At 37.7% G+C, this 72,089-nt stretch overlaps 2 protein-coding genes across 2 annotated transcripts; one reads left to right on the plus strand and one right to left on the minus strand.

Moving 5' to 3' along the window:
* Positions 1–15,260: 15,260 nt before the first annotated feature.
* On the plus strand, positions 15,261–43,057 carry LOC139717100 (serine incorporator 5-like). Its single transcript, XM_071628606.1, has 13 exons — positions 15,261–15,538; positions 18,467–18,625; positions 21,709–21,887; positions 23,770–23,946; positions 25,377–25,417; positions 27,231–27,407; positions 32,863–32,958; positions 34,487–34,661; positions 37,781–37,823; positions 38,874–38,931; positions 39,524–39,653; positions 40,949–41,089; positions 42,366–43,057. Exons 1-13 carry the CDS (start codon positions 15,497–15,499, stop codon positions 42,400–42,402), a joined length of 1,455 nt encoding a protein of 484 aa, XP_071484707.1. The 5' UTR covers positions 15,261–15,496; the 3' UTR covers positions 42,403–43,057.
* Positions 43,058–51,880: 8,823 nt separating this feature from the next.
* LOC139717101 (ADAMTS-like protein 5) lies at positions 51,881–68,222 on the minus strand. The gene is made up of 12 exons (XM_071628607.1): positions 68,196–68,222; positions 67,267–67,442; positions 66,085–66,160; positions 63,042–63,147; positions 59,402–59,529; positions 58,045–58,168; positions 57,309–57,395; positions 55,424–55,587; positions 54,807–54,975; positions 53,722–53,856; positions 52,763–52,825; positions 51,881–52,281 (listed from the first exon to the last, which is right to left on the minus strand). Exons 1-12 carry the CDS (start codon positions 68,220–68,222, stop codon positions 51,962–51,964), a joined length of 1,575 nt encoding a protein of 524 aa, XP_071484708.1. The 3' UTR covers positions 51,881–51,961.
* Between the last annotated feature and the right edge of the window lie 3,867 nt (positions 68,223–72,089).

The following is a 72,089-nucleotide window of genomic DNA, read 5'->3' on the forward strand; positions in this document are numbered from 1 at the left end:
ACAATACCTGACTGTTAATAACTATAGGTATTCACGGAGCTCCCTGTTATATGTGATTATAGTTTTCGAAATGAAGAGTTTTTTTTAATGACCTTTGGTAATTGATATCGATTAAAAAAATAAGTTTCCCGCGCTTTTCGAATCATTTCAGTCACTTGCGATCTCGTGACTGTTTTTGTGTTATACGATCAATACTAGAGTACTGCATCATCATCTGGCACTCGTCCTTAACACAACATCAAAATACCGCGATCGAACAAGTACAAAAGCGAGCGTGATAGGTGAGGGAAAATAATTATCGTGATAGTGTGTACCCTTTTTATAACAGCAACTGGACTAGCTCAGGCAATATAGGAAAAAAAAAACACATGAAAAGAAAATTCTTGTGTATCCCCCACAATATCATATTTTGCCGTCCAGAATCATATACGTCAATAGAAAGTACACGGACCAAGTTATTCTTCGGGTGTACTAAATGCGCTAGTTAGATTTTGGGAATAAGTCTTACAAAGATTGAAATAAGCATGATAATAGGAAACCATTTTTTTTTGATTTTTTTTTTAATGCAGAAACGTTGGCAAATATGGTAGGCAACTTACATTTGTCGACCACTTTAAGAGAGTGGTCCCCGATTGGTTGACAGTGTTCAATGGTGTTCGTATTGCGCTCAGCAACCATGCTAGTAAAGAGTACATCTATTTTTGGACTGTGTGGAAGTAGTTTCACGAAAACTGTAAGTATTGAAACGAGTCAGAATGGTTTCGCCAGTCCTATACCCAGACAACTTCAGTTCATGGATTTAATGTTAGGGTAGGAGGAGGATCCTGAAGCTATGATACCAGCTCTTCCCTCACACAGTCAAAGCAGAGAAACAGTAGAAGGAGACGTTATAGACAGCACTGGGCGAGGCCATGGATGTCCATGCGGGAGGGCGCTGTTTTAGGATTGTGAATCTCATAGTAGAGCTAGAAATGGAAATAAGGGGAGACTTTGTGGCTTACTGTAAGATTCAACCAACAATGTTGCATGACCTGCAGTAGTATAGAGTATAATTCATGTATATACTACGTAAAGCTGGCATGTAATATTTCATATATATATTTCATATTGTATGTGAAATATATACTGTATATTATACAGTATCTATAGGCCCATGCTTCATATAAGAGTGTGAAACATGACTTGAACGGATACAAGCAAGCGGAGTGATATACAGTGGTACATTTCGTTTTCAGAAAGCATTATGCAGATCTCAAGAAGATCGTATTTTGGCACACATTTCTTTTTTTACTATACAATGTATGATTACTATAGGTCCTCAATTGTTGTACAGTCTTTTCATTTCACTATGTTCTATTTACCTTATTCTTTGTTATCAAGGCAGTGAAACATATGTTTTGTCGAAAAATGAAATAAACTTTGAATTGAATTGAATTGAATTGAATAGTCGCCGAATGTTGGCAACCATTAAACAAAATGTTACAACCTCTGACATCTAACTGCCGGTCAGTGAGTTCAGAGGTCGCAAATGGACTTGGCTTTAATATCTGCATTTCATGGGGCCTTAACGGAACAATGATTGTAATGAAGGGATAATCCACTAAAGCCCCTTTCACAGTTGGTTTGCAACAAGTTTGCGGCCGCCTGCAACAGTTGTTTTTTTCGGGGTGTTGCACGACACGTTGCCACTGTGCCGTGTGCCAGACCGGACGACAAACACGTTCTAAAATCATGAACATCAACGTCGATGAACACTTCTGAACAGAAATAAAATCAAGTTCGTATAATTCATATCGCAATCACGTCAGCATGGTCAGTATAATGCGCCATAATGATCAGAATATAAACGGTAACTGTTTTCACATGAACTTGCATTTTTGATCAGCATACTTCATAAACAAATTTGTTTATATTTAAGCATAAAACCACAGAAAAACTGAACTGAAAAAAAAATGATCCGGTGTAAAAATCTACCGCGTCTGGAGTTTGAATTACATGCATTGACAAGAACTTTATTTGGCTGTAGAGAACAGGCAGCATGTTCAATGAGAGAGGTGACGAAAAACAAAATAATGGAGTATGCAATGTTGGTTTGTTGATACAATTTAGAAAATCATAAACAATGATATCATTGAAATCATATGATTGTGAAATACTCTGGTAGTTGGTATGATCAGTATAAGTTGCAGTGTAACTGTACTACACGATGTAGTATTTTGTTTTTTAGTCAAACAAAATTGACAGAAAAAAATATGAAATAGGGAAAATTATTGGCGTTTTGGCGGGTGATGTCAGCTGAAGGATCATTAGATAGATTTACGTTGCCTCTGACATGTCTGAGGACAGGCACATGACAGCTTTTGTAATAAAACATAGGGTGCTCCGAGTACCGTTCGGGTAGTTCGTGTTCAGGGTGGGGATGGAGCTTTGGCACCTTTATTTCCCCTCTGTTATCAGCCTCCTCCTCCACCTCCTCCTCCTCCTCTTCCTCCTCCTCCTCCTCCTCCTCTTCCTCCTCCTCCACCTCCTCCTCCTCCTCTTCCTCCTCCTCATCCTCCTTCTCCTCTTCCTCCTCCTCCTCCTCCTCCACCTCCTCCACCACCTCCTCCTCCTCTTCTTCTTCCTCCTCCTCCTCCTCTTCCTCCTCCTCCTCTTCTTCCTCCTCCTCCTCCTCCTCCTCCACCTCCTCCTCCTCCTCCTCCTCTTCCTCCTCCTCCTCCTCCTCCTCCTCGTTGGTGGCTCCGTCTGCTCCCTTGGCTGCTCCGCCGGCTGCTCAGCTTGCTTTTCGATGATCACTTGATCCTATATGCAGCAACGGCCCTCCTCTATCAAACAACTTTCTTTCTTTTTTTCATTTTCATTTTATTTCAACACGGTGATAAAAAGGAACTTGCTCAGCCATCCGCTGTTATTCTGCAAGGCCGTGCATGTTACAATATAACAGAACAAAACATAGATTCAGTAAATTCAGCATAATGATTAAAAAAAAAAAGACAAAAAGAGAAAAACCCAAAGAGAGAGAAAAAATACATATCTACATAATGACAGCACATGAAAAAAGAAATACAGACATTGACAAGAGATTGACATAAAACAAATGTCAATAATACTAGGATACTTAATGATATATTGATATACAGTGGATATTAAACTACAACTGCTGCTGTTTTAAATGAAACCTGAAATTATTAAAACTCATAACCTTGACATTATCTGGAAAATCATTCCACACTTTACATCCTCTGTATTGTAAACTTCTCATCATTTAACACACCAATTCTCCTGTCAGGTGGATGTAGTCGCAAGCACCATTTATAAGGATACGTCAGTACATCACAGATGCTTTTCTCAGTGAATTTTAAAACCAACATGCCCTGTTGGTACAAATGACCCTTTTCTGCCCATGCGCAAAGTATGCCCTCGAACTGGTTTATTGTGAAAGGGGGATTAAACAAGACCACATTACCCACGCATCATTTACCCGGGAGATGCGTAGATAACCAAGCCATTCTGGGCACTCGCAGCAACAACTGCGAAAAGGCCCAAGTGCAAAACGACTCCATTTCATTACTTTTGTTGTACTTTACAGTTAAACACGAATGTTGATCCCTTACTGAGCGCACCTATGGGATATAAAAATGGTGAATTGGCATCAAAGCAACAGTTCCCTGGTTTGTACTGCTCTATGCTTCATGACAGGGGTCAAAATGACCGGAGTGTTGTATGAGGGCATGAAGATGAGCTTTGGGGCAACTGCCACGGATATCGGGATGGCCACGGGGTTGATGAGCCTCTTCATGCATTGCTCAAGTAACACCGAATTTGTTAGATTCTCAGAGTGAATTGGTAATTATTTTCTTCCTCCATATGACTATTCACAGATAATATACAATATTTACTCATCGTTATAGTATTAAACTCTATTATTTTATTCAGTCACATGTCTACAGTGCACCTTGATCTACATGTCTAGTTTGACTATTCGCAGACGTATATTGCATTATCCAGAATAAGGATATGACATCCATATGACTGAAATAACACTGTCTCGGTGCAAATCGAACTGACGCACAACCTTCTCAAGGAAAAACTATTGTGACATTTGTACATTATTTATCATTACAAATGACTGAAAATTCTCCCTGACGATCATCGATGGCTGCAAAGGTTACGCTCCTCAGATATTCAAAGGATTCGGCGGAAGCTCCAATGTTCCTGGTGCTAAGTAACTAGCCGTCGCGGAATGTTTTTCCAACATGTCTTTTCCAGTTGATACCCAATTTTCTGCCTAGTGAGGCGATAGTAAACTCGTAAGACAACTTTTGTGGTTGTTGATGTTGAGTACAATTAAAAATGAATGGTCATTTCCCTGATGACGAATCCAACACAAACGAATGGCTTCCTAAAGCAAAATGTAGTTATAAGAACGATTTACATCAATACACAGAATACAATCTGTTAGACATAATCCTTGAACAAAATAAATGTCAACTTGAACTTTGACCTTTAATCCTTTTGACCCATTCCGGAGTTGGAGAAATGTAGCATACATTATACAATATAATACAACATAAACGATTACTATTGGCAGTATAAATACACATGAAATAAGAGACTAACTAGAAACAAAGTTATAAGTACAAATATAAAAAGATAAAGTACAAGAGGTGAAAGCAATACAAGCCCTGAAATAAATTATCTACTAAACTTCTGTAATATCACTTTAACAAACTTGGCAAGTTTAGACATTACCTTTATGCTTTTAGAACTAGATAATTCATACATTTTCAAGGTGTTCGCACGAGTTTTCAGTAAAAAAACTCACATGAAAACAATGAAACTCATCACCCACCAAATCAACAAGCGTTTATTGCACGAGTCAAATATCAGACGAAATACCTCTCAAAACTTCTCGATAATGCCAACCCGAATGATAAAGTAAGACCATAAACCTTGAAATTTCGTTAAACCGTCTGAAGATGTTTCCAACGAATGGATTTGACATGATATAAATAATAGTGTTCACGCACCTTTTTTAAGGAAATGTTTTATCATGGTAAGAAAATCGTACCACCCTATATCAGTGCCGAATCGACTACCTTTATGCAGGAAAACAGATTAACTTGTCTGCCAGTTGATAGTACAAATGCCAGTTTACTGACCCGTGATTCAAAGTGCTGACTGAAAAAAAATAAGAAGAACGAATTGTCCAGTGTCCTGCCATGGAAAGTTGTTCAGCCGTGGAATTTGACACTGTTGAGGTAAATCACGGCATTGAATGGTATTATGTTTTTTATCTCCTTGGACACACCGGCAAAGATATAAAGAGAAAGAATGGAATAATGGCTAAACAGGAAAAAAAAAAGAGGACACTGATGCTTGAAACTCAACTGGTAATCTACACACAGTCATGACAGTATAATACAGTTGAAAACAGGACAACTACAGGGAGAGACCATGAGTTTAAAAGTATAGGTGCTGTTCGGAAATTAAATAGAGTCCGTAACGAACCTTCGGAATAACAAGCTTTGTTTCATTTTCGGATAAACGAACCTTCGGAATAACGGACCTTATTTCATTTTCGGATTAATGAAGCTTCGGAATAACAAACCTTATCACATTTTCGGATAAACGAACCTTCGGAATAACGAATCTTCGGAATAACAAACCTTCGGACTAAAGAACCTTCGAATAACGAACTGTAACCTAAAAGTATATACAGATGTATTGGTAAATATAGAACCTGTTAATAGATACAATCTGAAGGTATATGACTGTGAGTATAAGACAGTAGCGGGGGGGGGGGGGGGACAAAAATTCAAAATGTCTATGGTATAAGCTAAATCTGACTAGAGTTAAGTGGAGGAAACCTATCTAGGAGAGAGAGAGAGAGAGAGAGAGAGAGAGAAGAGGTAAATAACAGATGAGAGAAACATGGAAGTAAAACACACAAACACAAACACACAAACGCATGATTGTATACTTTCCAACTTGTGTTCTGAATCTTCTTCGAGTTCTTTTTTTTTATACTGTACCCTTGAATGTTGGAACGGTCCCCTCAGGAAAATAATAGGGAGCTTTAGATTTTGACGCGCGGACGTTTGAGCCGACGCTTGCGCTGGACGTTCTCCTCTCCCTGCGTCGTGTGGAAAAGTAGCTTTAGATTACGCTGGGACGCAACGTATAAAAAATAAAATCGCGCCCCCATATGATCAGTGCATGAAGAAGCTCTCTACGTCGCAAACTGTGCGGACGTGAAAATAGCCCAGTACGCGTAGTAAACAACTCAGGCGACGCAAGCTAAAAATAGATTGACTTTACGCGCGCTACTGCGCAAGCTCAGAACATGTTTTTTTTCTTTTGAACGTCCGCGCGTCGAAAATCTAAAGCTCCCTAATACTCTGCCTTTATTATACTAATGATGCACAGGATAGAGTGTGTTAGTGAAGGTGCGGCGCGCTCGAGAGTATTGACAATGGTGCGACATGCACGAGGCGCAGCCGAGTGCATGTTTGCAACCGTTGTCAATACTCGAGAGTGAGCCGCACCTTCACTAACGCCACGAAATAATCCTGTGCATCATTAGTTTTATAAAATGGGTCGAAAACTAACAGCATTATTCACGTACCTTTGTGGGTCAATACCAGTCAGCTACATGTAGCACTCGCTCAAAAGTCAAGATGTCCGAAGATGTTCGTCCCAAACATTTACGCACGTCGCACTCGGAAATCCCGCACACTCACCTAGTACTGTACGTATGTATAAGAGTATACGTACGCCACGTACTGTTATGCACAAGAAAGGCCGCCGGCTGTTGTGGCAGCCCGCGGCCCGAACTAGAAGTTGTTTACAGGATTGACAGCGCGTATAGTAGCGCGTGACGCACTTGTAACAACTGATTGAGTGCGCACTGCTAGTGTAAAACATTGTGACGTACGTCAGGCCAGGGAGGTGGAAGAGAGACTCTTCTTAGTGCTTACCTGAAGAAAATAATGCACGCACACGTGACTCATTTCAGCGCTTCCAATTGGCTACATTCTTGAACCCATTTTATAATCATCTTTATCAAAGGGAGGAGGACTTGAATAATATGTCTTCTCTTAATGACTCTTGGACGTTGCGCTTTATTCGCATTTCAAATCGCTTTACATGTTTACGTGATAGCATGGTGATAGTGATCTGATAACTTGTTTATTACGAGAGAATCGTAGACTCATTGGCAAGATTCGTGATTTTGTAGCATATATACGCATGGGGAAAAGACTCAAATTGCAGACTCTGATTCATTATGCTCGAATGTAGGCACTTATAATGTGTTTGCTATGAAGCCTGTATGATTGGTATAATTTATGCCATCAAATGGTCAATTCAAGACTGCAAACACTTGTAATGTATATAACAATGCATTGTTCCGAGAACAAACATGATACTATCTGAAAATTTTAGAGGTCCATGCATTTTATAAGAAGTGATACAAGCATGATGTTACATGAGTTTTGCACTCCTTCACTTCTCTTTTTAGCTCCGCTCTATACGCTTATACGTCTACGAGTTGGCCACCCGACCATGGGGGCGTGGACTATAACTGATTGGTGGTACAACCCTTGCTTTTTTTCGCTAATTTGGCCGCAAGCTGCGTTATAAATGGCATCCAGCTAACGGCTTGTCTCTCGGCAGCAGGTATGGATATTAGACTTGGTAAGACGATTCCTGCCTCCATGATGACATACCCTATATCAACTTGGCAAAATAACTTACGTGTATGTCCCCATGACGACGTGAACTTTACACGACGTCGAATTTGCAAGACAACCAAGTCACCATAGCGTTTTACGAATTCGTTTTCCCGGGTTAATTTATGTCGCTCTGAAGACATGAATTTTTCTTTCTTTGGTGAAGTCAATTATTGGTGAAGTCAATTATAGGCAAGATGATTGACTTCACCATTACTACGTGGCCTTTGTGTGAAGTCAACATGGCAAGATAATTCATTTCGTTATATCGAAAAGTGAAAGTTGATAACCCTATAAAGTAACTTAGGCTTCCATAATTTTTATGTTTACTTGTCGACATGATGTGGATATCAAGTAGACTTGTCAAGATGAAATATACCTCCACGTGGTCTAATAAATTGGTACTGTAATTATCAGTAGTACCCCTGATTTGTGTGTGTGTAAAACCTGATTATATTCTCGGAAATCGACCGTCGAAATTGAGGGGAAACTTTTAATCAAACCGTTTACTCAAAGTGTTTGATCAAAAGTCAGTTAGACTCATTTCAACTTGAATCTTGCTGTTGATGGAAATCCATCTTCTGCCTATTGCATTGGGCGGAAGTTGTATCAACGCTTGAAATTGTTGAATAATTGCTTTATTCCATCCTCATTATTGTGACCCTAAGATACCACAAAATATTAATGACAATGTTTTGTCCTATCGTATTCAGGACTCGGCTACGGATTACTGTACATGGCAATGATCATTGAACTGCATCAACAGGCTGACACTAAATTTTCCCTCCTGTTTTCATTTGGAACATGTGGACTGTCCATGGGCATGCTAATAGTATACCGATCGTGGCGGAATTCCTGAAAGGGCCATACGGCTGGAAAGGTACGATTCGTATTATTTCTGCTATCTTTGGAAACGCAATTCCATTAGCATTGGCCATTCATCCTTAAACGAAGCAGATTTCAGGTAAAGGGAGCTGCGAGAGTGATAAGAGAGGTGAAACAGATCTTACTGGAACACTGACAAAGAACACAGTTCATCCCAAGTCTGCCAACCAAGTGAGTGAACCCTGCAATTGTGAGCAGGAGCTCCAGGTCAAACACCCTGAAAACTTGATCTCTGACCATTCCCCAGCAGGAAAGAACAATCAGATACTAACTTGCCACATGTTACGGACATTTAGAGACAAGATTGAATCTAGCAAGGACATTGCCCGCATTAAAGAAAAATGGAAGTCCTGGATACGAAGAACCACTGAACGAGATGAAGGAAAAGCTAAAGCTAATTTGTTCATCAAGATGATAAGCAACATGAACAAGATCAGGCTGGAAGTCATCCATGATCCTTACATTGCTGTCATTTTCATGGCCCAAGCCTCATCTTACGTGTCTTACGGCGGTTGGCATTCATTCGTTGTAATGAGGGCTACGGAACTTAACTCCTCCGTACAATTTGTGATTCAGCTCGCAGTGTGTTTAGCAATATTCAACATCTGCTCCAGAGTGGTATGGGGGTTTGTAGCGCAGAGGATGGATCAGTACCTAGTCATAGTCTTTATGGCTCTAACTACTCTGAATTTGGTTTCTCTTTTGTGTGATGTGCTCATGTTTAATGGACACAATTTTCATGTAATTCTAATTACTACTTCTGTGACATCAGTTCGCCTCAGTTGCCGTGCCGTTGTTACTGTACTTCTCACCCGTCAGCGAGTTACCAAGGAGATATTCCACATCGCTGCAGGTTTAGAGGAAGGGATCACCGGAATTGGTATCATGGTTGGCGCATTGCTTGCAGGTGAGTCTTCAACCTATGAATAGACCCTATCTTTTCATTGCGATATTTCTCTTCCTAGATCCAAGAAATAAACCCCCATCTGCACCTTGCAAGTTAGTTTTTGAGGCAGGACTTTCATTAGTTATCGCAATGTAGGGCTGGCTTTGTGTTTGTGAAGGCAATTTAAGAGCAAAGCATGCATAGATTTTGAATACATATCACAAACGGCTATTGTGTTGTGGTATATGAAACTTACAATTTCACCCACCCACCCACATACACACATATATTAAATATATACATAATACACACATACATATAGGTTAATTCATATAGGTGTTGAAAAGTCACTTTTTGATCTTTAATTACTCAAAGGGCACATGACATGATATTGAAATTGATAGGGGGTCGTACTAAATAGCGAAGCGTTTGTTTTTGTTTAGTTGTATAGGTATAGGACATGATGCCATGAATTAGTTCCATGAAATTTGCTCCTATACAGATGGTTTATTTTCTATGTGATTTATACTACCTTGAATTAGTATCGTTGGAAAGATAAATCGATGAGGTTTGGGCTGGTTTATCTTATTGGCAGGAATGAAGCCATTATTATCTCTGTACCTGGTAATGTTACTCAATTAATAAAACGGCCAATTAGAGTTTTATCCTGTTAGCGGATATTACTGCTTCATCCATCCTTCCATATTCCTGTATTTTCGTGGATGAGGTAGCAAAACACTTTAAGGTACTATATGCATTTCACAATTTTCTGTTGTACAAAGCAGGAGCAAAATAAATTGAACGTCAAATTGAGTTCCGTATTCTTCATTGCCCCTCCGGTCCTCCTGAAATACAGAAATTATATTGAAGTATCAGACTTAAAAAAAAGGAATGATTACTATGCGAAATTCGTTTTGTTTCTTTCTCTTCGTGTTTTGTTTGCATTCTCTCAACAGGAGTTGTCGCAGACTCATTCGGAAGCTTCAACTATTCCTTTTCACTCATCTTGGCTCTGGAACTGATGACGTTCTTGTTGTTGATTCCTTTACTTTATCACGACATACATGAGGGCATCTCATTCAGAGCACGAGAGAAGGGAGACCACCTGTACTGCTCCATCCAAAGGGGGAAGGACTAGCACCTCTCTGTCATGACACCGCGTCTGGCTCCCCCCCCCCTTGCCAATCGATGATTTTAAGACTTTAGCATTTGAATATCTAGACGAATTTGTTACACTGAATACAGAGTTTCAGAATTTATATACATGTACGCAGATTGGGATGAGGAATAAGAATGCTTTCAAATTCATTCCAAATCACATTGAACGAGGATGATGACATAGCAGCTTCACATAAGAATGCATGATAAGATGTTCAAGGAAACAGAAAAGAGAGAAGAAGGTATGCAAGACTTGTTCCGTGACATTTTGCTCCATTTTTATCTGCGACTGTCATGACAGTTGCTCCTGTGAAATATCTGCACGTCAAGTCAAACATAAATTCTACCCACAATCATAATCCTAACCCCAATCCTAATCCTCACTTCAACTAAAACCTCCATCACAACCCTAATCTTAACCCTAAGTCCTTCGAGAAAATAAGACAGGATCATTGTCGCAGGAGCGATTGTCGTGTCACCAAACCCTACACAGGATTAAGCAAGGGATTTGTAACCTTACTGAAGAGTGAAGGAATTACAACTGCACATTGCTACATTACTGGAATATGTGAGCCGGCTATGCATCACTTTCGTTCCATGTAAATTGCTTTGGGCTTTTGGAGTATTGATTATCTGCTGAAGGACCACAATAGATTCCACAAATATATACATTTACACGATCAATTTATGCACTATATGCATAATGTGAAATTATTCTAATCATCTGGAAAACCTGAAATTATGCTGAATCTTTATACATGGAAGATAAAAAGTTCGCTCTCTCATCTTGTCAAAAAACAAAACAAAACCGCAGACTGTTTATAATAAAGTGGCTCTGAGGTAGCGTTTTATACATAATTAAAGATACCGTGGAAGACTGAGGTCTCTATTTTTCGATGTATGGTTCAATTTTAGATCTTCGATAATGCCATCGTGCTATTTTTAATGGGCTTTCCAAATTTCTAGAGAGAAGATGGACAGGATGTAATTTTTCCCCCTTCTTGTTGTTTTTTTTTTCCCACAAAAATACACGCAAACACAGATCTTGAACATTTCAGGGATGAGGGAGGGCAGCTGCAGGATGGGGTGACACCCAAGTAACTCTCCTTTTCCTTCTCTCATGATAATCTTCCTTTTATCACTATCTCGACACCCTATACAATAAATTGGTCCAAAGGTGGCGCTGTTCATCCTGCCAGTGTCGTGGGCTTTCTTTGCTTATAGTGTCGGTCGGTCCAGGCATGTCAAGCTGCTGCTTTTGATCGCGATCTCCAGCTTTTCTGTTAATGTCTAGAAATGCACAATTCTAAAATCAGTTCATTTAAATCCCCTTTTTTTTTCTATATTTCGTTTATCGTAAGGAACAATGAATGAACAATCAATCATCATTTAGATAATCTACTATTGACATGTTCACGATTTACTTCTGAACCTTTTTGTTTGTGATATTATGCTATACGTCTTATACATCGATTTTAATTGTCATGGCCGTAAGTAACATTGTGTATACTTTGAATTTATTTGTAAGACAGCATGCTAAGCTTATGCATCGTGTAATGCTATTTTTAATGCATACTCAGTATATTCTTTTGTTATATGTGATTTGAAAAAGGCAGAAGTAAAACCAAACCAAAATCCAAACCAAAATTTTAATCGTCTCGCATCAGAATAATATTATTTCAGTAAGTTAGTCAAAGACTTACACTTCACCTTTTACCTAAACACCATCAAACAGGAACTGAAAAACTGTTGCAAAATTGATTCCTCTCATTGCCAGAAATACATGTAAACCAAGTTTCCCCCAGGGCCCCATTTCATAAAAGATGTTATATAGGATACCAACTCTTGATGGAATGGCAACTTCCCATATCAACAACCAATCATGATGGAGCTGGATTCTTGTTGTTACCATGACAATTGCCGCTCCAGCAAAAGTTGTTATCGTATCAACTTTTTTAATGAAATGGGACCCTGGGTCTTCTGTCTGACTTTACGTCTACTAGATAGATCCCTTCCGACAGGCATTGGAGGTTATAAGTGCTTGCCTGTCATATTACCGTATTGAACGCGTATGAGCCACAAACAACTTATTCAACAAGTAAATATCCAGTTAATCATTCCCCATGACACTTTATACGAAACACTCTCGCATTCGGTTTGGTTCTATCCTTCCAATTCCACAGAAAGAAAGAAAGTATAAAAAAAACGTAAAAGTGTTTTTTTTTCCTCCGATGTTACGTACGGAACTATACGAGATGATAATGAATGTAAATTGATTTCGATGTAGAAAGAATGTGTTTTCAACAACTGAATTTCACCATTAAAGTAAAATCCGTTTTTGTTTTCGCCAGCGGCAAGTCTTTTCATTTTCTCTCCGTAATTAACTCTTTTTTAAATCTAATGTCCTGTGTAAAATATACAGTAAAACTTATATTTTTTTTTATTTCTTACAGACAATTTGCTGTTAATCTTTTTTTCTGTGCCCGACCAAACAAAATGCTAAATAGGTCTTTTTCTTTTTTATTCTGAGAAAACTTGTCTTTTCAAATTCACACACACACAAAAAAAATACATTCAAGCCTATTAATTTTTTAGAATTCACATTTTCGGAAAGTGTTATTCATGTGCTTCCTTCCTTACCGCGTAAAACCCTTGAGAACTGTTTCTTCTTTCACCGTATGTAACAAGACATAGAAACAAAATTGATAATAGTTATTATGACAAAGTATCTCCCGGTCGTGCACTCCTCTCCCGAGGCCTTTCCCGAGGCTGAAATACCTTGTCGATCGAGCGACCTCTATTCATGGTAGCAGTTTTCACCCAAAAACAAAATGAAATTCCTTAGAAAAAAAAATCCATAATTTAGCATAAAAACTCATGATCTACAGAGACGAGGTTTTACTAAGTATACTTACTTTTTTTATTCAACATGACAGTTCAAAAATTAAAAAAAGAAACATATTATGAAGAGTTTGTTCGCAAATACCGATAAGTCCATTTTTGAAGATTTTGAATTGTATACGGTCTCTGTCATAAAGTACAAAATAATACATTTTAAATGACATATTGGTCACTACATATAAAGGTACATTTTTGAAGTTATGGTCAAAAGAAGCAAATATTTTCTTATTATTCTCCTTATTTTTCTTGACCTTTAATCGCGAATATCTCCATTTAGCAAATATGGACTTATCGGTTTTTGTGAACAAACTCTTCATATCTTCAATCAGTCACACAGCCTCTAAAATATTCCTTTCTTTTAAACAAAATTTATTTAATATATAGTCTATATTTGACAATGAACATCTTTTTATTATACTTGACTAACATTTTGTATAAAATTTGATTCTTATCAACATTTAGCAGTACTACCGGTATAATAGGCCTGCATAATGATGAACATAGGTAATTTTCTCTAAAAGTGTTATTACACCTTGCTCTCCGCGTACTGGTCCAGAGTATAGAGTAGACGACCTTTTTGTTGTCATTGTTGATGTTATTGTTGAATACTCAATTTTAAATAATGCTTAAACTATCAATGTCAAAATGCTCAATTAAATTCTACAGCATATAAGTGTTATTCATGTCTTTGTAAACTTGATAACGTTCATCCACACCATCATGGTGACTTTTCCTTTTCTTAAAGCACGATAAACCGAATCGGGGAATATCATCAGAAAGGAACAATTACTATAGTACCTCCTTCTTTTTTCAGAACAGCCCACAAAATTAATGATCAATAATTTTCAATAATTAATTTCTGATATGAATAACTTGATTTGGTTTATCATAATTTCTTTTTATTCTTAACAAATGTCTGTATTGTTTATAATGCAGTTTCATGCTTTCGTGTAAGCTTGACACATACATTTATGTAAGGATGGGGGGGGGGGGGCTAGGGCTGCTATCATGTTAGCATTTCTTTCTGTGAGAAAAAACAAAACAAAACCAAAAACAAAACTGTATCAAAGTCCGTCCCGCTCAGACCCTGTAAGACACCCTATTTGAACGATTTTCGGGATTCCCCCCCCCCCCCCCCCCCCCCGAATTGGGACCCTAAAATATGCCCTTTTTCCAATAAATAGGGAACGCGCATGCAGTAAACAGTTCAATGACCACCGAAGTGCCGGGCGGGCTGTCCCTCGGCCAGCGGCTTCTGCATAACTGACAACGAGACCGAGGGCCTGTAAAGTAGACTACTGTACTGGCACATCGGTATCTTTGTGTACAGTTCAGTTGCAGTCGGGGTATGGTACATGGTTCTCGCAAACGTCAACAACCGGCCGGATGTTTGGCTACATCTTTTCACAAGCAAGGCAGTAGATGATACCTGGGCACTCTGCTATAAGCAGCAGTTGTGTTGTTACTGCGATTTTAATAACGGTTCTCGCCTGGGATGTTCTGTTCGTTTCAAAACTAATAGACCAGAAGACTATCTGGCGAATTGCATTCCTGTAGATCTAATCTCAGCTGATCTGTCTTTGTCACATTGATCACTTCGACAGTGAAGAGTGGGCCGTGGTATAGTTTGGTACAATGTACACCACCACCACTATCACAATCACCACTTAGGACACTGGACTGGCTGGCGCCTTTGCATGGACTAGCGGAATTCTACATTCTCTCTCCTTGGCAGCATGCAGTCAGCTGCAAGCTGCTGGCAAGAGTTCGTTGGATTCTGGCAGCTAGCTCGACAGCTACAGATGACTTCCGCTTTAATACCAGGGGACGCCGGTCTCCAGCAAAGCAGCAACTAGAATCTAGTTAGCCCAGTGCTGCTGAAAACAGTTTGGTGACATTGAACAGCTGATATTGTACCTTGTCCTTAATTAATATGGCGCGTGAGGGACACGAACACAATTGTTGTGAAAGTCAGGTTGGTATGGCCGTATGATGAATTGTATATGCCATTAATTATACAGCATGTGATGTTGAATGCCCTCTTAAATCTTATCAATGCGACCCTTTTTGTTAGGTATTATTAAGACCGTTAAGTGGATGACGTACAGAAAAGTTTGTCATGCAGTGGTATATGACTGTCTGATAATGTATGAATTTAAAGGGGGGATGATCATCCATTCCAGTCATCAATCGCCATAATCAGCATGACAGCAAGTCATCTAAAATTCCAGGGGTGGTACACTGTACTGTATTCTATGAACAGTGCAGTGGGCTGCGATGGTCATATGACTGTGTGATTGCTTGCTGTTGTTCATGAATTGTCTCATTGCCTAAAACTGAAAGTTGATTATTTGCTTTATATTCCACATCTAGGGTCCTAAATTCCCATTTTATTCCACATCTGAAACCATTTTAGCTGTCTTTAGGTATCCTTGGGGCTTAGGCTAGTGCACGTAGATGACAAAACAATGAATTTGCTGCGACACCGTGCGGCACTGAAGTGAAAGTGCGTTGCACCGTGTACTATCAAGTGACCTAGTCAAATGATAGTCCACAGTGCAACACACTTTTATTTCGCACGTACTCATCTTGCGTTAAGACTGTACGGGCTGCCAGAGATCAGCAAAACAAACAGCTGTCTTTATAGATGACAAAACAATGAATTTGCTGCGCGCACCGCGCGACACTGAAAGGAAAGTGCGTTGCACTGTGTATGATGGGGGGGTTGTGTTTCCGGACACTTAAGTTTGCGCGTGAAAACTTAGGCCCTACCTATTTTACATAGAATATGCACCCTTCTTTACCTTAAAAACTTGATATAGACTCCTCATATACTAGACAACATACTCTGAAAACGGCGTGAGAATTCCTGGGTGCATCATTTTCATTACAGACGCACATTATTTACAATACGCGTCCGGTCCCACAACCTGTCCGGTCCCACAACGCTTGGTCATACTATCAAGTGACCTTCTGTAGTTCTTCTCAGGTGATGTGATGGGCAAAACTATGCTTTGTCACGGGATCAGCTCTTGACCAATCCTATAGCACGATGTGGAATATAACTTAAGATATCTTCAGAGACTCCAACCCCAAGCACCTCCTGATCTTGAGATTCTCCCGCCTGAAACCCCTAGCAAACGGGAGACTCCAAGTTGATGTGCTTAAGGGCCCTGGAAGCTTTGGGTTCTAGATGCTCTCTCGTGCTATCTAAGGCATAGTTTTCAACATACGATGGCAATAGGTAAGAAATCCTTTCCAACGGGAGACACAGAGCCAGGGCGGGAAAAATTAAATATCAAGCGGGAGAACAGGAGATTTTGCAAAATTGGGCTTTCAGCGGGAGATCTCCCATCGAAAGCGTAGGAGTTGGAGTCTCTGTATCTTAGGGAATCAGATGGATTTTTATGTTAATTTTTATTTCATTTTTTAAATGTGATGTCTCAAGTCAAGTGTACACTGAGTTATCTTGATCAGATACCTAAATAAAACATTGTCATTAATATTTTGCATACATTTTGTACTGTGACAATGTAAATAATGTTGTATGCAATGTACTGATGCATTCTGTGGACAGCTAGTACGATGTAGTGTACGTATGTGATGTACGGTTGTTTTCTTTGAGGCACATACTGCCATGAAACAAAGCTTCAGTATTTACATTCAAATTGCTACACCTCACATAAAACTGGTGTAGATACACAGCATTTAATATGTACAATGTATAAACAATGTTAAACAATGAAAATAGTGCAGAAGAATCGTTACTGGAGTGACAAGACCTTGTATCTCAAATTTTGGTGAAAGTGACTTTTTTAGTTTAATGGTCAAATAATCGGTTAAGTGATGTCCTGTCCAAATCCTAACTGTCTTATCCCCAAAATGTATCCTCCACAGCATGTCAAAGGAAAGGCTATCCCATTCGGTATGGTGCTTTGGCAGCCATGATGTTTGGCTCTCCTGAACATTTGACATTTTACGAGGTCTTGTCACCCCAGCGACGTTATATATGCTGTGGCATACTGGATATTGCACAACTAGTCAGTGAAATATTTTGTTCACATGACAATTATTTAATATGCAATGATTTCATTGCTGTTTAGTGTGTGGGTTGCAATGAAAAAAAAAAAAAAATCAAGATACCCCCTCCCCTGAAGCATCAGAATTGATGAACCCGAAGCTCTTCAACCCTTTTTTTTTTTTTGCTGATGAACTTGCCCCTGCAAGCACTGAATTCCTTCTTGTGAATAAACACAGTAATTGGGGGTATTACATTGTATTGATGAAACATGAATCTTCAGTAAGCAATATGGTCCTGTGTTCACAGTAGTCATCACTGCTGAAGTACAAATTGTAGCTGCAATTTTTTCTCTGACTTCAAAATGTTGCATTTGCATATAAAATGTATACATAACACAAGGATCATTGCATCTGGCTTACATTGAGTGGAATTTTCAGATCTCTAAAACCTACAAGACTTGACTCCAGGTTTTCTACTGACCATGCAAGTATTATAAGCAATTGTACATAGTATGAGCTTGTGCTGGAGATTAATTTCAGCTATCATAGACAGTACTTAAAACTTTTATTTGAGGGTATTGGTAAAGTGCACATAATGCTGTAGTATACAGGGGAATCTTGTTATAACAAGGTAGCCAGGACTGTATTTTTACCTCGTTGTATTAAAAAGTGATACATCATGAAAAACCTTGTTAAAATTTAAGTGACCAGCTACATGTACAAAATTTGTACAGTAGAAAATTGGGATTGCAGAATCCATCTTGTTCAAAGCTGAATCTTGTAAATGAGCTCATTTAATGCAAAACAACATTTCCCTGCATTATTTATCTGTCATATAGAAGGCATGATTGTAATCCACCACATTGTACCTCCATTCCTTCAGGTGGCATGTTGCTGTGGGGGCACCTCCTGCTCCTCCCCATGCCTCCCTCCAATCAAGGAGTCCACCAGCACCAGACTCATGTACATTTTCTTCTTCCTCCTGGGAGCTATTCTGTCTGCTGTCATGGTCGCCCAGGCTGTCCAGGATTCCTTGCCTCAGGTAAAAATCCAGATCGATCAGAACTGGGAGGAGTATGATGGACCTGTTACAATGTACATCATATCTGTTAGATTCTATCCCAAAAATCTTAACCTGGATCTGGCAGCTCTGTGACATTGTACAGAGCAGCTCGTTACAAAAGATTGTAAGGAAACTGCTACGTTTTTGGCAATACTGGTATGTTGTCACAAGGAAAATGTCTGAGATAAATTGTATCTCCACCCGAGACAACTGAAAATGACTTTTATATCTTTTCCACGATGTATGAGGCAGTCGGCCATGCCTAAATCAAATCACAGAAGCCGGGAAAAGCACATTGACTAGTGAGATATTGTAAGCATCAAACTTAAAAGTACAGTTGAACCTCTCTTATCCGGCCTCCCTTTATCCGGATCTCTCTATTATACGGACGCAATCTCGCCGTGATTTTTTTAAAATAATTACGGGAGGAAAGGGGGATTCCCAACTCCTTGCGAACTCCTACGACGTGTACACAAACACACATGAATTTATATACTTGATACATTTCTTAATGATTATTTAGGTGAATCATCCCAAGAATTTATAAAAGAAAATGATCATTCTTGCAAACACGAACCTCTATTTTGGGGTCTGTTACTGAATGTAACAATGAAAAGGTTGCAGTATACACATTACTACATGTGGTACTACAATTGGCTACATCAGTACATGTGTATGTACATGTAGGGTGGAACATCCTATTACCGGACGCTTTTCTTTGTGGCTTTGAATTCCGTACTCATAGAATGAAATTTCAGCTAAAAACAACACCACTTATTCACAGACTCATGGAAATTACGAATTCAGCCAACTTACGTCATTTCTTCGTTCCAGTTTTTAGAAAATATGCTTCAAACATACCCCTCTAAAAATAGTGGTTTTTTGCGCCGTGCAAAATCGCATTGTATTACCGGACGCTATTTTCGTAATCGAATAATCGAGGTCTTTCGCACCTAATCCTTGCACCAGAATCACAATTCATCCCACAAATCACCGTACACATTCTCACCGAGCGGATGACACAAAAAAAAATCTGCAAATGAAGCTCAAATTTCGTATTTTACAGTAAAATGTCTGTCTTGACCATTTCGAACAGTTCACGCAATAAAACCTTGTGAGAAATCGACAACTGGTTAGAGTATACGTGCTTTGTCTATGGGAGCTGCACGCGCGGGTGATGAGTTGCGTGCCCCTTGCGCACAACTATTCCGCATCGTTCGCGTTTGAGGACGATAGCTACAATTTTTCCGATATTGATCAGTGAACTTTTGGTTCTAATAGAATCTTCAGCATTTTTCCTGTATGTGAGTGGGATTTCATAGAATTTCAGTCGCGAAATGTGATTCAAACATGCATAAATATTAACTATAAGCGAGGTGCGGGTCACTCAACTATAAATTTGAGGTAAAATGTGAATTTTTTCGTGTTTTTACATTTTTATGTGGCGTTTTTTGCGATTTCGGTCCACACAAAGTTCTGTGAGGCTAATCTACGAAGTCTCGCGCGTACAGAATGTCATTAGTACGCAAAAATGTGCGTGTCCGGTAATACCATGGTGTCCGGTGACACCATGCTTGCCTATATAAAGCATTGAGTCTCCCGTATCCGGCCAAATCCCTTATCCGGATCAGCCCCGGTCCCGACTTGTCCGGATACGAGAGGTTCAACTGTACATGTAAGGACTTTTCTGGAGCCCAGAGTTTTGCCTGGTTTTTTGTTAAACAAAATATTGATGATCATGCTCTTACACATGAATTGTTCACTGATCACGGTGTACATACCCACATATGTAGGGGAGTCCAGTATATATGTGTGATTGAATCATGGAACATTTCTAATTCACTGTGAAAAAAAAAAAGCCTTGAAAACACATCTTTTCAGTAGCAACTAGTTCGTAGCTGTAACATTTATCCATTATTATACATACTGTTGTACATGTTTTGAATTGACTGTAAGCGCTTTGGGCCTTGTGGGAAAAGTGCACTATAAATAATAATAATAATAATAATAATAATAATAATAATGTTAAGTTGGAATATGGGCACATCTGAGCACTTCACCTGTGGGAATTTTTAAGTACTTGAGTTCTGGATTTCAAAGCTAGTGTTCAATCTGTACGAAATGTCTTTGGAAATGACGTTGACCAGTGAATTGTGTGTAAGAGACACACCCAGGGGGTGAGATTTCACCAAGAAAGACCATTGTGTTTCTCTGCAGACTGGAACGAGTTTCCATTGTTATTGTGAGCTGTTCTTGACAATGTGTGCTGAGCAATGCGGAATACACAGCTGTAGGCAGCACTGCAGAGATATACGTGTAGTATGTGTGTACATAAGATATGAGCAAACATCTGCTGCTACTGTGGGCTCGGACGTGACAAAATATGAAAGAAAAAAATGGGTGTGTCAATAATCACATTTCACTTGTGGGTGACAAGTTTTGGGAAATGCCTATTGTTATTACTGTACTTTATACCAGCAGTCTTATTCAGGATATGTGTTAACGAGTATCATGTGTACATATACACTACTGGTATGTTGGATACAACTTTGAGATTGAATACAAGATGAATGCTCAGTGTTTTATGATCTGTTTTGTGACTACAAAAATACATCACTTATAGATGAGAACCATTTTTGGTGCCGATGTCAAATGTTAGGTGTATAAAGAGTGCACATTCTGTCTCTTTATCAGTAAGTTCAATCAAAAGGAAAGGTGACCATAGATAGATACTGTAAAAGCTGTTAATTTTGCAAGGGTTTTAATTTTCACAAATTTTGCAAATCACTGTTGGTACACTGTACTTGGATTCAAAAACATGCAAAAAATATTGCATATAGTACTAGCAACAAGATAACATATTATAGCCTTGTCAAATATTTGTGGTACTCAAAACAACATCTGGCAGGAATGTCGGTGACCTCCTCATTCGCAAAAATATAAGTATGTGAAAGTAACATCTTTTACAATAGTATTGTTGTCATCATGGAAGACATGTTACATGTATGCTAATTTTCATCTTCATTGCTTATTTTGATGGCTCACTCTGATGTACTGTGTAGGCAACCTGGCTGGTGGAGTTCTGTCGTACATCTGGTGCTGGAGAGAACTGCAGCCATTTTCTGGGCTATGTGGCCGTCTATCGCATCAACTTTGGCATGGCTGCCTTCTTTCTCATCATGCTTCTCCTAACCCTGTGTGTTAGAAGGAGCACTGATTTTAGAGGCAAGCTTCACAATGCGTGAGTCTTTTACTCGTACACTTTGGGCCGAATGCATAAGCAAAAGCACAAGCTCGTCTAGCAAAAGGTCTAGCTCAAGCAATTGCTTAAATCCATATGCATAAACTTTTGCTTGTGCTTTATGCCTTTTGCTTATCCCGCACACGCATTTGCTTGCGTTTTCAACAAAAAGGACGTCACGCCTGTGCGAACACAAAAACAAAGGCGAGTGCGACAGCATGTATTTGAAAGGGCATGTGTGTACGGAAACATTTCCTGACATAGCAAATGAGCTATGAAATGGCACTCATAAATGCACACCCACAGACCCACACACACATCTATACACACACACGTACTGGCTGATTCCCATCACTGCTTATAGTGGCCAGGATGTTCCAGATCGCACGTGGAGCTAGGTCTCCTTGCTCTCCACCAAAGTCAGACATCTTACCTGTTTTTCATCACATTTTGCGTGCTAACCACTGGACATTCCTGTTGTTGAAACAAAAAGTTTCTTACACTCCTTAGGAGTAATTTCTTCTAGATTTACACCACTCCTGCACAAGTGTGGTCTTTCTTTTTTTTTTAATATAAAAAATGATACTTAAAAGGGAACGTCCCAGTTAAGCAAAAGCTCAAGCTCATTTTACAGAGCTTGGAAAATCGTAAGCAATTGCTAGCAAGAACAAGCAAAAGGTATGCTTTATGCATACGGTTTTAAGCAAATGCTTGGTCTCTAAGCAATTGCTTGCAGGCAGCAATCAATTGCTTGTGCTTGCTAGCAAAAGCTTCTGCTCGCAAGCAATTGCTTGTTTTTATGCATTCGGATTCAAGTAAAAGGCTAGCACAAGCAATTGCTAGCGTTTATGCATTCGGCCCAATGTCTTGTCTACATATTGTATGTTACAGATGTACACTGTAGGTCGGGGGGGTTAGGGCTCAGGCCCCTCTTTTTTGGATAATACCGGGAATACATAGGGTCTAACCACTTGGGCCCCCTCCCCCCCCCCCCCACAATTTTTTTTACCCTGGATGGCACCAGGGAAAAAGGAAAGAACAAAAGAAGCATGGTTAAACTATTTTGTGTTACAATGTATACCAGAGGGCTTGGGGTAAGGCCTTTTTTTTTCTGCTCGTCAGTTGAAGAAACCGGAAATGGCTGCAGAAAGTTGCACTGAGGGCTTTTTTTTTTTTTGGCTTGTTAGCTGATGAAACCCGGAAATATAAACTGCCCCCCCCCCCCCCCCCCCACTTTTAAAAACATGGCGCCAGCCGTGCCACAGACAGTTGACTTGGATGGAACAGACTGGATTATCGTATTGTTTGTTATGTGTAAGCATCTAGATATACAGAGTATGGGAACAGAACCAAATGATTACGGACAAATTATACACTTTATTTGTAGCCTTTCAATTAAAGGACTACAAATCATATCTTCTCTTCATCTGAGGTTTTTGAGTGCATTGTAACTTCTGTGTACTTAAATGTGCAGTAATTTCTTTATGTACAATGTATTTATTTAAAGCACTGTGATATGTGTGTGTATGTTTGTGTGTGTACATGTATGTGTGTTTGTGTTATTGTGGTGTCTGTTAGTTTAATTTGATGCATGATAGTTATAATGCATGCAGTCTTATGCTTTGGGCTTTACTCTTATAATATTGGTATTATTGTCATTATTATTATTATTATTATAACCATTATTATCATCATCATTGATTTCAGGATCGGTACCATAATCACTGTAATGGCACTATTCTACCATACTTTTTTTTTAAAGCCATCATCACAAAAAGTCACTTTCTCATATAAAGCTTGATTCTTTGTATTTAATTGGAACATAATCTCAATGGAAGCACTGCAATGTATGTCTGTAATCTCCAATTCTTTATTCCCAAAGGGGCTGGTTCTACAAATTCATAGCACTGATCCTCCTGTGGGTAGGGGCTTTCTTTGTACCTGCCTCTGATTATGCCTTGACCGCTGGACTGGTCATTGGCTTCGTGGGAGCCTGTATTTTCATTCTGATACAACTCTGGCTCCTCATTGATTTTGCTTCGTCATGGAACAACAGTTGGTAAGACATTGTTTGAAACTTGTGAATCTGCATGTCAGTGAGTGTGTGTATTTGTTAAATTTTGCTTTGCCTTCATTTTAGAATCCTTGTGGGACAGTGTTCACCGGGTTAAATAGTGGGCAAAATTAATTACAGTATGGAATCTTTTTGCTGGCTAAACTGGTGAAAACGCACAAGTTTTACTACTGTACCTGTACATGTAAGGTGCATTGACATGAGAAGGGGTGTAGTGTAAACTATCTAAGTTGATGTTTGTTAGGAAGTTTATTGTGTCATGAAGTCTGTTGTCTTTTGTAACAGTACAATGTACATGTGCATTTTCTCATCATTACGAGGTTTTAGCACAAAGCTTTTAACACATTGATGATGAAAACTGACTGCACTGTGTAATGAGTTCTGGGTAGTGTCCAATTCTAGCAAGTAACGGGTTATATTCTTTTGCAGTTTGTATCATCCTGAAATGCTGCTATTTTAAGTTTGTACACTGTATCATATTACATTGTACTTGGGTTGGCAAAGTGACATGTTACTGCTTTACTTCCTTGATACACCTTGTACCTTCTCATTAAAAGATGGACACACCTTGTTACAGATACTCCAATTCTCCTTCTCTCGGGAAGAGATATCACATTTTGACACCATTTTTTTTTTTTTTCAAAATCTCCCGCTTGAGTTTGAATTTCTCCTGCTCTAGCTGTGTGTCTCACACTTGAAATATATTTTCTGCAGCTTGAAATGTAATTTTCTCCCACTCAACTCATAAATAATAAGACTAAGATAGCACATATGAGAGCATCTTTAAACCAAGAGCTTTCAAGGCCTTAAGTGGTCACTGGAGCCTGGCCCAAGGACATTCAAGTTGCCACTTGTGACATGAGTTATGTGCACATGTGATATGTGTGCATGTTTGTAAGATCAGTGTCTCCAGTTTTCTAGTAAAAGGTTTAGGTGGAAGAATCTTCCATGTAACCGATGCTTGGGTTTAGAGTCTCTGTTGTCATTGGAGTGTGATTAATTGCCATGTGAAATTGACTCTCAGGAAATGTTCATAATTTTGATTTAGAGGTGACTCAGGTTTCCAGCTTTTCTGTGAGATATAATGAGAAACCCCTAATGAAATATGAAAGAGCATTCAATTTTAAGAGGTTTATTTGATGAAAATTTGTTTAGAAATGGCTGAGATATTGAAAAACAATTAAAAATGGGTCCCACCTTCTATTAGGACCCCTTTGTTTTACTTTGTTTTTGGATATCTCAGCCATTCTAAAACCGATTTTCACCAAATAACCTTTGAATTCCTCTTTGAATTGTATGTTCTTTATCATAAGAGGGTATCATATACATGTACATGGGGTTAAAATCTGAATCCCCCATCTCAACCAAAACTATACTATTCCTTTTAAGATATCCCCTATCATGTTTCAATTCAGGTCCAGGAAGTATGACAATGGATCCAAGTGCTGGTATGCAGGTAGGTCACTGTTTAATAAATTCTTCACTCTCCAAAGGACTCTTTGCTTCATAAATTTTTGTCAGCAAAATTTCCGTGTGGATTAAAAAACTCGCTTAATGGGATCAGATACTATAAGAAGTGATAATCATTTGATTTTTTTAGATTACTGCAACTGAGTTATTTCAGATTCATTTTGCTGTGTAAGCATCCAGAAGAGTTAATTTACTGTCACATTGAACATAGTGAGTTAGAAGGCTGTTATGTTAGGGACTCATGATTTTGATAATACTGTAGAATTTGAGATTTTACATAAGTATCTTTTTTGTGCTTTGACAGGTAAGGTGATATTTGCGTGTTTTTTATTTCCGCGGAATCAAAACATCAGATAGAGTTATGTAATATACAATATGACAGGCAAAAATATCAATGTGCTTTTACTTTCATGCTAGTTTATGATCGCACAAAATGCATGAAAATTTCAACGCTGCAGGATTTCCACTTTTACTGTATGTAATCCATGCTGAAATTTGCAATTGAGATGCGTAATCATGTTGATGGTTCTATTAAACTTGATCATATAACAGGAGAATATATTTGTTCTCAATACCCATTGAATAATGGAGGAAAGATTCTTGGCAAAAATCAATTGCTTGTGGCATTGCTGTTCATATAATATCAATGGCTGTCAGATTTTATGTAATATCCTTTTTTTTTAAATGATAATCATATTTACATATTTTTTAGTGCATACGCAAAATATTTCAATACTGTATACATGATTGAAGGAAGCTGTCAGGTGGATAAAACGGTAACTTTCATTTCCTCAAATCACAAATTTGACAAAAAGACATTCGGAGAACGAGGGAGGTCAATGAGGGTGACATCTTTCATTTGTTGCTCAATTTCCTCTCTTCTCTCAAAGTTCCGATTCTGCAATTCTGCAATTCATGATAGCACTTCTATTTGGCACAGAGAGTTCTTAGTTTTGATTGGTTTTAAATCTCCATGTCAATCTTAACCATCATGAATAATTGGTATTTAAACACTATGTACTAAGGATTTGGGTCATTTCCATGGTCTGGTCTTCAAAAAGGGTCGGTGTCATTTATCAGAATTATCGATAAGAATTGTGAATTTTAAAGATGTGCTGTAGGAAAGTGAAATAATTCAGGGCACTAGCAGTAATAAGGTAAGCTCTTGGGAGAGAGAGAGAGAGAGAGAGGGAGAGAGAGAGAGGGAGAGGGAGAGAGAGAGAGACTGGCTGTGTGGCTGGAGAGTGAGAGAAAAGTGGATAGCTTTCTGTGAAAAAATGTCTTGTCTCTTTCTTGAACTAAACACATACAATGTATATATTTAAACCCTCTTTAGGCCCGAATTCTCAAAGGTGGTACAAATGAAACCATGGTTTAAACCCTGGACAAAAACCATAGAGCGCCAAGTGTCGCATGGAATATTTTGTTACGAAATCGGTCATTTCGTTGATGAAATGATTATTTTGTAATGAAATGACAACATTTTGTAACTGAAAGAAACATTTCGTCCACGAAATGATAATTTCGTTAACGAATCGGTCATTTTGTCGACGAAATGACCAATTTTGTAACGAAATATTCTGTGCGGCACTTGGCGCTCCATGGTTTTTGTCCATGGTTTAAACCATGGTTTCATTTGTACCACCTTCCTGAATTCGGGCCTTTGAGGATGAGCTGATTTTGCTATAACACACATTTCCCATAGACACCTGCCAAAGTGTACTTGAGGCTATTCTTCAATAGGTTAACCAGGTACTCCATGACACTATCATTGTGTTTCTCTTTTCTTTATTTCACAGGTCTAGTCTTCTTCATTATGGTCTTCTATGCAATCTCCATTGCTATAGCCATCCTCACCATTGAGTTCTATGGCAGGCCCTTCGTTAGCTGCTTGCGCAACACTCTCTATGTTGTCTTCAGTGGAACGGCATGTGCCTTGATCAGCGTTCTGTGTATTCTGCCCTGCATGCCCAGAAGTGAGTGAGATACTTCAATGTTTGATGTAAAGGTATCATGTAGTCTTCAAATGAAAAAAAAAAATACTTCTCTAAATGTTCGGAATTGTTGATAACTTTTGGATTTTTTTTTTTAATTCAGATATTATACATTTGATGTACAATTGCTCAAAATACATAGAGTAAACTTACTGATTCTGTAATAAGTACTGCTCCAACGTCTGTGAACTTAGTTTCGTATCTCCTTGTCATCTGCAGATGTGGAATAGCAGTGACTTTACTTTGTATCATCTATTTAAGAGATAAAGTAAACCACAATGCCAACAAATTTCTTTTTTCCTTTCCCCTTTGATATGGATCTTCAAGACTCACAGTATGAAACAAAACTAATTAGTTCCGATGATTAATGCACAAAACTTCCACTCAATATTTCAATATTTTTTTTTTTTGTTGCCTCGGTTGTTTTGATAAAAGATTTATACTTCACTTAAGATTAGTGCTTCATGATTCTTCCTCATTTTCCACTCCATTAAGAAAGAATGAAAATCATTCTGTTTGTTTATGCTGAGCTGGATGAGCACTAATTCATTGACCATCTGGTTCTCTTTTTGTTGAGAGTGTTCTGATATTAAAAGCAAGTCACTTCCTGAGACAGCATCACAATCACAAGACAATGACAGCATTTTGTGTTTACCAGTAGTTAAGTGTCCTGTACACGGTGTAATGCTACATTCAGATACGTGAGGCTACTGTAAAAAGAGGACATTTTGCGTGACCAGAAATCAGCAGGAAAATTAAAACATGCGAATATATTTGCATGTCATACAGTATGTTTCACTAATAGATGTCTTGATTTCATGGAATTAAAAACGTGGAATTCATGTCACGTAGCTGAATGCGAAAAATTACTTGTGCGAAAATAACCTCTTTTACAGTGTCTATGTGATATGCAATCAAACTTGTGTCAACTATGTGTATGTGAATGGTCATGTGATGTTACTCAAGCCAGCTTCCTGTTTTGATGCCTCCCTTTAAACACCCTCTTTGAAACTCTTCACACTTCACTGACGGTAGTTTAGAATAACTCACTTCTAGCACTTTATGTACACTAGTGCACTGATTCTGCCATACAGCGTACTGTGTTTCCACTCAGCTGATGCTTTAGGCCAATACCTATTGTCTAAACAAAACCTTAACCACTTCATGCTCTTCATTGTGTTTCTATTAAGTGCCTTGCTGCTCTCCACCGGCCATGCCTATTAATCTTTCAATATTGAAACTGAAAATTTCTGCAAAATGTGTGTCACATAATCGTATGGCTATGGAGTCAATGATGATTTAATAGTCCTGAAAGGTATACTGTTCATTATCAATTATTAAAGTCTTATTAGAGTTCAGCCATTTATCAGTTTTGAATGGTCAATGTCTTCTTCGTATCAAGGACTGTTTAACTGTAAATTGAACCTGAACAGTTTTCCTGAACAAACCCCTTTCCCCACAAGAAGTCTGGTCTTATGTACAGCTGTGTCAATTCAAGCCATTAATTCTGAAATGCCTTCGATCATAGGGCAAGTCCAAGATAAGGTCCCCTCAGAAGGCAAAATTTCATCTTTGCTCAATATTGACATGTTTGGTATCATTTTGAAGCTTATGAGTTGAAGTTTTGATTTCCATGGACGAAAAAATTATATTACGTAAGTTTATGCAAATTTCAAGGGCTTCATTTGCATAAATGTGAAACACAGCGTTACGTATGGGACATTTATAAAAATTCATATTAATTCAAAGGAAAGCAAATGATATTTGATTAATATGTGGACATAAGAAGTTCATCAAATAGTTTAACTTGGTATGAAAATTTAGGGATTATGCAAATGATTATGCAAATTAGCTCGTGTCCTATCATGAGATGTCCCATACGTAACAAAATGAGGTCATTTTTTTAGGTTTATTCTGAAATTGCTAATGTTATATTAATGCCCTTTTGGAAAGTTCTAATTCATTGTTTAGAGAAATTAAATACCATAGAAAAAAGAAAAAACAGTAAAAGGAATATTTTTTATTAGGCATTGAAATAATGTTACGTATGGGACAAATGCGTTACGTATGGGACATCCTCATACATAATGCATGTGAATGCATGTAGCTAGCTGGGAAGGTCTCTCAGTACACAAATGGTCAATCATCCTGAAGAAAGCATCCCAACATTGTAGCTACTTTTTGAGTTATAGACACTTTAAACAATACATGTACTTGACTGAACAATTTTCAGAAAGGGGGAGGGGAAAATGGCAAAGTACACAATGAAAAATCAGCATTAAAGGGATAGTATAGTTTTTAGTAGAAATGGGGATTCAGTTTTCAACATTTAATGAGATGATTGGAAACCAATTATATGAATTACTAAAGAGCATACAATCTTAAGACTAGAGGAATTCAAAGTTTAGTGATTGAGATCCAATTTGAAATGGTTGTGATATAAATATTTAAAAAAATAAAGTAAAATGACTTTTTTTTTCATTGCAAGTGATACACTAATTGTCCTTATTCAAAAAAATAGACAAAATTCATGGGTATACATACTGAGGTGTGACTCGAATCAATGACCTGACTGCTAGACAGACATCATATATCTACTTGATCACTGGGGTTCCACGCAGCAGGTATTGCTTATTTATAAAAATTTATATTTCTTGTGTCAAGTTGTTTTTTATTGAAACGAAATGGCAAACTGCCCTTCATCAATGGAAGTAAACACTTTAAACTATTTAATTTTTCAGTAGTAACTATCCTGATAAAAATAGGGCATACATACTCAGGTTGGTCATAAAAATATAGAATATGATTAAATATGATTATGATGGTAAATATTTGGGGAATATTGTTCCCTTGTCAATCTGGATCAGTATTAGAGTAGTTTCAACTGATTCCATTTCAATAATTATGCAAAAATTTGTTTATGGGTATTTTGCAAAATTATTTTGCAAAATACCCATAAACATGTCTCTCCACACACTAAACGAATGGGGGACAAAGGGCATGCATACTCAGGTTGGTCATAAAAATATAAAAATATGATTGAATATGATTAGGATGGTGAATATTTGGGGAATATTGTTTCCTTGACAATCTGGATCAGTATTTGAGTAGTTTCAAATGATTTTACTTCAATAATTATGCAAAATACCCATAAACATGGTTCTTCACACACTAAATGAATGGGGGACAAACTGTCCCATACGTAACTGTCCCATACGTAACACGTCATGTCTGTCTTTAATTAGAACCTGTAATTAGAGCTTTTTACCTAATGACACGAAACTTACCTGTGATAATCTTCAGTGTTGTGACTTTCATCACAGTGAGTTACAAGTTGTAGAATGAAATACTTTCAGAGAGTTTTGAGGTTGAAAAAAATGTTCAAAAAAACAAAATTTTTCTGGTCCCATACGTAACGGCACATATTTTCTCTTCTAGAATATAATTGTGAAGGTCATTTTTCTCCATTTTTTGCATGATTATACTTCTCCTAGATATCAATCACCATGATAAAGTTTAATGTCATCAAAAGCCATTAACACTATTTTTCAGGTCATAAAAGTCTCTGAATGTCCCATACGTAACGCGCGTGTTATCTTGGACTTGCCCCATATCCTGTATTGTTTCAATGTCCAACGCAATCAAAACTCATATATGACTGAATAGTTTTGAGAAACTTTTGATACTCTAAAATGCATGGCTGTCTGAGTGATGAAATTGGCCACTGACAGTTATAAAACTACATGCACTAATAGGGATTTATAATCAGTCATAGACCATAGTCATACATTACACAAAGTACACTGTATTGGAAGTGTATGCTTTGGTTCTGTTGTCCACTCTGTGAATATCACTTGATCAGCAGTCAATTTAAACGTTTCTCACAACTTTTCCTTTGTGAAAGGTTTTATCCTTGAGCAATGAGGAAGAGTTGTGGGACTGTAGCAGGGAATAATATTCCTGGTATCACATAACAATAATGACTGCCGTCACGGTGCAAAATGTCATTTGTGTAGCAATTTCATTACATACGTCTTGACTTGTACACCATTCCACCATGTCTATTGACTAAAAATTGCTACTCAATACCCAGAATGGAAATTATTCCCTGCATAGAACTTTCTGAATTGAAGGACTTCAGATTTTATTTTTTTTCCTTTTTTCTTTTTACTTTAACAAGGCTAGTGTTGTGAGAAGAAATTAACAGGGACTGTATAATAGAAACACTTATGAATTGGCATGAGAGTTTTCTGTGTACATACATTGCCAGTTTGGACTCCTGGGACTAAAAAAACTCTCGTGTGGTTAAAAAGTGTGATGTGATCCAAAGGATGTGATTGTTTGGGATTTCCTCCTGACTAAGCAGTGAAACAATAGAACAGGAAAACATTAGGAGCTGAAGAGGGGACAGAACATAACAATGGGCACTCTAGGAAAATTTGTCATGTGTGGTGTGCAGAAAACGAGAGAGAGAGAGAGAGAGAGAGAGAGAGAGAGAGAAAGTGATGGTGTCATTATGGGGCATATTATCAGTAAATAGGCTTATTATTTGAGAGGAGAGTATGTCAAAGGTCAAAGGAGATTGATATCTGTCATGAAACGTATTGTTGCTACAGGAAGTGTTAAAGGGATGGTATAGTTTTGGTTGGGATCTGGTTTGAGGTTTCCAACTTATTTGATTTTTTTTTTTTTTTTAGATAATGAGAAGCCCCTTATGAAATATGAAAGATCATATACTGTAGTTCTAAGAGAAATTCAAAGTTTATTTATTAAAAATTGGTTTTGAAATGGCTATTAAAGATATCCAAAACAAAGCAATCCTGATAAAAGGTGGGACCTGCCTCTTATTAGAATCACTTTGTTTACTTTGTGTTTGGATATCTCAGCCATTTCAAAACCAATTTTCATAAAATAAAGTTTGAATTCCTCTTAATAGAATTATAGACTTCATAACATTGAACAAAGTGGCTTCTAAATATCTTGCAATAAAGTAAGAAGCTGAATTCACACCTCAACCAATATTATATCATCCCTTTAATTGAAGTGAAACTGAATTGCTGTCTGTAGATACATAGTTTGATGACCTTTTTAACATCATAAACTCAACATAACACTGGAATCATGCACCGGTACTCTTTCACACTCTATGATCTGTTCCAGTGAGAGTGAATGATGAGGTACAATTTGTATGCCATGTTTACACACTTAGCAAGTCCCATTTGTCACTAATTGGGACTTGAATTCATAGTAGTTACAGTTTGAATGAAGAAATGTACACGTGCAAGTTGCATTTATGTTGCGATCATATTAAATGTTTTTGTGTGTTTTGAAATTCACAAATAGCACCTGACTTGCCAAATTTGCAAAATACATGTTGTATATGGTGTATTCAGTAATGAAGAATGAGAATTGAATCCGTTTCTCTGCTATCTTTCAGATAACCCAAGAGCCAGTCTCCTCCAGGCATCCATCGTGTCAGCTTACATCATGTATCTCACCTTCTCAGCCATTGTCATACAACCTGCCATGGAATGTGAGTACTTCTTCACCTAATGTCTTGACTTTTCATCCATGTGATCACACTGCTGTAATTTTCTTCGTGATCAAACATTTCTTTGCCCGAATTCAGGAAGGTGGTACAATCTTTGTTCGTGGTTTAAACCGCAGACAAAGACCGTAGTTTTGTATGGGGTGCCAAGAGTCACGCATGGCCTATTTTATTATGAAATCAGTAATTTCTTCTACAAAATATTCGAAATGTTAATGACGAAATAATCATTTTGTTAATAATGAAATGGTCATTTCGTCGACGTACAATGTAATGACATATTTCGTAACGAAATAGGCCATGCGACACTTGATGCCCCATACAAAACTACGGTCTTTGTCCATGGTTCAAACCATGGACAAAGATTGTACCACCTTTGTGAATTTGGCCCTTACGTCTACAAATTCTTCTTAAATAGTGTGTACCCGCAGAAGTGAGTAACAAGGTCATCTGCCAGAAGAAAAAGAGAGAGAGAACTTGTAAAATGTAGAACGTTGTAGAATGTGTAAAACTTGTGAAAAGATGTAGCAAAAAGGTGATATACAGTTATAATAATTCCAGTGGATGTTATCATAGTTAAATGAACCTTTCAGCTGATTGTAATAACATCACACTTGTAAAGTGAGACATGGAACTATTGAACATTGAAATATCTATGAAATATTTCAGAATGGCTGCCCGACACTTTTTCCAAAACAACTGGCCAAACTATCTTTCAACATGGCTGCCAACTAATTGCTCTAAAAATTGGCTCCACAAATACAAAAGTTGATGTAGGAGTCCAAAATATATGATACAATCTTTGTGGGTAAATGAATGTGATATTTTCCTCCCCAAAAATCTAAAGTTTGGGACGAAGATTTTTTTCCTATTTGAACAACAAAAAAATAAAGGAAAGAAAAGAAAAAGGTGGAGAAAAAAAAAGCAGGCGGGCAGGCAGCAGACAGATGCTGAACATGTATTTCTCGATCAAAGGGACTGTACAGTACTGGTTGAGGTGAGGATTCATCTTGTAACATTTAGATATTTAGAAACCACTCTGTAAAATGTTAAAGAGCGTCCAATTCTAAGGGGAATCAGAAGTTTATTTGATGTAAATCGGTTTTGAAATGACTCAGAGATCCTAATAAAAGTCACGGCCTGTCAATTTTATTAGAAACACTTTTTTGGATATCTCAGCCCTTTCAAGGCCAATTTTCATCAAATAAACGTTGAATCCTTGAAATTACATGCTCTTTCATATTTCATAAGCAGTTTCTCATAATCACACCAAGAAATGCTATAAACCTGAATCCTCACTTCAATCAGTACTGTACAGTCCTTTTAAACTTTGCCTTAGTAAGTTAGTTTGAATAGTTCCTCTGAAATCCTTTTTTTTTTCTTTTTTTAGGCTCTTTTCTATCAGTGCTGTTGAAATATTATTCAACCTCTTGTGGTTGTGTTGAACGGAGTATAGTTTCTGGCAAGAGTTCAAGATAAATGTTGTCTGTTTTATGCCCTGTATGAATCACAGCCCAAGAGGAGGTAGGCTTCGACGAGACTACTAACACCACGATATACAACACGACCTATGTGCTATGTGCACCGTCTAGCCTTTCTTCAAGCATTTTAATGGAGAGAACAAATGGGGAGCTGCTGAGTGCTATCATAGCAACCGTTTTACTTCTTGGAATGGTGCTGTATGCCTGGTAAGACAGAGAAACTTACAAGCTATCAAGATCTACATTTTTTTTTTCCAAATTTTCAGAATGCTCTATTACTGTGTGGGGGATATTGAGTTTGGGATATCGCAGAGTAGGCTTTTCATAGTTACATTAGTGTTGCTGTTTGCATGTTTATTAGTCTGATTTGTATGTTTGGGACATTAATTTGTTGTTTAGAATTTGAGGACATTTCTGTGAGATTTCAGATGCATATAGAATTTATGTGGAAAATGCAAGGTTTGTCATACAATATGACTGTATTGATGAGTAATAATACAACACATTGTTTGACAGAACAATGAGAAGGAAAGTATGATGAAGAACTTCATTTGCTCTTCTTGAATCTGAACATGAAAAACAAATGAGGAGAAGAGAAAAACAAATATTATTGACCTGTGGATAATGTGCAGTGTTGCTATTTGGCACATGGCTCCATGGGAGGTTGGGGCCACTTTGGTTACAGTTTATTATTACAAAGGTTAATTATTCTGATGGTTTACTAGTCCAAAAATTGAATGAGGTTCGTTATTCTGGAGGCTCTTTTGTGTGAAAATGAAGTAAGGTTTGTTAGTTGAACCTTATTTTATTATTGGAGTATCAAGCCTTCAGAATAACAAACATTACCTGTTTCTGTAGAAAAAAGATACTAGGATGTGTTGACCTGGGTGTCAACCCTTGTACACTTATGAAAGGGATAGTCTCTTCCTGTTTTACATTACAAGTATAACTTCCTGTTTGCAAGAAGATTGATTACGAAAGGATGAATTGGTTTCTCTGAATTGCAGGATGATATTACATGTATATGCAAAAAGTTTACTTGTTATCATTTATCCTTGTTTTCATTGTGATTAAACAAAAAAGATCCTTTGTCATCCTTTGTAATCACTTTGTCATTTTGTCACAGTGAGATTTAGCCTTTGCTCTTTTGCATTCATTATAAGCAGATTCATAATTCTTGATGGTGAGAGCTAATTAAGTCCATTTGATATTTACTGTGACATTCCACATCTGATACTTTTACACAATTACATTCACAAATTCTTATTGGAACACGTATCTCTCTAATTCCATTTCCCCCTTATCTCTCTAAAATATTTCAGTGTCAGAGAATGAATATAGTACACCTGTTTCTTCCACCTCTTAGAAACAGAATGGGGAAATCAAGGGTCCAAATTATGTCTGTCTAGTATTTGTTTCAAATGTTCACATTACCTGCAAGGCTTGTGACAAAATAGTAACTTTCCAGTCACTACTCTCTTTGTGATCAAACTTGTGTCAAGTTTGCACTGGGGAATCTTCATAATATGATACTGCCCCAGGTCAAAGGTTACCTACACGTGTAGTGTCACACATGCAGACTTCCCAACCATTCTACTAAAGTTTAGATGTGAGTCTGAATTTTGACCATTCCCAGCTCTTGTTTTGACAGGAGTTTCCTACTTTTCTTGATAATTTTACTAAACACTCCTGTGGGAACTGCTCTTTATTGCTTACTTTTGAGCCAAATCATCCCTGTTTTTTTTTTTTTGTCAGAAAAGTTGGGAAGTCTGCAAATGAAGGAGAGACGCTCTTGTAACTTTACAATGTTTGCTTCGAATTCAATCAAACTCCTTCTTCTTCTTCTTTTGATTAAGTCTGCGTCCTTCAATAGGCTGAAGATTCTTGCAGACTGTACTATTTACATTATAATACAGTTTACTTTACAGATATTTACAGGCACATAACAAATTTGAAGAAAATAACTAGCCACTGTGATCAGAGAGCTACTTTTTGCTGTTTACTTGATAACATTACAATGCACATTTCAGCCACTCACAACTTCATCTCTGTACAGAAATGCTGAACCTTTTGTTCAAGCTGTCCTAGTTTCTGTTGAATGTGAACCCAAATTTTTGTTTTTGTGATTGTTGGCATCACTAAAAGCTCTTAATAAGTACTTGTTTGGAAATGTTGTTGTTCTTTACGGGGAACCCATTTCTGTTTTATTAGGTAATGGGGTTAACATTACTTTGTAGTATAAAGAATTTATTTACTCTATCTTTGAGACAGCTATTGGATGACAAATTCTCCACAACCTCTGCAAAGGAAGGTAACTGATTAAAAAAAAACATTAGTACGAAAAAGAAAAAGCACTTTTTGAAATGCCATGTCATCTCTAAGAGTTTCAGTTCATGACATTCCTGCATGAGATAAAACAATATTTAGTTTTCACTCTGTAATTTATCATGATTGTAACATGGAGCACGCAGCAAAAATTCACTTGTTTTCTTTTTGATATCACTTGGTTTTCAGTTTGTTAGATTCCATCATTGATTTCACAAAATGGCAGTGATTCAACTCAGTCAGTAGTGCATTTGCCTCCCCATTAGTAAGAGGCAAACACACTGTCCCTCGGAAAGACATAAAATGGAGGTCCTGTGTATGAGAGAGTCACAACTCATGCACGTAAATGACCCCACCTCATTTATTCATTGCAAAAAGCAGGGTGTTTAACCCGGTGAAGTAGTCCCACCTTACATCCAAGTGGACCCCATAGAAGACCAGCTATTGCAGCTGAATATGGACTATGCAGCTTTTTTCTCAGAGTGAAATTGAAACAAACAAAATTGCTGACATGCATGATGATACAGTGAAAGAAGATTCAGTTGTCCTGGTAGGGTTTTAGTAAGGCATGATACATGATGAGAATTACTTCCTGCATTGAAAATGATACTTTTTGGGATTAGAAACTTGATTTTACTTGCCAAGTAGAGAATCAATCAAATTTGTTCAAAATAAAAGTTGAAAAATAAAAATATTTAGATATCACAGAAACTAGATTGTTATCATCTTTGAAATAAGTTTGGTCTTGTTCCTCATTGCTGGATGTTACCCCTCCTGCCCCCCCCCCCCAAAAAAAAAGATCACATGAAGTTTGTGCACATCATGATCGGTCTTCACTGAAATGGCTGCGATAGTGATGAAAGTTTCCTGCTCATTTGCATGCCTTACCTTGTTTTTAAATGAATGTCTTGCACAAGTATTTTGGTTTTCTGCTGCTTATTTCTTTGCCTAATCTGTCATTTTGCCTAATATCACTCTTTTGTTTTACGCTGCTTATCCAGCATTCGCACGTCCACGTCGTCACTTGGTATGCTACCTGATGAAGTGAGTCAAATGGCTGTGATGTGTGCTAATAGTGTCCTTTGTTTGTATGTGTGTGTGTGTTCCCTGTTCTGTCTTGTACCATGACGTAGTATGGGGGATGATTAGGTGCGGGATTAGACATTTCTTTACATGCAAAGTAAACTTAGTAATGTGAATGCACATACAGCAGTGCTTTGTGGAGGTGTTCAATATGCCAATCTATCTCTGTAATGTGGGTACCACCCATAAGCAAAGCACACTGTTGTGGAGCCTTGTCACAGATGCACTGTTGGGTAGCTTGGTACTTGTAGTATTGTCTTACTTAAGTCAGGGAGGTGGCCCACCTCCCTGCTTAAGTGCAGTAAGAAACAGTATGTATAAAGAAAAATGGGCACTCTAAGTTTGTTATGAATGTATCAACTCTTGAACTGTAATTTGCATGAACTCTTCCATGATTTATATGTTTTTGTTGATTGATAAAACATTGGACTCTAATATGATCAAAGAAAATGAAAACATCACAGTGATTTGCTATAGAAAGTTTTGTGATCAAGAGGAAAAGGCAATGAAAATTTTCAAGATTGCTCAGCTGACCTTCCAGACATCATATTCCAAGAGGAAAATCATATGCTGATCGTAAGAATGCATTACATGTATTAAAGAAGTTTATGTAACTTGGGCAATATTAATGGAGTGACTGTTTGCAGCATTGACGTAGATTTAGAAGCCAATCATGTGTCAGTCATTTAGTCCTGATTCATAGCTCTTTGTTCACACAAAGTACAGAACATGTGTGAATACCCCTGTGGTATGGATGTAGTGAAAACAATTTGGCCAAGACTATGATTTGTACTCCATCAGATTAGTATTCTATTATTATTTTTTATGGATTTAACCATGTTTGGAGTTATTTATACTTTTATTTTCTTTGCTTCATATCTCAATTTGATGACCATCTCAATATTAGCAGACTATGTAGAATGAAGCAGTCACTCACCTTGACTCGTTGCCCATAAATATTTTTTGTAAAAGTTAAGTAATAACTTGGTATTTAATTTCTTGATCTGCCAGGAGGATCTAAACAAGGCATTCTGGTGTTGTTGTGGGCAAGCAAGAGATGAAGTAGATGGTATGTATATGAGTTCACTATTCTGTTTGCAATTATTCATCATTCGTCATGTGCCATATGTTGTGTGTCATGCATAAACAGCATATTCAGCTCCTTTTTGAAAACCCCTTGACGGATATTTATCAAACTTTGCAGGTAATGTAGCATTCCAAGAGTTGATTGGATCTCTTTGTCTTTTACCAAATGGGCACCATGCCCCAAAGTAAAGGAATATCTACTAATCTTAGAACAATAAGTGATAGAGCTGAGTTAGTGCAATAAGTATGTGCATTGATGCCTGCAGTTTTGTTTGTTCATGGCGGATCCAGAAGTGATTGCATGTCAACATCAGCAATTTGTTGAGTAGTAAGTGAGTACTTACAAAATGATATATAAGTAATAACATTGAATAAAAAAATTAAGAATTCTTCATTGCATTAACTCACTTTATTTTTTGACGTATGCAAGGTTAATTTTTTCACCCATGTACAGTGTTTATGTTGCTATTTTTTGACAAAACAGCCACACCCCTGCTATGATGTCATAATATAATTGTAGTAGTCTCTACTCCACATTGTCTGTTTGTTTGTTTATGTGTTTGTTTGTTTGTTAGGTCAGCCAGGCAGGAGATGGGGAGTGATAGCAAACGAGGCAGAAGAAACAATTTACAGCTATGCATTCTTTCACTTCATATTCCTCCTGGCTTCTCTCTACACTATGATGACTTACACCAACTGGTATAGGTAAGCTGATCAGTTTTTTATGGATGCTCATGATTACACAGCAGCCACTGAAAGTGAAACAATCTGTCCATTCATCATATTGATAGAAGTCTCAAGTATTTGTTACAAAGTCAAGGATCTTGCTAGAGTGGAGTTTAATACATCATCCATTACCCAAGAGCTGAAATAAGTTCGTAAACTCAATCATGCCATTTGTCATTATCTTTTTGACATTAATTTGCAATCCTCTATTTCAATGTGTACTTTGTTTTTCATCAACATCTTATGGACATATAGTTGTAAATCCTTGCACAGTGGAATGAAAATTATGTATAATGTGCAGTCCCATGTACTAAAAGTGATGTGACACCTCAATGCATGTAGTAAGCAATATAATACATTTTTTGATATAGTTTGGTGGTACAGTTCGACCTCGATTATCCGGCCTCCTTTTATCCAGAAATCTCTATTATCTGGATGCGTTCATGCAGTGAAGGACTTTCTTTTTTCATCCAGAAATTTAGAAAAAACAGTGACATTAAACAATTAAAATTTCTACAAAACTCACACGATTTACCTACAGTATTCCCGACAGAACTAACATAAATTCACTCCACATTATCATTGTAAAAGTAAGCAGTCATGATCTATAAATTTTGCGCAGGCTAGCATCTTTAGATTACACCACCGTTGCCGGGTACGCTACCTGCCTAGCTGCCAGTGCACTTGGATGGCAGCTATATACATTAACATTGTGTCTCCCATATCCGACCAATTCGCTTATTCGGATGAGCGCCGGTCCAGACGTGGCCGGATAATCGAGGTCGAACTGTATTCGGGTTTGAAATTTTAATAGCATGTTCTTCCATATCAAGATGTACGCTGGGATGACTGTGGGTTCTTGACAGGCACAATTTGTACTCTTCTTGACCTTTGACCGTTTCCATGATGGCTCAGGACCCAGGCTTTCATATCTTCACATAACATTGCCAGTCAAATCTATGTACATGAAGTCCTTCGGACCGGCAGTATTCTTTCGTTATATCGAAATTTCGTAATAACCGAACAAATAAACAATAAATAACATAGAATGGATGATGTTGGGGGCTGAAGTTTTACTTTGTTGTAACCAAAATTTTGTTAGAACCGTCCTCGTTATAATGGGAGTGCACTGTACATGACGTGCCTAGTTCCCATAAGCAGTAGTTTAACCCGTTGGATCCAAATGGAGTAAACACGGGTTGATGTATGTGGAGATTATGTGTTGAACAGTCCATAATTATATTAATGGAATTCTCTTTCTCTAATGACTGCAGCCCTCAAAGTGCTACTCTAGAGAACCTGAACAGAACATGGCCACCATTCTGGGTTCGTCTAGCCTCAGCCTGGATTTGTGCCTTCATATTCGCAGTGAAAATCATCTATATCATGTGCAGAGAAGGCACACGGGGACAGCGGTAAAAATATATGTGGTACATTTTGTGTGTTTGCTCTCTGTGTGTATCGTTTGTATATTTAGAATTGTCGATTGTTCTGTGTTGTGGCTGAAGTGTATTGGAAATTTGTTGTCACTATAAATTTCAGAGTGAGAGATTATATACATGCATGCAACTCAACAGCAAAAATATCCATCTTAAACACATAGGAAACAGTTGATTTGATTGACATTGTAGCTCATAGTACACAGCTGTGACATGTCTTCAGTCTCAACTGCAGTGTGATAGGATGCGTTCAAGTGCTCTCCTAAATCGAACTGTACCATACTGTACCGAGCCAAAAGTGGACCACTTCCCGATGTGCTTCAAAAGGGTAACAAAAGCGTACCAAAAGTTCGCTGTAAAGCATGCGCGTATCATGCGCATACGTCACAATGCAAAGACATCATTCTCTTTGTTCGGGACAGCTGTAAGTAGTTCAAGTACGCCAGGTGAATGACCCTTTTGCTACAAAATGCGTGACCTCTTCTAAAAGTAGCTCATGAGGTACGCTTACTCAACAGAGCACTTTAGCGCTCTAAATCTGGCACAGTATGGTACGGTACGCTGTAGTTCCGTTCACTTGTGGTTCACTCTAGAGCGCTCGAATGCAGCCATAGATACTGATGTTGCATGGTAGAGAGACATGTACCAATAACTGAGACAAACTGTGTAGAATTTAAAATGTTATGCAGAATTACTTCAAGTCCTCCTGTAATGCCACAATGTAAAAGTCCTCAAGTGAAATTTGATGTTTGCCTGAATGATCTGCCCAACCCAATTCCAAAAATTAATGTAATTTAAACATTTCATTTTTAATCTGATATTTGATAATACAATGTATGTCAGGGAGCCATCATAAGAGGTGTGTATTTGTGTAATTTGACGAATGTGCAAATTTTGGCTTCATTTCAAAATGCGAAGGTTTCATGTAAGGGCTGTCAAGCATCATGGTGTATACACAACAGCGCATTTTCCCTGCTGCTTCATATATGAATAATTTGTAATGCTTCTGCCAATGATTATTTTGATTTTGGGGTTTTGATGTCAGTGCTTAACCTATAATGTTTTCTTTTACCTGCCGAGCACTATAATCTTGATATTTCTTGGTCTGTGTGTATGTGCATTTTGCATTCTCTTTAATTCTGCTGAAATGTATTGCTCTATTGGTGACCTTTTCTACCATTCATTTGCCACCTCTTCCTCACTTCAGTCATTCCCTGAGTGATCCTTTATTTTCCTTTTTGTTTGACTTCAGATCTTCCCGTTCAAGAAGGAGAAATGCCCCTCTGTAGCAACAAGCTCTGCTATAACTCTCTGTGGGTAAATTTCTGAGGTATGCTCCATGTAGAGAGATTAGTTTCAGAAGGAATTGTGGGTGCATGTCACGAGACGGACACCCACAAGTCATACAGATCACAAGTCATACAGCCCATGAGTTAAACAGCTCATGAGTCATACAGCCTATGAGTTCGACACTAGGCTAACAAGGCCCACGAGACCGACACATTAAGCCCCGTGTTGTATCTGTCGAACTTGTGGGCTGTTTTTACCTAGTGTCGAACTCATGGGCTTTATTTGCCTAGTGTCAAACTCACCGGCTGTATGACTTGTGAGCTGTATGACTTATGGACCTCTTTTCAATGACGGTCGAATTCATGGGGTGTATGACTCGTTGGTGTCGGTCTAGTGGGATGACCCCGGAATTTTGCCTCAAAGTTCCCTGAATGTCAGGAATATGTAGTTGTATTCACTAGTTCTTTCATTTCATGGATGTACCAAACTTTGTAAGGACTTGCCAACTTTATAATTATGCTAATTGCAAAGTTTGGCCAACTACTTGTTTGCTGGACCCAAACTCAAACTAGTCTTTGGTAAAATATGAAAAATGAATTATAGCTCTCCATTGTATGACAATGTTAGCTAGATTCAATGGTACTTTCTTTAAAAATAAATTATGTAGGAAAGACAGTGTCATGTAATGTCTCTAACAAGACAGTGAGAAATAGCCATTTCTTCGACATTAATGGTCATAAGGTGATACAAGTCATTTTCTTTTATATCTTTCATTTTTTTTTCTGGATGGGGGGGGGGGGGGTCAAAATTGGTCTAAAATGAATGTGATACTACTGTACAACCATTTATGTTCTTCAAGTTTAGGCCAATAGTTCTTTAAAAAAGCTTGTCTGCATAATACAGTGTACACTATTGTGTAGTAATGATAATGGCCAAAGAAATGATAATAAAAATATCACTGATGAGAAGGAGAACAATGAACTTATAATAATGAATTTAAATGGTGCTTCATTTTTAAATCTTGTACACTTTACATGCAATTAACTTCAGTGAATAATAGTTTATGTATTCAAATGTGATATAAAATTTATGTTATATTCATAAAAATTATATAATGATAGACTCATTGTAGTAGAGAATAATATCTATTCCAGCAATAATAATCACAGCCACATATCCTTGAATCACAGTCTATAGTATTAAAAAAAACTGAACAAATGACAGAAATTTTTAGCAATGAATAATTTCTCAATTTCTACACTGACATGTGATTTTATTGATGACCTTCTATGTGCCAACATATTGCTCACTGCTAAGGAAAGGTTGGTTGAAAGTGGATAGTTCATTAGGTGTCGTGCATTGAACCTCTGCATGTATGTACTTAATATGGTTCTAATGTATACTAACAGTATTTATATCTATATATTTCCTTTTTATTGTGTGATTTCATGTTCTCTTCTTAACTGCTTTAACAAATATTCAAACTAACATCTATCCTGCCAGCCAGTTTGAATTTCTAAATTTTACAAAATTCTTCTTTCAAATATGGCATAGCTACTTTTAACATGACCATTACTAGAGAAATCCTCGTTGTGCCTGACGTATTGATGAAAAAAAAAAAGAAAATAAAAAGAAAGACAAAATTTGAATTGAGGTTTGAGCAATGCCATTTTATAATTGTTTGAATTTTTAGTTTTATAGTTATATTAGAGGTTTGAAATTTAATAGCTTGCTTTGGTTATTGTAAAAATATATCATATTTACTCAGTTTGTATTAAAGTCATTGTAAAGTAATTTTTAATTTTTCTACAGCTTTTCACAAATCTACAGTACTGCTGGCAGTACGTAGAGTTGATCATGTCACAATGTACAATGTAGGTATTTTATTTTGCTCTATTTGCTGACCTAGAAGTATGTAATGACTGTAGCATAACTGATAGCTTTGCTATTGTTCAATCTCTTGACTAGATTTTGAACAGTTTGGATTCAGGGAAATACTCATGTTTCCTAAGCTGGTCACCAGGGTCTACATTTGTCACACTCTAAAGATTGTGTGTTTCTGAATTCAAATAATCTTAAGGGAAAACGCTCAATCATATGCCCGAAAAACCCAATAAAAACAACAAAAACCAAAAATTGATATGGAAAAGATGCATTTCAAATTCATTATCAGGTAGTATACATGTGGATATGGTGTGAAAGTAACAATGGAAGTGAGTACAATCACAAACAGGAACACAAAATTCATGCCCAAATATGGATTTATGGTTAAAAATACATGTATGATTATATCAAACTCTGGCTTTTCATCCTCTTTTTTTTTTCTTCCCACTTGAAATATAATCCACAGAGGACAAAAGAATAAATGACATCAATGTGTGTGCCTGATGTATAGGGATGTCTTTATCATTTGTTTTATACACTCTGTACAGTCAAACCTGTCTATAGCAGCCTCCAAAGGGAGGTGAAAAGAGTGGCCATTATAGACAGGTGGCCACTAAGGCAGGTTTGACTGTACATGGATTTTTTCTGTCTTCTTTCCAAGATTAACATGACAACATCTATCAGTCAGCTATGCCAGTACTGTACAGGGATCTTTGTATTTAGTTCTATTTTGTTGTGCAGGCTTTTTTGTCTTGAAGCACACATAAAAATACATGTATTTGTACTTACCCGTTCCGTACTGAATTCTGAAATGCCCATAGACTTAATGCGCAGGCCACCAGGTTCCTGTACAAAATGGGTTAAATAACTACAGTGTATGTAGGAATGCTACTAATGTGCTGTAGTATCTTTGCAACCTGTTAGCTGTCTGGATGGCTGTGTGTATAATCATTTGTTGCAGATTCTTACCACATTTATCCAAGTGATGTAAAGCAAGAATATTTGCAGCATAATTTTTATGCCTCCGCAACGAAGTGGCCGGAGGCATTATGTTTTCGGGTCGTCCGTCCGTCCGTCCGTACGTCCGTACGTCCCGTTTTGTTTTTGTCGATATCTCAAGAACCGTGTGGTGGTTTTACATCAAACTTGGTATGAGGGTATATCCTTGGGGGATAATACTTTGTGTGGATTTTAGGGTCACAGGGTCAAAGGTCAAAGGTCACAGGTTTATTTTGTGGAAAAAAAATTGAAATTTCATGTTTTTCTCCATATCTCGCAAATGGTTCAAGGTATCTTCATGGAACTTAGTATATATGCTTGTACCGATGGGCAGTGATTATCTAGGGAAGTTGGGGTCATGGGTCAAAGGTCAGGGGGTCAAAGGTCAAGGTCAACTCCTCAAAATATCACTACTTTCCTTAAAATGCAATAGGCTGAAGGTTTTTTTTTTTTTTAACTTGATGTATGGCATGTATTACCCAATATATATTTTTGGGGAAGTTTCTTGCCAAAAGGTCAAAGGTCAAAAGGTAAAAGGTCAAGTGAAAGTGCTAAATTGCACTTTTTCCTCCATATCTCGAAAGTAACTCAAGGTATCATCATGAAACTTACATATTTATGCATGTTCAACCTAACAGTGATTCTCTTTGGAACTGTGAGGTCAAAGGTCAAAGGCCAGGTTTAGATAATGCTATTTTCCCATTTGATACTGAAATTATACTTTTTCTCAATACCTTGAAAATTACTCAATGCATAAACTTATAAAAGGGTCAAAAGTCAAGTAAAAATCATCAGTTCCCCAAATACCTGCACTCTGACATTTCAATCATTCATCCAATTGAACCTAGTTCTAGGAAAGTGAACATTCAGCACATTTGTGTCAAACCTGTCATTTTAATATTTTGCCAATTGTGTGAAACTGTCATCACACATTGTCAAGACATTGTACTATAGACCTATTAGGAGAACCATGCATTATGGCGGAGGCATATCAGTAGCCGTAGCGATATATCTAGTTTTTTTTTGCAAATTGGAGCCAATGGCTTTTTTTTTGCAGCATTTAATTTTCGTGAATTGCCACTGGCATGCAATGCGTATGAGCGTAGACAGGTAGTTTCCCATGCATTTTAATTTCATGAATCTTGGTTGTGAAATTTGTGAAATTGCTACAATGCACACAAAAGTTTCTGATTTTGCAGTGACCTTCCAAAATTTGTTGAATATTATGTCATTTCTGTATATTTTTTCAATTTCATCTCTGTATTTACCCTACATAGCCATTGCTGTTGATATAATAGTTCAGATGAAATACATGTACATAAAAAAAAAGATACCTGTGATGAGTGTCAATATTTCATTTCATGGACTAGCTGGATATTTTGGGCATTTTCGTTACAAAGGTGGCTGCATCATAAAGTATGTTTTAGTTCTGTAAACTTTTTTATTGGCTGATTTGAACTGGAATAGCACAAAGCCTGCTCTTCTTTGTGGAGTTGTTTTAAAATCTATCACTGCAGGTGATTAAAATGAATTAGGTCCATAGTTGTGGCAGGGTGTTCTTCTGTATCTCATGTACCTGCAAAGTCAGTGTTCTGCTTGCTTCTAATCTGCTAATTCTGTTACTCTCATACATGTATTATTCACATCATATGCATAGAGTGCTCATATGTGATAGCCCCACATCCCCATATATGTATGTGTATACTGGCATTAGGTCTTAGGTGTGTTAGGTAGAATTACCATGTGACATTATTAAGTGGATGTAAATGTTGGTGTGTCATAGTGCCATGTGTTGTCTGTCAGCAGTGTAAATCTGTGGAAGATGTTGAGTAAAGCTATTAATGTGCATGGTTTGCAATTATCGACAAATTTCATCCAAATATACGATTCTCTTCATGCAGTAAACTAGCACAATTGATTATGGCTATGCTGAATATACAACTCTTCGATGATTTCTTAATTATTTAAGTTGCTGTTTTAATTCTTCTTGGTCTGTAAGTACAGTCAATGTACAATGAAAGTGTCCTTCAAAAGTTGCAACAGAAAAATTTGAGTGTGCCATAAAATTATCCCTGCTTTGATTTTAATTTTAGGAGCAGATTAATTTACCTCTGATTGGACATTGCATTGTTGTTGAGAATTATTGAATTCAGTACTAATTAATGAACTAATATGTCCAATGTGACATACCAAGAGATGATTAGGCAAAAATGTCATCGTTGTAGATAAGGTCTACTAGTTTTTTAAAAGTAGTGTTTTGTAAACTAGCAGTGGCAAGTGTTTTGTGAACCTTTTACTCTGATTTTCTGCCTTTTCCATCCAATATCACCATAGAGTATATTTGCCAAAATAAATGTATGATACATGCTGGCACTTCTAACCCCTCTCGAGATATAACTGAGGATGATTCATAGTTACAGTGTACATGAATGGTAAAACATTTTAGCACATTGGTATCAGAAACTACAGCCACTGTCTTTGAAAGAGTGTATCGACATTATATCTCTATACAAAGTTTAGTCTTGCATTGTATGTGTGGTGCTGTGGGTTTCTTTAACGTATTACTATATTTCTCTTGTGTACTATCATCATAAGTACTCATTGTTATATCTTGTCAACTTTAGTGTACTCGGAGGTAATTATAGCAAAGCAGTAGGTGTGTGGTCTGAAACTAAAAAAATCAATCCAGTATCTGGAATGTATATATATATGAATGGAAATTCATGCTTTAATCAATCAAATGAAATGCCCTGAAAGGACATACAGCGATGTATAATTATATACCATTTTTTTATGAAGAATGCAAGATTTGCAATTTGTGATTGCTGCAACACCAAACTGTGAACTTACTTGATCTTCAGGTAATTGATATATTGTGTAAAATAATCACACTAAACACAGACAGTAATGATATTCTATGGACAACATACTTACATAATTTATTTCAAAAAACAGCTGATGTGAATTTATTATAGAGAGCATATTATTTACACTTGCCATGACACTATTGATACAAATCAAGTGAAAAAAGTAATGTGTAAGCTGCGGAATTACACAGATACACATGTCATTGATACTGCACGGGATGCATTGTTCAAGGCAAATACATACCAATGATCCAGGTTATACAGTGATTATGCACGATAGATTTTGAGTCTTTCATTCAAAAGAAGGTTGTGTGGGGAATAAATGAATTGCTTTTATGAACATAAGACATTGAATATATCACAATGAAAAATCACTTGCTACTCAGAATTATGTGTGTACAGAAAAAAAAATTATATATCAAGATGTGAATTCTATTTTTTCTGAAGATCACAAAGATCTACCTCCAATGAAATGCGCTCACCTCATGTATTGTTTTTTTTTTTTTCTAGTCTGTTCTCAGAAAGTCTTTCACATAAAAAGGCACTCTGAATTCCATTGAATGTTGAAAAATGCAATGAAAGTGACTTTCTAGTAATTGAGTTCATGGTTTCAAAGGTAGATTATTACTAGCAGTCTGATTCATGGAATGGTTGGAAGCCATAGGTGTGGAGCAAGTAGGCAATGGTACTTTTATTATGTAATATTCACACCCCACTTTGATGAAGAGTAACATACGGTCTTAGATGGAATCCTATAAAACCTGCATCACTTAGCCATGAGAACAGTCATACATTAAGAATTTCCACATTACACGAAGGCTTAACTAGCTTGTTAACCATGTTGAATGTATGGTATGAATGATACAACCATTTGTACAATCATTAGCAGTTACTGTTGTAATTAATTTGGCCATAATACTCAAAGTCACAGTCTAGGCTTATTTAAATCTGATTCGTGCTTTATGAACAGGAAAAATTCATGTTTTGGGAAGTGATGCACGAAATCTTGTTGTTTTCTCTCAGTGAAAATAGATTTTACCGTGTCAATTTATTGACATGAAACTAAAGCCAAATAATGTGTAAGTGAATTACGATCTACAGTGATGAATGCTAAAAGACAGTTCATATATCTTTGTCATTCAGGAGTGAGAAAACTGGATTTGGAAGTCCAGACAGAGACGTTTACCTTTGTTTTTATTGTTCTTCTATAATGAACAGTACTGGTCTTTCAGTGGTATAATATACTGAGTGAATACCAGCCGCCTTGAGAATGCACTGCACTGTATAACACAAGTGTGTGCTACGGTGGTCGACAGTGTTGAGCATAAGTGTAAAGACGGGCCAAATCTAGCTGGAAGTTTATGACTGTAGTTTCCTCACCCGTGGTGTGTAAGTTTTGTGAGCAATTGCCTTTTAGAGATTACTTTTAATGTCTCTAGGATAAAGTAATAAGTTACATGATTCATTTCCCAGAAGGTCCACTACATAGCACTAGCACAATATCAACATAATATTATATTAAATGGGTTAGTCAAATACCGGTTAGTGATTGGCTAAACACAGTCACGTGATGGAGGCACATTGGTTATGTTCGCCCATGGGCAGAACATTTTTGTAATGTTCTCCCATGGAAAAACATTTTCTCGTAACAAATAACAAACGATACCAAACGATTGAACGATCATATTTTTCACGCAATCGATGGGATAAATTTGCCTATACCATACAATGTGAAAAAGCAGATGACCGATTATTGTAATGCGTACGAAAGTGTGATAATTTGACTAACCCATATAATATAGCACATGATGACTCTTGTTGTCGGGAACATGTACCAAACATTAAACCCTTCGGGTGGAACATTCGGTATGTTCCCTCCCCCGCCAGTCACCATCTATACACCCGTATGTTGGACAGCGCTAGAATTAGGTCATTCACCCCCAATGAAACATCTGAATTCTTTGTAATTCATGTGATGTTTAATGTAAATTTATGTGGTTTTTGCCAATACACAGTGGATTATTTGTGAAACATTTATGATGATGTTCGTGTATAATTGTTTGAAAGACTGTCGGTAAACTATAAAGGACAGTGGTCCGTGAACAAGAACTTGTCTTGTTCTATATACTATCGCATATACTGCAGTACTGAAGGGTTTTCAGAGACACATGTATTTTTTTTTTTAAGTTTTACTGTGGAATTCGAGCCTTGCATTCTCCAGTAACGATGTGTCAAGAGTGATTTAGGAGTTTTATTTTCAATCAGGTTGGATTTCAAGTCTTGCATAATTATGCAAAATTATAAATGAATTACCAAACGTGAAGCGGATAGGCCTACGGTAGTAGCCCTACATGTCCATCTGGTTGTTGTATCATGACAGTGTAGATATTGATCATTTATTGCCTTATAATTGTAATGTCTTTTCTTCTTTATATTGACAATTACATTTCATATGGATTGTACTTTTTGATCTGTACTTTCTGAATCCACAATCTCACCTTAAATTTTGCAATGTTTGATTCTTATGATAATAAATGGCATGTTGAATCATCGTATACAAACTTTTTGTTTGCTTTTGCGTGACTTGTTTGTGTCAAAACATTCATTTTTCAAGAAACAGAATTCATTATGTTGCCAAGGAGTGTTGAACATGATTGATTTGACAGTAATCTGTCCATCTTAGAAAAATATAATCGTAATACGTAGGCGTATTTACATAGGTACACACACGTAGGCCTGCATACTTTGCTTAGGCCTTCACATCGGAATACTAGTGTGTATAAACATATACTTTACATACTTATACTGGCATTCATATAATATTTTCTGCATGCTGTATAGCCAACAATAACAGCGAGTACTTATATTATGAATACAAATATCAACGACATCTTTTAATATGGTTTTGATAAAAGCAATAATCATTTGAAATAACTTTATATGGTAACAATATCACAGACCAATGGTTGAACTCTGCTCTAACTGTCGTGCGAAATACAGTACATCAGGCACGGGGCATTCCACATAAATACGGGTACATTTGTATAAAGATCAAACAGTTTTAGAAACGGTATGCATGTAGCGTCCAGGAAACACGCTGATGTATAAGTTGGAGTTTTTCCTTTCTTGTCCTCACATCGATGTACAATGTATTGCTTAGGATCAGCAGGGAGAGATCAGTTTGTGGCACTGCTTTCAGTGCTGTGGTCATCGAGGATTACTTACAGACGTGTGACAAGTATCATCAGCGGAATCCGCAAGTGGAGAGGGTGTGACCGGACAGGCACGTGACTATAAAGCAGGTGAAATGTGTGGTTTGTCGGGACGCGAGCCCAGTTTACTGTAAAACAATATTTTCGCGGCATGGAATTTTTGCGAATTGGAGCCGACGGCCTTTTTCCCGGCATGAAATTTTCGCGAATTGCCTCTAACATTCAATGACTGCATATAGTGTAGACAAAAACTTTCGCTTGCACTTTAATTTCGCGAATCTTGGCTCTCGCGAAATTCGCGAAATTAAAATGCACGCGAACATTCCTCGTTTTACAGTACTCTCTATTCCCTTTTCACATCATCCTAGTGACTTCCGGTCAGTGCAGCATCTTATTCGCTGACCCCAACTTCGATCTCGTGAATTTCAGGTCTTCCGTTTGTGAGTGACAACAATTCCCGCAGTAAGCTGCGATCACGTATAACCAGTCCACTCTAATCCACGCTAATCCCACAACTGTTCTCATTGATACTCTCGTACGAAAAGAGAGCGAAAATTTTATAAAGTTTGTATTTCCAGAGGGGTGTATTATTTGCCTCACGTGTACTTGGCACACAGCTTTTGTTCCCTGGACTGTAGACGATCCCACGATTCTCGCAGTCTTGGTTTATATTTCACCACCATGTCCTCCGGCTCGAGTACCAGTCTACTCTCGCCTGTCTCCGGGCTACTCACCCGGCTACCTGTTACAATGTACCGACCTCCCGTCCGTAGCTTGGGACAGGGGCAAGCATTGGGGACCCATAGATACTCTCGGTGGTTCAGGTGGATGTTGTTTTTGAAGGTCACCTCGATGTCGACATCGTAGCGCGTTTCCCCGCCGATGGTGGACTGGTCGACGACGTCGACTAGGAGAGCTTGGAAGGTACAGGAAATCGTTCTGTTAGTTTTGCTACGTCTCAGACTGGAGTTACAGTCTTTATTTTTGAAACGAAATATGAAATACATTGATTGGAGTGTTCACAAGAAAACATGACACAACCCATCTCTCATAAATCAGATAAAGTTCCAACAAACGCAAACAGAAAAACTGACCAGAATGAATATTATTTATTTGTGGAAAAATTCCAACAAAATTCCAACAAAGATTCCAACAAAATTCCAACAAGGAAGTAAAGTAATCGATTCTAACGGACGTATTCCTGTTATTTCAGTGAAGTTGATTTCCATAGCAAATACCATCTCCTGGAACTGGGAATTTACAAAGACAAATGTAATCGTCATAATCCTAATCAATATATTGTTTTGTTTTTGCTGTTGTGTCTAACAGAGGGGAACACAAAATTAATACATATGGAACTTGAATAAAAGTCCAACACAAATGTGAAAGTGACTTACCAAATGACCCCCTGCAGAAGTGTTTTGCTCGACCTTTCACTCGTTTACATTTACCGCATTTTTCTGTCGAGGATGATGAAAGACGAAAACACATAAGAAAATTGTTCACAAATAACTAACTCTGAATAATGAATAGTCTAAGGTAGTGTCGCAATTTGCGACCTCGCAATAATCAGAATCAATGGACTGGACTTTATTTACAGAAAGTCGACTTTGTATTTCAGTAACATAACATACAATGCGTATTACTTGATTTCCTTAATAGCTGATAGTATTTACAACACTGAAGTGGTTTTGTAACTTAGGGTGATGATCATGTTTCGTAAAGGGCGTGGAATGGGGAAGGGGTGGGGTTTGTGTTTATTACTGAAAGGAAATAGAGCTTTCTATTGACTACTGATAATTTTCGACGTTTTGATAAAACAACTACTGTACGACGTCCTCCCGATAGCCTCTTCCTACCTCTACCACCTAAAAAGAAAGAAATATAAGTATCGAGAAAAAAACAAACAGAAAATATTCACAAATACATGTATTCTCTTTGCTCCGGTTTTCCGTCTCTGTGGTCTGATTGCCACAATGTACCTCTGCCCTTGTCTTTTTTTTCTCACCATTAGCGGAACAACGAGTCTGTATTTGTTCTGAGTTTTCATTTTCGTTCACACAGCGTTTTTTTCTTCAGACATCAAAAGAACCAAGGGCTCAGACTTAACCTTGCGTGTTAACATTTATTGAATTTCCCCTAATTTGTCTACCACTTTGTATTCATTACAGTAGCATCCGGAGTCTTATGTTATTAAGATTGGTAGACTACAATGTTTGTTTTACGCGAAGTTTCCATTAATCAATGACACTGCAATTCTTATGGGATTACGGAGTTTAATAGAAAACTTGAAAATTTGAGATACATTGTATCATAAGTATATCTGTTATGTTTTTCTGCAAAAGACATGACTCACGTTTCTTCGATTTCTTTCTGTCCTTCTTGTTTTTGTCTTTGTTATTGCTGCTTTCGATATTCTTTGACGTTTGTTGATTGTCTGCAGGCGACTGTGCATGACCGAGGTAAGGCGTTACCGGTTTCTTTCGGGGCTCTGTTGGATCGAGAAGAGAGCTCCAAATTTAAGACAGGAGTTACAAGAATGTCGACGGGTAATAGTCATCTTGGCACATATTATTCAATATTTTATCCTTCGTCATAGGATAGGGAGTAGATGACAGCCGGCTATGAAAAAGGCAGGGAGACGGAGTATTTGGATAAGTGAGCTATAGTTATCTCGTCTAGTACCTTTTTGATTTGGCTCAGCAAATCCATGATGTAGAGGATGTTTAATTATAAGGGTCGAAAGGCTGATTTAGAATAATTATGAAATGAGTGTAGGAGATGGAAGGCATATGAAATAGAGAATGAACCTGAAATTCTAAATATCTAATCGGAGAATTTATCGAATACGAAAAAAAGAGTGACATGGAATTGGAAACGAATATCGAAAAGGAAGAGAACTTTACATAGCCTATATTTGACTTTAAAAATGAAACCAGACTGAAAACGGACAATAAATATGATAATTATAGAGGCAATGAGGAACAAAATAGGACACTGTGGAGCAGCATGTGATATGGGAGAAGTGGGCATGGTACTGTACTATTAGGGTAGAAAGAGAAGAGAAATAGTGAGAACTTCTTTGTCAATAATCGAAAACAAGACTATCACCGCCTTCAGAGTGAGCGCTCGCATAAAAATCTCTTCAATAATCGTTGTTTTTATTGCTGTTATTTTAGTGATTGTCTATCGCACACTACCGTGAATATAATCATCGGCATGTACTGATCTCATCCTTTCCACTTTTTTTTTCAGATACGAAAATAAAGGTCTGAGCTTTTTTTTTTTTTTTGAATAATCATCTAGTGTCTCTTTTTCAATTCTGTCACGCACAATTAAACAGTGGTTCAAGTCGCTAATCGTACTGTAAAAGCTATGTAATTCCGACAAAGACGCAGCGATACAATTGGCAGAGGTCTTAGGGAGACTACGGATACATACCTATGGCGCCGAATTTCCTCTTTTCAGGAGAGTTTGCCAAGCCTGGCATAAAAGGCAGCATTTGGATTTCATTGTTGTAGTTGACGCTGTTTTTTTCCGTCTCCGTCTTTCCTTTCGGCGGCAGGAAGTACTCAAATTCAACTCCAGGATTCCGCTCTCGGAAGATTATCTGTCAGTGTTTAAGGGCAAAAATTAGGGTGAGGATATATACTATGATCCGTTTCAGCTGTAGACAAGAATGCTAATAAAGCTAAGTACTCTCCGAACATGCATCGTGTTTTGTTCAAAGCACGTTACTAAAAAGTCAGTACTTTCATGCATTGTTTCGAAAACATTTTCCTTGCGTTTGCAACCTCGATGTCTCGTTAAACAATGTATTGTTGTGGATAAGCATTGTTCTTCTAGTCAGCCAGTGAAGCAACATAATTATAGTTTGCAGGCACTCGTTAGCTTGGCTCATTTTCCACGCTTGGGAAAGGGTATAGAGAGACAAATTCTATGAGAAAGGCCGCACAGACCTTTAAAGAATAGGGAAAAAAGAAGAAGAAGAAGAAGAAGAAAATTTCTCATTCCAAAGTTTTGATAGATTGAAATAATACTCAGTACAAGTTTCTTACCAAAACGTTGACAGGTTTGTCAAGCGGACCCGCTGCTACCACATTCTCCAGTCCGTTGCTCCCTCTTTCGTAGCGAAATGACGTACCGGCTGCCTGGTAGTCTCCCGGCCAGCTGATTGACCAGTCCCCGTTCAAAATGAAGTTATTCTCCTCGTCTTCAAGAGCTTTAGGTGAGTTTGAATTGGAAGGAGATACATTGTAGACGCTACTTTATTTAGATGAGCGAGTGCTGTGAAGGTTAACCAGTTGTTATGAACTTAGGAACCATGACAACAACATTTCTCACATGTTGCACTGTATATTGAACTTTTGCACATTTCATTGCTTCAGGTGACATAAAGGCGGTTAAGCTTTGTTTTGTAGTTGTGGGTAAACTTGTAGGTTTGATAAGGTCATTTGGACCCGGTTTAATTTCTCGAGGAGAGGATTAAGATGGGAACTGGAGAAATGTTGTAAGTGACCTCCAGACTTGCATCCAATCTGTTGTCGATCTTTCGTGGTAATCATGTGATTCAAAAGGATTACATTGCACTTCCAAGGAGTTAAGGACAGACAGTTCGTCTCATTCTATCAGTTAACATTCCTGACAATGGTGTAACATATATTTCAGATTACAGCTTGAAATTGTCCACATCAGCTCAGGATCTAGTAGAATACAATGTTTGTATAATTGATATCTAGTGAATCATCACTGCCTTACAATAATATTATTAATACGAGCTGTAAATTTGTTATGATTTTCATTTCAAGAATTTTTAAGGAAAAAAGATAATGGGATCAAATATTGAATTAAGCAAGCAGAAGGAGTCGCATTGCCAAAGTGCTCGGAATGCGACATACTTGGCGTACAGTCAGAATAGATGGTGGTAATAAAGAGCCACGGACTAGATGTGTCCATATTTTCTGTTGAATAAATGCATACAGGTATGCACTTTCACATGAGATATCTCCATATGGATTCCTTATTCTTAAGAGATGACGGTAGAAAAATAAGATACAAATTCGTAATGACTTTACAATTCTTGAATTGTTTACCGAATCTCGGGTGTAAGACCGGAGCAGTTTCAATAAACAAATCAATAAATAGAGGCATTAAGAATAACAGCATATAGGCCTGCGATCAGACTGTTAAAGCGAGGAACGGTTATCGTGCGGTATATGACACCACCTGTTCGATTTCATCGCTTTAACTCGTTTTGACATTTCTGTAAAGTTTATTTTAAACTATGTTTGATTTTCTCGTCAACCCTGCACTCGACTGATTACAAGGTCTGCCACCTGTTACTGGACTGAAATCATGTTCTTGATCGTTAACGTTCCACTCATAAATGCAATAGATTGAGTCATATGTGAACTTCACAACTAACACCTCGCCTCATCACCTTCAATCTTTGAAGTTTTGACCCTTAAATTCAATCAATATGTTTTCATATCATGTTGCATGCACATGCCGTATACGTCACAGACAAAATAATGTAGTGCATGTTGAAATAATACATCAAACCTTCGTTTTGCTGCATGGACATGCTGGATATATTTATATAAGCATGAATTCAAGCATTTTACTATAAGGTAAAGCACGTTTAACTACCAGCATTATGAGCCTACGTGTGTAGTGGTGTCTATTGATGCTATGGAGAATTTTACTCTATTTATATAAAGTCAAATTGATTTTGAATGTACGTTCACAAGGCTGTTCACAATTATTTTCAAATTCATGGATATGTTCCCCCTGTAAAGAACTTACTTGGTAACAAGCTATACCTCTACATGCTCAATACCTGGAATGCACAATGAACACATTAGTTTTTGCTATGTCGTGCAACGCTCAAGTAAACCTTATTAAACTTCGATCATTTAAAGGAAAAAGTGCTTGATTGATTACCTATGTAATTCAGACCACTCCTGTCTTTTATCCTGATGTTTGTAGCTCCTGCAGGTATTGAAGCAATCTTGCTGTAGGTGTGATAACCTGAAGGGGCAGAAAGATTCGTACTGGTATTGCTGTCATGACGATCATAATTGTGCATTTGCGCAGTAGTATCTAAGCAAAAAGTAATACATTATACAAGTACACAATAACATAATTATTCACCTCAGCGTGGTGTTTTGCATAATGTATCATCGAAGCCTATGATTTTATTGTGACCCGACCCCGCAACACAAAAACGTGGTTTTACTCACTTGGATGTTATGCTGCAACAGAATATCTTTTCAAGGGATTTTCGCTGAGTACGTGAAAGTTCAAAGTGCACATTTATTGTGGCGGAGGAGTTTTAGTGAATGATAGACCCACTGGAGTGGGGGCCTGAGTGAGTGTACGCGAGTATATTCCTCCGTACATACATCGTGATCAAAATCTGATATTTATAGGAGAACCATACGCACCTTGTTTATAAAGCCGGTGAATTGAAAAACACCTTAAAAGTAACGTTTGCTTGTTTTATCTCTTGTTGGCCTACTTCACAAAATTAAAGGTACCTGCTTCAAAAGATATGGGTTATAGTGGATATTAGTGAGAATATCGTCTTCGGGAAAATTTCACGGGAATTCAGCTGGTGTAAAAGAAAATGGTTCTTGTATTTCAAAGACTAAAAGGGCATTTTGAGGGGTATCCGTACCTCTGACAGGATAAGCATCTGTGTAGATTTTTCTCACGTAGCCACACGTATCGTTGCGACCTCCACAAACCCCACATACATCAAGTGTTCGATTAGAGTACAAATCTCCGTCGCATCCTACTTTCTGAGAAAAAGAGAACAAAGCCGTAATATAGACAAACATAAAAAAGATATTTTCAGTTTCTTCTATTCTCACACAACAATATCATTCCTTACACACGACATATTGGCGCATATGGACGCATTGAGGCAAAAAATTGAGACAAACATCTCAACGCCAAACCTATTGAAGACGTAAACATACCATCCTTTGGGGCTAAACATAAGCTTCACTCTACATTATGAGACTACATGTTTGCCAAACAAGCATAAAAGAGAACAACAAACAAACTGTAAAATGGAAATGCAACTCGAGGAAAAATAATAATATACTGGCTTGCAGTTGTATAGATATGAAATTTGGGCTGTTCTCACGATTTTACAATAAATGCAGAGAACGAAATTTTCATAATCTCAAGAGACAGGCCACGGGGATATAGCCGCAATGTAAGCATGTCATGTCATCACAGGTTTGTCATTAATTAGCATTTGTGCCTGCATGGAAAGGTCAAAGGTTAAGGGAAAACCGAAATATTTTGCCGTAAATCCGTCGACGCCGTATTCCTTTGGTAACAATATTTCCAGCACTTTGGATGCATTAAGCGGTAAATAAATGGTCATCTGAGGGAAATAAAAATGTATTTTATACATCGTTTTTGTGTCGTAACTTCTGTGGACCACATAAGATTGACAAAAATGACAGTACTCTCACTCGCTCTCGAAGGAGTCATTCCCTTGGAACATTAATCTCATTTTATGTGATTATTTTCCCCCAAACGATATTATGTCTCATAGAGAAAGGCGGTGAGAGGGGAGAAGTCACAAGGCGTAGAACTGTTTAATACCACACCATCAGTCGTTATTGAGGTTAAAAAGCAATTCACCAAAAAAAAAAATACTATTTTCTCTAATGATGGTAAACGATGCATTGCCACATTATAATCTTGAAAATGATGAAGCCAAGGAAGTAAAACTCCTTGGTGTGCCATTGATCTCCTCGGTTACTGGATTGGACCAACCGTACATAGAGACAGTACTACGGGACTAAATAACTGCAAACGCTGACATGTGCTTCCATGTTTGTTTTCGAAGTATAGAGTTTACTGTAAAACAACAACCCTTCATCGTTTGACACTTCGAACCCATCGAAACTGATCTACTCGAGTCGAAACCAACACTCATGTAAATCACTGTAGACGGAGATATTTACGGAAACTAAAATAGTGCCACTGAATGTTTTATTATTATGCACACTTACAACACATTTACCAGCGATGCACATGTCTTGATCCGTAAATCGGCAACGCGTCCCATCGAGTACTCTTCCAAATGTGTACATGTATGCTCCATCAGACGTGTGGCATACCAGCTCACATTCCCCTTGAGCTGTGTAGTGGAGAAAAAAAACCATCCATATACGGTAATTGCCTGTACATTAGATCACTTGTAATTTTTAGATCATCATACTGTTGACATTAGCTAGTATGAGTATCGAAATAAAGCAAAATAGTCTTGGACATAAAATTATGGTATTAATCAGTAAGCCTTTACTTTATCAAAATGCTGAATCACCGTCACCGAGATGATCTTAACAGATTGTTAATCATTCCTATTAATTCATTTCAGGTATCAAGGCCATCGCAAGCTGATTTCACAAAGCATTTTTGGACTGTGTGTCGTGACATTCAGTACTATCTATACTTGTCACATTTTTTGAATTAATTTTTTTTCCCAATGGCGCGGATAAAAACGGCTATGATAGTGATAGCAATAACTACCAGTCTTGTTGCACAGAGTTCATTTTGACGATCGAATTCAGGAAATATCAATCAATAATATGAAGAATTTATGAGAAAGTCACTGCTTATACTCTTATATCTATCATCATTATATAAATGCAATCCTCAACAGGGAAAAGGCATAGCAGAAAGCAAAATGATAATTTTCCGTGATTTAGCTCACGTCAGTGCTACATGCATTCCTTTGATATCTTAGAATACCACACAGAGAGAAAAAATATGCCAAAAGAATGTGGGCGGTTCGGAACTAGAAACATTGCTTTCACGTTCTAATTTCGAAATAATGACATTAGTTTTAATGGAAGCAAAGGAATTGACAAGGATAAATGGGCTTGAGTGGTAACTGAGCTCTGGAGATTTACATTATGGCTTTTTAATGGAGTCGAAAATCAAGTCAAATGCCACAAAGTACGACAGACTCTGGGCGGTCCAGCTGAATTTGGATGAAAAAAAAAAATGTCGAGATTGAAGAATTTTTTCATGTCATTATTGAAATGTGAATGTTTGATGGAAATACGGCAGTTGTGTAGCCAGTGTGGATCATAAGAAATCCGATCTTATTACCAACATGCTTGTAATGATTACAGTGTATGAACTTTTGCCTGTTGTCATGAGTTTGACGAGTGACGCCAACTTACTTGTAACCATGGCAACAGGGTTCAATGTGAGTATAATTCATGACAATACGAAGTCTGTATAACAAAAAATTTTGGAAACATATCGTACAACTGAAAACTGTTGGAAGCATATCGCATAACTGAAAAATTTTGGAAGTATATAAGACGAACATTGATTGAAAACCAATCAAAGGACTGATTTTCTCAACAGCGTGTCGAAAGTTCATGTACACGTCACGAGCTCGGCACCCACGAGTCACACAGCCCACGGGCTATAGACACTGTAAACAAGGCCCACGAGCTATAAGGTCTACACGCTAGACACTGGGTAAATAAGGTTCATGAGCTCGGCACTAGGCTTACAAGGCCCTGGAGCTTGACACTAGGAAAAAAACAAAACAACAACAACCACAACAACAACAACAACAACAACAACAACAACAAACAAACAAACAAAACAACACAGGTCCACTAGACCGGCATTACATCAGGGGGCTTTACGCAGTGGGGGTCTCATGGACACCCTTTTCCCAGTGTCGAGCTCATGGGCCTTATCTGTCTAGTGTCCAACTCCTGATCCTGTTTTGTGTCTAGCTATAAGTGGGCCTGTTTCACTCGGTGTCTAGCTAGCTCGTGGGCTGTATGACTCGTGGGTGTTGAGTTCGTGGGATGACCCCGAAAGTTCATTCTGCAATGAGTTCATGACCTTCCAGTGTGTGTACACCGGGATTGAGAAGAATGAGAATCAATCTTGATTGATCACTTCCTACCTTCAGTTCTTTTTAGTTTGCGTTTTGGTCTAGTACCTAACGTCTTTTGAAAAGAACAAGGAAGCAATTTACTGCATGCCTCCTTAAAAGACATGATAGTATCGTGAAATCCGGCTTAAACATATGTCCCTGTTTTCCGGCATGTGTGATAGATTTGTATTTACTTTTCGCACGGGGCCACGGGAAGTATATAAATCTTCTTTTCTCTTGTACTATAATAACATACTCATGTCATGGCTTTTACCCACTTGGTGAAATAAACCCACAAGGCATGTCGACCAGTATTTGCGCCTATAATGTGGATCACCTATTAATGCGTTAAATACCTAATTTAAAGAGCAAAATGTGGACTGTTATCCAGCTTTATGTGTGTGTGTGTGTGTGTGTGTGTGTTTAACTCTTTTCTATCAATAATATCGTATTTGAACATGTGTTTGGTGTGTGTGTGTTTTTTATTTAGTTTGTGAGTCTAGCTAGGGATATTTCCCACTTATTTCGACCATGTTCTACCTGCGCGCCAATTAATCTACACTGTTGCACACTTTTGTGCAATGGCAAGCTATGTTCAGTGCAGACATTTCCCAAATGGACGTTAGCGACAAAACAGCTGCATTTGACTTGTATGATTTTGTTGTTCGTGGGACTCCAACGCCTCGATTTCAGCTAATTTGAAATATTACTTCCTTCCGCTTGCCAAAATAAAGTGACATAGAAATAATAAACCAAGGGAGATGACGCTGGTACATCTCCCACGTAACCCGAGTTCCGGGTGATTTAGGATGCGCACAAGAAAGGCCGTTTCGCTGTTGACTCAACACACTCGCGCCGTGTCAGGCGTGACTTCTGTGTAAATAAGATTTTACATCTAAAATTCATTCATGCGGTCTTTTTATTTTTTCATTGCGGGTGACTGGAGGTTCACAATGCTGCATAAATGCCACGAATAATACATTGAACTGGGCAACTTGTATGTGTTCAGCAATTTGGAAAGGAGACTAAACAGTGTGTGTTTATTTACGTTTAATCAACAATGAGCATATGAGGTTGTCTGTTGATGGTGAGAATATGACAATCTACTTGAAGGTTTTTTTGTTAAAGCTGAAATCAAAATTATCTAAGGGAAGACTGTAAAATTCACACAAAGTGAGTACCTCCATACCCGAAATTTGGAACTGAATTCAAATTGTTCATCATTCGACCTGGCTGTAGGGTGTGATCAGTTGGCAAAATATCCGAAACTCTTTTATATCAAACAGGTAACTCTCCTTGCAACATCAGCTAGGAGTACAACTCATACAGCGTGGATGAAAAATAACCTTGTTGACAGTTAGGGCCTATGCCAGATATGCCTATTATACATTGCATATAGGCCTAATTCTACTAAGTCAGTGGCGGATCCAGAAGGGGAAAAAGAAATAAAAAGAAAAAAATGAAATGAAACCCGGAAGTGCCACCAGAAATATTAGTCACGCCCCCCCCCCTTTTACAGAATTCCTGGATCCGCCCCTGTAAGTATACTGTCAAATTGATATCAGGGGACTTTGCTAGACTGCTACACTTGCTTCTTGTCTCGTCAATACTGAAACGTTTTGTGTAGTAGTGAAAGACTGTCATTGAGAGAAGGAACATTTCTTTAGGAAATTGGACTCGGTTTTTCTGACTCCTGGATAACATAGGTTGTATGGTATAAAATTGAAAGGATCGATGCTTACAGTTGTAGACGGGCAGCCACTCTCGGATTAGCCTATCCCTCGAGTCCTTCACATTGAACACAGAGCACTGGACGGACCGGTAGTCTAGGGCACCATATGGACAATCCTGAGCCAATGCACGGAGGGAAGATCGGAGGAAGAGAAAATCTCAATAATGGCAATTATCAAATTATTGTCCCCGCCGAACGAGTTCGAGCAGGGGACTATGAAACGGGCTCCGTACGTGTGTGTGTCCGTGTGTCTGTCTGTCCGTCCGTCCGTCTGTCTGTCTGTCTGTGCGTCCGTGTGTGATCAAAATGTTCAATTTGCTACTTCTCTGTCATTTATGAGCCAATTTTAATTCTGTTTGCTTTATATGATAGCACTACATGGGAGCTTTGAAACTTCTACACAGAATTTCAGTTGTGACCTTTGACCTTGACCTTTGACCTATATTGTACATTTTGCTTCAAAATGCTACTCCTTCGCCATTTCTAACCCGATTTCGATTCCGTTTGCTTTATGTGATGGCACTAGGTGAGGGCTTCAAAACTTCTACACAGAATTTTGACCTTTGACTTCTTTGACCTTTGACCTTGATTTTTGACCTATATTGTACATTGGCTACAAAATGCTACTCCTTCGCCATTTCTAACCCGATTTCGATTCCGTTTGCTTTATGTGATGGCACTAGGTGAGGGCTTCAAAACTTCTACACAGAATTTTGACCTTTGACTTCTTTGACCTTTGACCTTGATTTTTGACCTATATTGTACATTGGCTACAAAATGCTACTCCTTCGCCATTTCTAACCCGATTTCGATTCCGTTTGCTTTATGTGATGGCACTAGGTGAGGGCTTCAAAACTTCTACACAGAATTTTGACCTTTGACTTCTTTGACCTTTGACCTTGATTTTTGACCTATATTGTACATTGGCTACAAAATGCTACTCCTTCGCCATTTCTAACCCGATTTCGATTCCGTTTGCTTTTTGTGATGGCACTAGGTGAGGGCTTCAAAACTTCTACACAGAATTTTGACCTTTGACTTCTTTGACCTTTGACCTTGATTTTTGACCTATATTGTACATTGGCTACAAAATGCTACTCCTTCGCCATTTCTAACCCGATTTCGATTCCGTTTGCTTTATGTGATGGCACTTGGTGAGGGCTTCAAAACTTCTACACATAATTTTGACCTTTGACTTCTTTGACCTTTGACCTTGATTTTTGACCTATATTGTACATTGGCTACAAAATGCTACTCCTTCGCCATTTCTAACCCGATTTCGATTCCGTTTGCTTTATGTGATGGCACTAGGTGAGGGCTTCAAAACTTCTACACAGAATTTTGACCTTTGACTTCTTTGACCTTTGACCTTGATTTTTGACCTATATTGTACATTGGCTACAAAATGCTACTCCTTCGCCATTTCTAACCCGATTTCGATTCCGTTTGCTTTTTGTGATGGCACTAGGTGAGGGCTTCAAAATTTCTACACAGAATTTTGACCTTTGACTTCTTTGACCTTTGACCTTGATTTTTTACCGATATTGTACATTTTGCTACTAAATGCTACTTCCGACGGGGACATATTTTACGCACCGCGTAATTTCTACTTTTCCTTCTTAAGAAGACGATGTGACAGCAATGAGGGTGATATGGATTCATTGGCAACAGAGACGCTTCTATACTGTGTTATCATTAATCTTTTAACAGTGTCTAAAGCACCGAGACATCTATTGTTTCCAGTGATGAACGCATTGTGATGGTTCGAGCTCATATTTTCTTGTTGATTACTGTCTCATCCACCATCAGACTGGTCCTATATATCAAAGTGATGTGAAACACGGATACATTTTCAAATTTTATGTTAAACATTTCAGAATGTGATTATTTAGATACCAATGACCATGGCCTTGATGACCACATATAAGGTTAATGAAGTGTTCACTATTTATATAGCTATCGAGGAGATCACAGTCTCGTGTTACTTCGGTGGTGGAAATCAGGATAATGAAGGAACATACTGTCATTTTTTTTTCCTTTGGATTTTCGATGTTTAACATCGTGCCCAAGTATATATTCTGCATATTCTGATATCCACCTGTACTTCTAAGGTGATTTTATGCGAGAAAGATTATGTCACTATCATAGTTAACTATGTTTATTCAACAGCAACCCTGAACAACTCGAGAATCATGGAGCATTAACTTCGTTCATTCAATGCAATAACATTTAAAGGTCCTGTTTACCTTTGGGAGCAGTGATTTAAAAAAATGTTCAAGATATCACTTTTGATGCATATGTGTAGGTCAGTTGTATCACAAAACATCCTACCAGATAAAAGTTTTGCAATAAAGCCTAAAATATAAGGAGATATCGCTGTTTTTCCTATTAAACCAATTACTGTAGACGGTTTAGTCTGGAAGCATTTTTATCATAACTATTGTTCACATTTTGTATATTTAACAATACTTAAAATTGATTATACTGGATCAAATTTTTACATTGGTTGTATCCATCTCTAACTCACATTTTAAAACTATTTTGAAGCACTAATAATGGGTTTTTTTTTTCATTTGCAAATGGTAAATCATGCCTTTAAGATGCTTCACTACCAGGATATTACAATCCAAGGTTTGTCCTCTCCAGAATAGAAAACTTATCTCCTTTGTTCGTATGTTAGCTATTTTTGAGCAAATTTGTGCTATTCACTCCTTCTGTGTCATTTTTTTTTCTCTCAGAAATAACTTGGGCATGCAAATGCTCATGGAATTGTACAATATGTTAATGAAATCACTAATTATTGTAAATTCTTCACAGTGATGACCAGAAACAGAACAATATTCCGACAGAAAGAGGTTATTCCAATTTCAGTTTCGATTTAGATATTCCAATTTCGAATCAGAAGATAACAAATTTTCCTTCACCGAAGAGGATATACTATTTCTACATAAGAACAGTGATAATTGTGCACTGTTAGGAGAAATTATAACTTAAGGAAAGACAATAAAAACTTTTTTGAAGTCCGTGACATCCTGCAGGTAAGATGATGTTACCTTGGTGTTACATGATCTGTATTCTCGGCTTGATCCGGGACAGGCCAATGCTCTTGTCATGTATCGCATCGGAATCCTAGAAAAATGACCAAAGAAGATCGCAGAATGACAAATGAAATGATATAATGTTCTGTTTCATTTATAAATAGCTTAAATGGAATAGATATCATCATTAATTACCAAGAAGAGACTCAAAGTTACGAAACGGTAATCCTTAATGACAGTCCTTCGGTAAAGATAATTGAAATCCACTCCAATGGCAACAGCAATGATACAGCAACGTTTTCTATGTTTCGAAAGTTCACTTATTTTAGTAAGTACTTTGCACCCGTTGGAACTATCGGCAAGTGAACCCAATTGCATGACAAGAAGACAAAGATATCGAATAAGAAATAAAATCAAGTGGAGTCCGGTATAAGTCATCAGGTTACATCTACTTTCATATGAGTGCATCATATTTCTCCAGAGAAATCAAGTGAAAGAGGAAGAATGATAAAGACAAAGTTTTGAGCCATATCTCGTGGATCTCAGTCTTCCCCCTGAACTCTTAAGGGAAGAAAACATTTTTCTATTCCACTTCGACGACGCTTCCTGAACCTCAGACTAGACAACAAAGTGGCATTATACGATAAGACGCAACTGTTTTTACTTGAAGCACTCTCGTCTTTTATCCTTCCTATTCACTGTCTTTTATATTTCCTTTCGTTTCAAATTTCTATTACTCCTCTCCTCCCCGTCCTTTTCCCACTATAACTACTTCTTTCTTTTACCCTCATCTTACTTATTGGTTCTTTTACCCCCTGTTCTTCCTGATAGTATATCATCCTCATTCTTCTTCCATCAATTATACCGCTTGTGTTCTTCCTCTCTGTTCCTTATTGTTAAAGATCGCATTATTACATCGATTGCAAAGATTTGTCGCTGTGTAGATCTCACATATTAATTCACGTACAGTTATGATAACGTTCCGGCTGTCTGAAACGCTTGGAAAATGCATGCGTGAAAATAATGTAATCATGCTCCGTGCAGCTGTTTTACAAACAAGTTCACCGTAGGAGGTTATAGCGCTACTATACTACATGTAATATTTGCAATCTGCTCGATAGCAGGTATGCCAGAGTAGACCCCATTAAGTGTTGATCTGCGGGAAATCGGCCAAGAGATTGGGTGTGTAATCAGTACCTGCTCATGCAGTGCCGAGTTCGGAAGGACGATCCGCCACCACACGTCCTAGAACACGCTGACCATCCTCCCCACGACGACCACACACTCGCCGTCAATGACCTCCTCGCTCGATGTCGCCTCAGCGTCAGTGTCCTGGATACACTGATTAGACCTGGTGAAGGTTTATCGTCGGACTGAAAGACAAACAAACGATGAACAAAAACACATTTGATTCATTCACACTCACACTTTGCAACAATGGCTCATGGAGATTTATTGCCTTTATTTATCACTTTGAGATGATCATGATGCTGAACGACGATAATGATGGATATCTCTTTGTATAGCCATGTACCAAACGGCAAATCATCAACATGGTTCCCGGTTACATCGTGTACACCAGGGCCAAACCATGAGGTCTGAGTGAGACCTGTCAGTGTTTCCGACGAAGAACGACCTTTGACCTTCATTTCACCTCTATCATTTTCACTGACCAAATGTCTGTCTAAGTTGTATTGCTATCCCTCTGTCAAATTTCATGACACTTGGGCATTCATATTGGTGACGTGGATGGATTATATTATCTATACATTTTCTATAAAGCACAACTACAGTGACATTTAACATTGACATTTGAACATTCATGCCACCTGGAGCGCTGTACGTGAATTTGAGGAAGTATAATAATATTACCCTGTCCTTCCCACCATTACACTATCACAGGACATTCCCAGCTGATGTCATCATAGTTGGCATTTTTTTTTCTCACAAAAAGTTCAATGGCCTGCAAACTTTGACCGTGAATCTTGGTTAAATTCCCGAAAAATGTGATCAGCTCATGTACACCTCATACAGCTAACCTACCAAGGCAAAGAATCTAGAAAATCCACCAACGGGTGGTATGGACGAACAAAACGTTGGACAGATGGACAGCTAGCAAACGATACCTTTCGCACCCGTCGGGGCGGAGGCATATCGCTGCTCACTGATACTTTGCAGTGTTGTACGCTAGGTACGTCCCAAGTTTGAAAGTCATAAGTGCATTTAAATCGTCTATGTAGGCCTATTTTATGTCTCATGGGGTATATTTTCACATTGTGTGACAGCTTGTGCTACATTAGAAATTGTGCAGAAGTATTTTATAGATCGAAGTACGTACATGTTTGTATATGATATCTTAGAAGACTCTTATTTGTCTAATTGATCGAATTCCTTCGAATTCTATTATTCAGATTTCTTGATTACACTATAAAAGTGCATATACCTTCTCATAGTCTTCGCCCCTTGCTGACAGAATGAATAGCAGACATAGAAGAGTGCAGACGAGAGCCCGACTGCCGCCCCTTGGTCCAAGGAATTTGTCCATCTATGCTCTGGCAAAAGAACACAAACAAATATTTTCAGTGATAAACAATTGAGGAAAATAAAGACAGGAAACAGGCGGACTATAGCATTGTGGATTATGCAGTTTGGGGTTGATTAGTTAACCGTAACAAATCCTGAACACAAGGAAAGAAAAACACCGACACTTGCTCTTCTCTGCATTGGAAATTGATTGGTTTGATAATTGACAATGTTTTGCACTCTTAGAAATTACAGAGATGGGACCATTGAGGGTTTTGGAAGACGAGGGCGTCCTAAGATCTTAATATTTACTATGATTGACACGTAATGTACAAATAAAAATAACCTCAGTACTGCTGCGTCCTTGTCTCATTCTATTTGTTTCATTTGCATTATTTTCACTACGCTTGGAATTGAGCTCGCATTAGAAAAGAGAAAGAAATAGAAAAAAAAAATCTTGGCCTTAAAACTGTTTGCTTTTTGGAGTCTTTTGTGTTGTATTATGAGAAGAAAAGACGCTCATGGGCTCAAGATTAATCGTGTTTGACGTTTACGCAAACTTAAGGTGCAAATGCTTCCGTGGCTATAGGTTTTCTCAAGGAAGTATTACATCAATTGCAGACTGTCACGTTTTAACTCGCACGTGCAAATACACATGCTAGGGAGCTTGATATTATTACGTAGAAATTTTTACTCTACGTGAAAACGATCTTGTAATTCCTGTTAAAGAATACCAAAAAAGGAACTTATTAACTACCGCTGCGAAGACAGAAACCGCTCTAGCTCCACCATGTTATTCTATCCTGTGACACACACTTGCCCTATCAGACTCACGGAAAAGCTCAATATCAGAAACTTGCAAACCATTAAGCAATACTCATAGTCAACAGAAAATAGGAAACGTGTGAATACAACTCTTGTGATTTCATCAGATTGCATTAAAGAGAGAAACACTGACAGGACATTCAACAGCTGGGCAGAAGCGTTTCTCCACCCACATACAACCTGTGTTGTCCCCTCTAGTCCAAATTCTATTTTTGGTTGGTCTGTCTGAGTTATAGTTAAATGGCTGGCTTGATTTGAGAACTATATAATTATTCTGACTTCGTTTGTGACCCCGAGTTTTCGCAATGAGGGAGAGGTGTGAGGAGAGCCTGTATAAGTCAATGACACCAATTAACACGGGGGCAATGAATGAAAAAAGTCGATAGGATTAAAAAAAAATAAGAAAGGAAGAGAAAAAAAATCGTGGACAAATGTCACTTTGCTTGGGAAAAGGACTCATGTCTATACTTTCGTTCCATACTGGTGTTTGAAAAATCGCTGAGAAACGGATTACTGTAATTCAGGGGTGAAAAGGACTTGGCCGGTAATTCAAACCATCTTGATAAACCTTATCCAGGGAGTATACTAAGGGTTTGTAGAGGGGTGTATATAGAGGGACGGTACATCTGGTTCCCCGCTCTTTGTATGTATTGCCTGTGAGTGTGTTTGAGTGCCTGAATTCTAGGCCTACAAGACTCCAGGTAGTATTCAGCTTTCAGGTCAGTAGATTAAAGACAAATTTGTGAGATATACCTATACTCTCACTCGCATACATTACTTTTATTAGATGGCATAGATAGTGATACATGTCACACTGCTGGATGGCAATTTACAGACTCCTCTCTTTAGACTGAATAAAAAGACAGGTGTTCCTAGGAAAAGACGAAAGTATCATTTCATTACGATTGCATGTTATCAAAACTGGAGAAGAAGAATTTGTATCTTTACATAGATTGCAGCCATCATGGAGATACAAGAAAAGACGCATATATTGGATCGATAGACAGATAAATGAATAGATCTATCGATATATCAATCGATAGAGATAGATAGATAGATAGTTAGATAGATAGATAAATGGATGGATAGCTAGTGTTGGATCGAATGATGAGCCTTTAATTACAAGAATTCGCTCGACATAACGCGACAGCTTGTTAAAGAGTAAAAATACAAAGACAATGATAAATATAAGAGAGAGAGAGAGAGAGAGAGAGAGAAAGAGAGACTGGAAAATAGGAAGTTCCTAACTACACACAAACACACACAAAACAAAAACAAAACATGACTATTACTTTTGAAGTAAGTATGGGATACACAGTTCTTTGCATGAACCTAGATCTCCAGGGTGGGAGATATAAGATTTGGAAAGGAAATATATCTAACGATGAATACTGGCCAAACGGCTTAACATCCACATTACTTTTTTTTTATTTCTATTTGAATGAAAAGGAGCTCACCGCAACTCTATATCCACATACAATAATGTGTTGCAACAAACACGGCATATACAAGAGCACTGCTCGACTTAAACATATACCCACAGTTCGGTCAAATTCACGACAATACTGTCTGGAACTGTACAATCGAAATGTATACAACACAATTTCGGCAAATCAGTCCAACCAAGGAGGTATGAGAGAACTCTCATACCTCCTTGGTCCAACCCACTCCTTCCACACAAATATCACCCTTTAACAACAGTTAAGAAATTCAATCGGTACAAATACAGTCGTTATTCTGTTGTTCTGGAGGCTATCAATTGAATTCATAAATGTGAATTGGATTCAGTATGAAGACTGACATGGAGGCAGAAATCAGAGATCGCATGGAATATTTGTGTTCTGTTGTAAACAACACTATTTCCAAAGAAAGTTTTGTGCTTGTCAGAAACGAGTCATTTGATCACCTCCATGCTTCGCTATAATCAGAGACAACTCCCTGGAATGCTCTGAAACACCTTTTTTTCTGTTGTTGCTTTGTTTATAAGGTCTGTTACACTTTTCATGACAGTCGGAATGATGTGGGTGTGTGGGTGTACTTGTGTTGGTTGTGTCGGAATTCGCTTGTAGTATGTGACTATTCCGTGATTTATCGTGCCCCTTGGGTCTGCCAGGCTAACAACGCTACTGTCAGGTTTTATTTGTACTTGAATTTCAATTTATTTTTGTATTCATTTTTGCGAAAAGAGGAGGGGTCATTTAATGCATGACATAGCCTTCGCCAAAGAAGCCGAACCTGAAAAGAACTGCTTTATTCTTCGTGAGTGTGTAATCAAAGGTAGAAGCCTACAAGAGCATTCTTTGTGTCTTCAAAAAGGGGTTAATCAAAGTAATTCACCAGCAAAACATTTCTCGTTTGGAGGAAAATTACCATGTCAGTTCACTCGGGCGCACGGAGCTCTGATGGCCACTTTATCAAAGTCAACTGATTTGACAGGGCTTCGCTCAAACAGTGGCTTTGCGAGTAAGAATGTATAAAATTTGATTTTCATTAGAATTTTTGCTGATCTATTTCATTTGACGTATTTCGGCAGAGATTTACAGAACATTTTTTTCAAAATTGGATATAACCGCAATTATAAGCATGACAGTTTAGTTTGATTTCATTAATCACCCCCATTCTATATTACAAATAATACAAAGCATATATATGTCGATGTTATAAATTTCAAA

This window comes from Diadema antillarum, unplaced genomic scaffold (assembly GCF_040938485.1).
Source record: "Diadema antillarum isolate AM-2024a unplaced genomic scaffold, OU_Dant_1.0 scf00000071, whole genome shotgun sequence".
Taxonomy (NCBI): Eukaryota; Metazoa; Echinodermata; class Echinoidea; order Diadematoida; family Diadematidae; genus Diadema; species Diadema antillarum.

Bases quoted from the DNA above. Each gene is read 5' to 3' on its own strand.
- LOC139717100 (XM_071628606.1), top strand. From the start codon at position 15,497: ATGGCGCGTGAGGGACACGAACACAATTGTTGTGAAAGTCAG. The intron at 15,539-18,466 runs GTTGGTATGGCC...CCATTCCTTCAG, and splicing joins ACAATTGTTGTGAAAGTCAG to GTGGCATGTTGCTGTGGGGG. The intron at 25,418-27,230 runs GTAGGTCACTGT...TTTATTTCACAG, and splicing joins ATCCAAGTGCTGGTATGCAG to GTCTAGTCTTCTTCATTATG.
- LOC139717101 (XM_071628607.1), bottom strand. From the start codon at position 68,222: ATGCCTCCGCCCCGACGGGTGCGAAAG. The intron at 63,148-66,084 runs GTAACATCATCT...GCATTGGCTCAG, and splicing joins ACAGATCATGTAACACCAAG to GATTGTCCATATGGTGCCCT. The intron at 54,976-55,423 runs GTAAGAAACTTG...AAACACTGACAG, and splicing joins ACAAACCTGTCAACGTTTTG to ATAATCTTCCGAGAGCGGAA.